At 37.8% G+C, this 72,089-nt stretch overlaps 1 protein-coding gene across 1 annotated transcript; it reads left to right on the top strand.

Moving 5' to 3' along the window:
- Positions 1 to 15,202: 15,202 nt before the first annotated feature.
- On the top strand, positions 15,203 to 72,001 carry LOC112946492 (dedicator of cytokinesis protein 9-like; the record flags this gene model as incomplete). The annotated part of the gene is made up of 32 exons (XM_026038328.1): positions 15,203 to 15,407; positions 22,159 to 22,275; positions 33,082 to 33,171; positions 34,853 to 34,935; positions 37,440 to 37,509; positions 41,066 to 41,161; positions 41,781 to 41,915; positions 44,177 to 44,351; positions 45,753 to 45,820; positions 49,909 to 49,983; positions 50,100 to 50,240; positions 50,597 to 50,797; positions 50,931 to 51,053; positions 53,574 to 53,656; positions 54,042 to 54,164; positions 55,667 to 55,746; positions 55,827 to 56,014; positions 56,139 to 56,204; positions 57,258 to 57,350; positions 57,618 to 57,741; positions 58,020 to 58,141; positions 59,304 to 59,390; positions 60,997 to 61,086; positions 61,820 to 61,935; positions 62,059 to 62,128; positions 62,243 to 62,368; positions 62,494 to 62,565; positions 67,042 to 67,188; positions 67,835 to 67,918; positions 68,457 to 68,568; positions 70,944 to 71,122; positions 71,885 to 72,001. Coding segments are annotated over exons 1-32 (3,567 nt in total), but the record flags the coding sequence as incomplete, so codon positions are not given.
- Between the last annotated feature and the right edge of the window lie 88 nt (positions 72,002 to 72,089).

The raw sequence follows: 72,089 nt of genomic DNA, 5'->3' as shown, positions 1-72,089 counted from the left end.
TATGTGGGCGGGTCATAAGATTCCTTAGAGAAGTTCAAGGGTCAATACTTTCAGTGTAATATTGGCAGCTAATGGTCTAGGCAATTGGGACATGTTCCTGTCTGAACTAGTAAAAGGAAGGAGAAAGACTTGAATCTTGTGAATATAGAAGAATTAAAAGTGTAAAAAGATGTATGAACCCCCAAATTTGGAGCTGTTCCCTGAACACAGTAGTGTTGCTCAAAACTGGATTTTAAACGTGGAGTTTGTTTTTCTACTGTGCTCTTATTTATTCTGGTATGGCTTCGTAAGTATTAGTGCAAATAATTAGTGACTTGTTCTGTAKCTCTCTAATAAGCTTATGTTTTGTTTATTGTGTTTTGGAGTCTAGAATAATCACTTAAACTCCAGAAAACTGAAAGGTATGTGACCACTAGATGGAGTACCATGAGCATATTTCAATAGCAGAAGTCTTATGTCTTGAGATATGAAACAGTTAAAAGAGGTAGGTGTGCTCTTCCTGACAGTCAGTGTTTTAGGTTTATTAGCTCAATTTAGACAGACTTGGACAAGTTCCTAAAGTTCTATTATGTACAGATTAATTATATATTTAAGTTTGAATTTATGGTGCATGCTTTATTGGCAACTCCCACTGTTTATCTTTGGATGAAAACGTATTGTTAGTTATGGGGAATAAATTTGTGAGAAAATTGACTCTTTTTTCAGTTCCCAACTTTTTTTTCAGTTTCCAACTGTGAGCTATATGATATTTAATTGCTTGTAATTGAGATTTTGAGTTTATGTGTATCTTTCCATCAACACATATGTAACACGGTGTAAGATTAAAATCTTTGGAAAGTATTTCTTGGGCTGCGTCAGTTATGCTTCCTTCCCCCTTATCTAAGTTAATAAAGAGCATATTGATTATTAGCACTCATTCTCTTGTTTGTGATTGTAAGACAGTTGTGACGTTAGCTAGCTATGACTGCTTCCTTGGCAAAAGTAAATCTTGCTACAGTTTTCGTAAGAGAACTTCTGACTTTTGATTTCATTTTTGTTGTTAGGGACATCTCATACAATTGATATATTGCATCTGGTCTTCAATCTGTGACCATGCTGCTGCAGTGTAGTCAGCATTGCTGGCATTAAAGTAGTTATTCCTTCTGCTTGAGAGTTTCTTCTTAAGGACTGCATCTGCATGTGCAGATTCTCTTAAAAATTGCATCGGAATCCAAGAAWGCTGTTGTCAAGACAGCTATTAAACATGTCTTTGTGGCTCTTAAGCTAGGACCTACATGCTTAAATACTGCCTAAATTACGTTCTCTTGCAGAAGCAGGCCTGTGCCATTATGAAATGCTTTGCTATGGTGATGGAGCTATCCATATTGTTTTGTAGTAACATCTTCCATTGGAAAGGCTCCACAGGTCTGCTCCGTTTTCTTTCAACTATTATATCCTGTCTGGTTACCTCTGATAAATTCCCCTTTGTTACTGTGGGTCTTGTAGGKCCTTCTGCACATTTAAAATCAACCCAAGTAATTTTCCCCACAGACTCACAGAACGGCTGAGGTTGGAAGGGACCTCTAGAGATCATCCAGTCYAAGTCCCTGCTCCAGCAGGGACACCCAGAGCACGGGGCACAGGGCGGCATCCGGGTGGGTTGGGAAGATCTCCAGAGAAGGAGACTCCACAGCCTCCCTGGGCAGCCTGTGCCAGGGCTCTGTCACCCTCACAGCAAAGAAGTTCCTCCTCATGTGGAGATGGAACTGCCTGTGTTTCAACTTGTACCCGTTGCCCTTTGTCCTGTCACTGGCCACCACTAAGGAGAGTTTGGCCCTTCCTCCTTACATTCTCCCCTCAGATATTTATACATATCGATCACATCTCCTCTCAGTCTTCTCTTCTGTAGGCTAAAGAGGCCCAGCTCAATCAGTCTTTYCTCATCTGATATATGGCCMAGTCCCTTAATCATCTTATACTGGGGAGCCCAGAACTGTCTCCGTGGAGCTGCTCTCCAGCAGGTCGACCCCTACTCTGTCCTGGTGCCTGGGGTTATTGCTCCCCAGGTGCAGGACCCTGCACTTGTCCTTGTTGAACCTCATGAGGTTCCTCTCTGCCCAACTCTCCAGCCTGTCCAGGTCGGCCCAACTTCTGTCAGGTTGACACAACTTCTACCTTTGTGACAACTGATATGAAATTGAACCATATGAACAGGGTTTAAGACTGTCTGTGCTCTAGCATGTTTCCTTTGTGCCTCTCTGACTCTGCTTGCCAGAATTCAGTTGTTTTTGTCACAGAGTTGCCTAACATATTGGTCTGAAGTCCTGCAGCTTCCACGTGGAAAGTGATTCTTAAACAGTTAGTGCAGTCAGAGGAGGACTGGTGGTTAGGCCGTGAGCAATTATTGAACAATATTGTTCAGCAGGTCCAGACAGTTTCTCTTTGGTACAGTGCAGGTCCTGTAGAGCAAAGAAACAAGGAGAAACTTGTTTCTCTCACATATAAGCTATGCAATCTGGTTTAGGGATGTAATATTTGCCATCCCATGTTTCCAAAGATGTCTTTGTCCTAGCTTAGTGAATGGAGCAGTGTAGAGTGGTCCTGTTCTCTCTCTTTTCTCTCTATTCTTTTAAGGGGGTAAGATAGGGAGAGAGACAGGAGAACAGGAAGAGGTGCAGAGACATAACCATGCAAGATTCATGATTGCAAATATGCAATTCAGAACAGCCTTCATGCCAAATTCTAACCTTTCCCCCCACCCTGTCTTTTTCTTAATATTTGCATCTAAAACTACCKTAACACAATTTTTAGTCCTTACAGAATGTGGAATGTACTAACTTAGCTGTACTAACTGCTCCCTTAGAGAATATGGGAATAGAAGGAACTACTTGGATCACTGTCAAATATCGATTTTTATTTTTATTTATTTATTTTAACTGATGTATCTGCCTACTGCTATGGTATAYTTAGGTTAGAAATGGGAATGTGCTGAGATGCATTAACAAGCTGGATGCTAGGGAAAAGCGCTAATAAATCTTGAATATTTATCTTAATCTCTTGGTATATCATCTAAGCATTTCCTTGAGATAACTTAATTTACAYGGAGGGAAAATCTGTTATTCATATCATAAATCTGTTTATTCCCTCTCTTCATTCTTCACTCCTTTTCATTTGGCTTGTTCTAACTACATTGCAACATCTATGTGCTTGTAAATTCCCTCCATGCAGTTTTACGATTGAGTAAGAACGTGGCTAGTGAGAACCGTGTTGATAACTTCCATTGCTGTGCCTCTGTGTGCTCAGCATACACCTAGAAGTGCTGCCACCTCTATGTTTTTGATCTCATCTAATGTGAATTTTGATAGATGTTGAATATTATGAATTGAGAAGAAACCCTCATTTTGTRTATTAAAAAGATTTATGTTAAAATGAATGAATAAATAAGAGTTGTTAGGGCCTTTCTTTTAGAAGATAAAATAAGCATGCAAGAAGCTAAATACCCCAAATCATKCTGGCCATTTTGTAACTTGGAATTAAGGAGACTGACAGCATAAAAGCTATCACCTCATGCAAGTGCAGTTCCATAATGTATCTGTATAATCCAGTAGAAACACTGAAATCATCCTGTCAAAATATTGGCTGTGGAGGAAGGCTATAGCCAACCGTCTTTTCAGGTCTGTCCAAATTTGATAGCCTTGGACAATCACTTTTAACTACCCTGTTTAATGGTCCTTTTCTGTCTCTAGAAAGTGCATTTTCAATACATGAAATGTAATAATCACTCTCAGAAAGATTTTTTTTTTTAAATTTTACTCAAGCCCTTTTGAAAAATTTACCTTAGGTTTTGAAAAGTTTGGGTGAGTAGGCAGCGCAAAATAAATAAATGCAGCTCTCTTTTGTGGTGGGTTAGGTCTGCAGAAATATGGAACTTGCTGATCTCTGTCAAGATCAATGCTACCATATTGTGGGTTGGGATAGTTACTTTTACAAGTTTCTGGCCTTAATATTGCCTTGTTGCTTTTACAAAAGATTTTAAAAATTTATATAGTCTTTCTTTCTTGAGTCACAGATGCTAGTATAGTCTGCAGAATGGAATCCTGTAGTGATGAATTGTGTCAATTTGGAAGGGAGCCATTACAAAACCAAGAAATTCATGTATTTAAAACTCAAAACTATATTTTTGTTACGGAGGTGGATGTTGATCTGAACTAGATATCCACTCAGCCGTGTTCTTTTCAGTGTGACTATTGACTGTTTGCCATCAAGGACTAGCAAAAGTCAATGTCTGTCAGATGGGAACTTTTGCATAGCAGGAAGAAAGACAGAAGTGCAGACAGTTGTCAGCCTTCAGCTCCTGTGTGGGTTGCCTGAACTGAAAAAAAAAAAAAACCCTGCTGCCAGCATGTAAATGTGCTAAAGTAGGTTTACACAGTAACATGTTGTTTGTCTCCATAGCAGCAGTAACCTAATAGTTTTTCCCCTCATTTCTTGCTTTTTTGCTTTGGAAATTGCTGTTTGTGAGCCCTGAGAAGCACATTTAGGTCACGCAGAGCRCCGCTCGCTCGCTCGCCGAGCTCTGTGCGGAGCATTGTGGGAGGGCTCCTTGCAGCCGAGGAGGATTCTTTGTGACTGGCAGCAGAAGCTGCAGCAGCATCTTTGCAGTTGCCTTTCATCTTTCGTTATGTTCCAAGGCTCTTGGAAGCAGAGGAGCTATTTCTCTGGCCCTCCGGAGTATCTTTTCATCTCTCCTAGGAAGTGTAGCACATGGTGAAGCCTCCTACCTCCTGCAGCTGAGGTAGCSTTTGCTTTTCAGGACTCTGATTTTTGTCTTCCACGCCTGGATTTTTGGCAGTGTTCGGCTGAAGCAGACAGGATTGCAGCAGCCGGAGCTGATGGTTTCTAATTGAGCGAGGTACTGAGTGTTGGAGCTAATGAAGATGATAGCAAGAAATATTTCTGTGAAGCACAGGAAAATAATTCCTGTCGAGCGAAGGAAGAATCCATTCTACATATGCAATCAGGGTTGCTAGAAATGCAAAATTCACCACGTTTGGAATGGGTTGCACGACTAGTGTGGTTCTGTTTAAAGGCATTCGTACAGTTTTTGAGAGAAACTGTGGGTATATTTGCAAACAGCAAGGAGAAAACAATGCCCTTGAGTATACAGCATTTTGCTTGCCAAATGAAGATTCAGGAATATTGTTTCATTCATCTCCGGTAAATATAAACTTATTTTATTAATAATTTTATCTGCTAATTGAAGGCTAAACCATAAGCAGGATACCATGTTTATTTAATATTTATCTAATATCTACAAAGATGAATTCAACTTTAGTGTTGTTACTGCATGTATGTGGCATGTAATACACGTGTGCATACGAGTGTGGACCTCCAATCTTAGGCGTTGTATGGGTTTCATGTATATTTATTCAGCTTTCTGTTAACAACTTTAAAGAATTTACGCTCTCTAAACAGGTTTGATACAGATTGTCTGCTGTTAGATCTTCATATACATTCCTGTGGAATATATTTGTCTTTGGCACTTCAAGTGAAGTACAGAGGCTTCCGTTTTTCTGGAGGAACTAAGGAATGCATCGATGGAAAAACAGTCAAACTATGTCTTATTTCTGTGTAACTACTGACAGGGATAAAGGAGCATTCTAGAAGAAAAAATGGTTCAAGGGAGTAGTTTTCAGAATCTGCTTTGCTCCCCAGGGCCTTTTTTTTTTTTTTTTTTTTTTTTTTTAAGTGTTTCACAGATTCACAGAAAGCAGCCTTTAAAGTAGGATGTTGGGCTTTGTAACCCCCAGGTTAATGACGCACGTGTGCGTCAGCTGGGTCGCATTTGGGCCCGAGGGGGTGGAATTGCAATAGCTGCTGTGCACCACTTGCTTCGRAAGTGGGCAAGTTAAGGGCTGGCATATTTATTTTAAAAAAAATTGGGGCTACTTGTTAACTGCTTTGTCACTCACAGGGTAGTTGGAATAAGAGGGGTGTGGTACACTGAAATAACTGCAGGGTTCGACAAGCTTGTGGGGCCTGTTTGGAGACCTGTGCTGTGTGAYTGCAGTTATGGAAAGCCTTTAGAAATTTCTTATAGCTTTGTTGTCTGTATGTTAAACCTGCCTTGCTGAATTCAGGCATAAGAAAATCTATTTTATGTCTATACAAAGGTATAAATAAAAAGTAACTTTCCAGGAAGGAATACTGAATCGCCTGAGTACTCCACAGATGCTTAAAATAATGTACAGTGCATATAGGTGTGTATATATATGTATATTGCTTTTCACAGTAGTGCAGCATTTTATAAATTCTGAATACTGTTTTATATTAAAAATAAAATGGCTTCCTCTCTGTATTAGAAGCCTTTTTATACTGTTAGCCATTTTTAAGTGAGCCTTCTTCACATGGTTACTAGACACTGTCAAACTCAAACCAACAAATACCTTTAGTGCGCTTTGCAGTGTGTTCAACTCAAGACCTAGAACCTTTACTGGACATAAATGCAGTTAAATAGGTGACTGAGAGAATATTTTTTAAAATGTAATATGAATTATTGTAAGGTGGACTGCAGTGATATTTTTGTATTACATAACATTTTTTTTCATTGTTTAATGTGGTATTATTGTAAGGATAATTTTTATTTAATTTGGCTGTACAAAATATACTTGGCTTACTATTTACAGCTTAAGTTCGATGTCTGTCACTTAGGCTTTTTTCTACTCCCAAATTTCCATCTGTTTTTAAATCACAATAGTGATTATTCAGATCTTCCTGCATGACTGTCAGCTCGGTTTAACTGGAAGCAGTGGGCCAAGATAAGTTTCTTCCTGGGGTAAATATTGAAARTTTAGTATGGAAGAGTATGCGGAACTGAGGGGTCAAAATGACTTCCTGCTCATTTTACTGTTCAAAGATAGTCCRTAAGAGCAGAAGTTGGGATTTTTAAGGAAAGAAGCGGGGGGAAAAAAACCCCTAGATTTAAGAAGTTGCTCYTGTCAGTAGTGCCAGCTGGCACTGACAGTTGCGCTCTGAGCCTTGGCCGAGGGCAGGAAGCAGTTGCCACTGACTTGCACCTAGCAGTGGAAACCAACTTTCTCTGCAGACTGGAGACAGGGGGAAAGACACTGCAGTCTGTCAGCGTGACGTTATTTTTCAAAACTCATCTAAGTATAAGGCTTAAATTACAGAATCTCCCATTGTTTGCGAAACAGGTGAACTTAGCATGGCTTTTAGGGGAAGAAACTGCCTGTTGTTTCTCACTAGGAAGCCACGTAGGAAGGTGAAGACCCCAGGAATCCCCTTCCTCAGAAGGCAAGCTGTAGGGCGAAGGTCAGAAGACAGCATCACTGCTTTGTGTTCTCTCTTATTTTTGTACTTGTTGCAACAGATGTGTGTGTGGGTGTCTGACTTATCTGTTTGTCTCTGCTGTAATATCTGAGCTACGTCAGTTTTTGCTCTCCCGTTCACTCTCCCATTTGCTCTTCTTTTTATCAGGGGTAATAAATACAAGTTGAAACACAGGCAGTTCTATCTCCACATGAGGAGGAACTTCTTYCCTGTGAGGATGACAGAGCCCTGGCACAGGCTGCCCAGGGAGGCTGTGGAGTCTCYTTCTCTGGAGATCTTCCCAACCCGCCTGGATGCTGCCCCGTGCTCTGGGTGTCCCTGCTGGAGAAGGGGGGCTGGACTAGATGGTCTCTAGAGGTCCCTTCCAACCTCAACTATTTTGTGATTCTGTGATAAAGTGAAGACTGGGTGAGGATTTCTACTTAGGAGTAAACTTTTATCTCCATTTGTCTAATGTCTTTCAACCTTGCAATGAAAATGCTTTTCTTTAGTGCAGGAGTATTTCTAGGCTGCCACMTAGTCTTATTCTGTTGTTATGCCCAGGCTTTACAGGATCATTAGGATCCCTCAATCACCTGGTATAAACCAACAGTTTAATAAAAGGTTAGAAGTTTAGTTTGAGATGCTATTAAACATAAGCCTCTTACCTCAAAAACATTTTCACCAAATGTTATCCCAGGGCAAACTTATTTTCTAAAAACATTTTAAAAAATCCCATTTGCTTAGTTTGCGACAAGTTGAAAGATACTTTTTCAAAATCTTAGCTTGTGTGCTTGAACCATGTTGCTTGGTAACTGCGATGTGTTCCTGCTCTGTCATGACCTATGTACTGGGTTTGGCTGGTAGATGAAGATGGAAAATAAGCAAGAAGAATGATATGATGACAATAATACTAAGATGAGATTTATAAAGTTAGAATTTGGTTAACAAGGCTGTTGCCAGCCTTATGAAAATAGAAGCTAGCTAAGTATAGGAGCAAGATTGATGGAGGAGTTAGACTTTTTTTAAAGGGAGATGGATCACTTTTTTTTTTTTTTTCTTTCCTTGTTTGAGTTGTTTTTCTACTCAATTGGCTTTTTCTGGACTGTGCAACACTACCATTTCTCTTATTAAGCATTCTACAGTGCTGGTTTGGTTATGTAAAGTGGTTTAGTAGCTGCTGTCTGAAAACAAAACAAAACAGTCTATCCTAAAGGTTTTGAGAAGTTTTTCCATTCTTTAAATCTGTTGTGGTAAATATCCTTGATTAAAATAACTGTTATTAGTTTGCACTTGCACAGTTACCAGAAAGAAGTGCTGTAAAAGTCTATGTCTAGCTGTGAATATGATGGGTTATGTGCCTGCTGGAAACAGAACTGCTCAGCTTTTCATTTAGTAGATGCAGTTTCGTAGTCGGTGTAACTTGTTGACTTGACTGTAATGTAACCATGAGGTGTTACTGAATTCCTTTTCTGCAGCTTTCTGTGATGCCTATCAGTCTTTTCCTTTATTAACACGCTGGGGTATGTTAATAATTGCCTAATTTAATTATTTTCACAGTAGTGATGTCTACCTGAAGGACAGTAACAAGAAGTGCCAAGCTGGTGTTAACAGCTTTGGCTGGCCAGGTTCTAATGCCATGAAATAACTGACTTGTTAAAAACATGATATCCAAAACATGATATCCAGAGTGGGGTCAGTTCTTGTGCCAATATGACCTAGTTGTGGCAAGTGAATAAAATAAGAGTGTTTACTTAGTGTGTTGACCTCATGAGAAGGTACTTAAGGCCTAACCCCTCATATTTTTTGTCTTGCACTTGTAAAGTCAGAGTGATTTTCTTGCTAGAGAAAGTACTCCCTATTGGGGAGAGGGGAGCRTCTACTTTGGTGTTAGATTTGCAGGGTTTTTTGCTATAGGAGGAACCCAAATGAACTGACTTGAGCTTGACCTTTTCTGTTCCATCTGGGTGGGTTGTGTTGAGCAGCGACTCTCCCAGTGAACTGCCTGCGCTGTTCCATCTGCTCTGGGATGGCTCAGCCTTTCTGCTCCATGTATTCTTCCAGAAAAGTGCATATCCGTTGGCCCTTAAGAAASTTAGCACTTTTAAGATATGTATAGCTGCAGCACTGAATCATCCAGTGACACTTTAAATGCTCTGCCTTCAACATTGCTGCAAGGCAAGGTGTGCCAAGTGTGGGAGGGCAGTGCAAGAGTGTCTCTTGCTGAAACAGATGACAGCAAGAAGTGTTGGTTCTGAAGGGTGGTTGTCATTGTGCTAAAGTGGGTCCATACATTCACTTAAACCATTCTTCTCTCCTCTCCTGTCCTCTCCTGTCCTGTCCTGTCCTGTCCTTTTTAAAGGGGGTAGAGGGAGCAAAAAAGAACAGCAGCAGCAACTACAAAACCCTCAGGAATCTCCACTTCCTTCCATTTTTTTTTCCAAAGTCATTAGCTAATAAGATGCTGTGAGTTGCCATGGGATTTAAAGAGCTCCAAAAGCGTTAAGGACAAACAGAGGGTTSCAGTAAATGATGCCAAATTCTCCTGTTTTCACATATCCAGAACATGCAGGCATGTAACAGCATTGCTCTTCCCATACGTGGTTGCCACAGTTCAAACAACAGGGCTTTCCAGTTCRCAGCAAGACACTGATATGGTTAGCAGAGAAAGGTATGATGTCTGGGYTTGTGGCTGATAACTGGGGATCAGGGATCAGGGAATGATGATACCTGCTACTCAACGAGGAGTATTGACTTGAGTCTTCTTGATACAGCCTGTAGTTGGGACTGGCTCCAAATGAAATGTCCTTAAACTTAATGCCACATWTTTTAGCCACTTACCACAATGAGAGTAGCAGGCTGATCTTTCCTCCCTCCAGGTTCAGAGGAACTTCACCTACGTTGCCTGCTTTCTTGCCACCACTCACACTTCATTATGTGGTGGTGTACATTGGGAAAGACTTTCACGCTCCCGCTATTTGTAAAAAGACAAAATGTGTTGTGTYCATAATCTGAATTATTGTTCAGGTAGACTTGTGTTTTGCTAGTAACTTTGTGTGATTTYGGGATCCATGTTGACAGCGCAGTCATATAACTTCTGTTCTTGGCGTTCTGTTTGTGCTTTGYTTCGTTTTCTGTGTTGAGACTTATTCACAGGTACCTGGTACAGCAAATGCAGTAGGACCCTGTTTTTGTTGTTATTGCATTTCTGTGATTTAAAACTACAGGTCCTATAGCAAGTTAATAAGCTTTCAGCATGTCTTAAACTCCTGCTTTTCATAATTTTTTATGGATTAAGATTTTGAGGTATTTGCTAAGTCCTCTATATTGGAAATACATTATCGGCTTAATAGATAAAATCTATCTGGTGCAGTATATAGTTCTGGCAATACTGCATTGCACTTTTGCTTAAATAAAAGATTTTTTCTCAGTGGGATATGTTTGTATGCTAGTGAAATGCAAGCTAGACATGTTTACGTTAACCATTTGGTAAGAAAAAATAATTTCTGTATCTTAAAGTTGTAAAAATGTCGGATTATGCCYTGTCTTTTGTCCTGTTTTTGAGAAGAATCAGAAGATGGTTGATTTAAAAAAATATAAGTACATGAAAGAGAAGTACTTGAACAGACTAAAATGATGTTTCATTTAAAGCTATAAGCCTCTGTTAAATGAAACTAAAAATGCTATTAAAAAATGGATAAGTATTCTTAACTCCTTATTATCCTGAGTATTTGCAAGTACTCTGAGCACATTGAAGTCCGGCATTTCTGGATAGAGTTAAGTATATTTGCAGCCCCATCTACATGAAATAAGTTCCTGTTTGGCAGCTGCATCCTCAGATCTTAAATTATACCATTATAATTTAGTCTAAGCTGTTCTGCACTTCCGTTTTTTGCAAACAAAAGGAGCAAGTCCAAAATAAAAGCAAAGTAAAACTCAATGTTCTTGAACTATTGTCTGCTTTGATTTACACAGGAAGGTCTGTTTCTGTAAATTCAACTAAACTGCTGGTTTCCTTCTTCGCTCTCAAAGAAGCCTTCTTAATATTTGCTCTAGTTGACTGCTTTTTTTTTTCAGGAGTTCCATGTCTGTATGTTAGAAAGAACCTTGCTTAGAAAGTAAATGCATCAGACATTTGATACATTTTTAGACAGAAGCATAGTAAATCATGAGTTAACGTGCTGTTAGTCAAGGTAATTATTATTTCCTTCTGTCCTTGCTTTGCAGATGTGCCTGCAATGAGGGTGGGATGGACGAGGTGGAACTACGAGGTGGAATCTGACTTGATTCCATAGTTGCAGTGAGGAGAAAGTATCTAATGCAGGTGGAAAGCAARGAGACTGTCAGTGAGGAAAGGGCAGGGAGAGGAATAGAAACTGCTTGTGCTGGCCCTGAAGGGTAATCAAAAGGAGGTGTGAATCTCTTCATGTGTTTCCTGATTCTTCTGCATTATTCCTATTAAGGAGATTTTCTTTTCTACTGGAGAAAAACATAAAAACATGCCAGGTTAAATTAGGGTATCAATTATACTTAAGTGTAATAATTAACTGTCTTAAGAAGTGACAAGTTTTAAATGGTACAGAGTTGAGAATTGAATGAAGGTAGCGGCTTCAAAATATGTGCTTGTTAGGGCTCTGAGAATGGTGACTAAAAAGTGACTATTACCCTTGCTTCCTAACAGAAATTTATACAGTCTARTATGCCATATGCATATACAGTCTASTATACCCTCTCCCTATGCACAAATGATGTTTGGAAAACTGTTTTATATTTATATTTAGTGTTTTAACCTGTAGGGTAACCTCAACTCTTTGTCAGAAATAAAGTCCCCATTCTATTCCCACAGCGTTATTAAAGAGGCAGCTATGAGAAGAAGAGCAGCCTGTTAAGCACACGGGCCAAAACAACATCTGCAGAATAAGCTTACATTTGATTATGTATTGTGTAGCTTTTTGGTGAGAAACCAAGTGTAGTTGCAGGGAGGAAAAATGGTTTGAGATCACGCCAGTAGCTGCGAGATCGGCGTGAATAGTTACCGTGTTGTTCAGCGCAGTGCTGAGGGAACCGTGGAGCTGTTTATTTAGGGTTTCTTCATCTCCGTCCTCTTGTTAAAGCTTTTCTTAAGTTGCTGCAGTGACAAGACCCGGAGGGCTCTGTGGTAGTATTATTTCAACTGCTTTTGTTTATATAGCAGAACAGAGCTGCCATACCAGATCTTGTTGTTTCAGAGGAGGAACTTGGCCTGGAAGTGCACTTCCGCGTGTGAAACCGGTGCTTCCATGCCATAGATATGCCAAAAAGTGGTCCACTGTACCTCAGGAGTTTTGTATGAAGCACCATAGCTCTATTCATTATTAGAAGATCTGGAACCCAGGCTGACTCTTGTGTGCTACRTAACTTTGTGGCCGGCTACTTTTGCTCTTTTCCATATCAACATAGTCCTTCAACATAGTCCTTGCAGCCATGCTATGCCATTGACCCTTAGCTTTAGTGCGTTAAGAAACACAGGCTTCGCTCATCTGTGACATGTTGCTCTCCATTCCACTTTTTTTTTTTTTGATTTTATTTTTAGGTTATGAAGAAGTAGGAACACTTCAAATGAGATTTTGTAAAACTGTCAATGACTGAAGTGCTAACATCTGTACTAGAAATATGTCTTAGTGCAGGCTAGGCTTATATTTGCCTTTTGTTCATGACTGAGTCCCATAGATAGCTTATAATCAGCTGTAATCAGCTACTTCACCCATTACATTCACTTCCAAATGTCAAGCTTCTAGTTCAGAGCAGGCTTTTTAGTCTGTAAGAGTATGGTGCTGCTTTTTGTGCTACAGACTCCATCTAATTCCTGCTTTTCTGGAGGTCTTTTGGCTTTCTTATTAGATCACAAAACACTCCTGCACCTGCCTGCTTTGGTCTTCTGCTCAGTCTTTTTTCCTCAAGCATTAAGGAAAAAGTAAAATGAATCCAAAGATCTTGATGTCCAGACAGTGCTACTATGGTGTGAGCCTACTGCATATGCCTTTTCCAGTTCTGCTCTTTCCCAGCATAGTTCTTTCACCATTTTTCATCACCACCTGGATTATTTTTGTGTGTGGCATTCATAACCATGTATTTTTATGCACAATTCCTGGCAATTCTGAGCGTTCTTGGCCACCTGCTGCTTGTTGGATATTATTTAATTTGCACTGACTCATAACCAGGAGCTCAAACTGACCTTTGCGTGTTAGCAGGGATCTTCTGGCATTCCAAACTCGTTATAGTTTTAAAACCCAGAAGGGTCTGCCTACCTCTGCTTTGTTTATTTGGAAGCAATGAAACCCACTGAAATACATACTAATAATACTAATACAATGAATACATACTTTCATATGAAGCTGGCATTTATTATTAATACTAGAAAAGACTAAGTCTTATTTTAGCAGAATGGTGTTCTAATACAAAGTGGGAAATGGTTAAAATGGAGAARCAAAATGGGGAATCATTGGTTTATACCAGGTTCTCCTGATGGAAAGTTTCACTTTGCTAATAGCTGTTTTTCCATTTCTGTTTGTATTTTTTTTTTAATGTTAAGCTGCTTATTTGAAGTATTCAGCTCTGAGTGAGGGCAAAGAGAACTGGACCAAGGAGGGAGTAAGTGATGAAGATGGTAGCGCTTGGCTTTTATCTCACTCTCAGTCTAGTATTTAACAGAGTCACAGAAGGGTTGAGGTTGGAAGGGATCTSTGGMGATCCTCTAGTCCAAGCCCCTGCTGAAGCAGGTWGYCCAGAACCCTGTCCAAACAGTTTGGAATATCCCCAAGGATGGAAATAGTTCTGGGCAACCTGCTCCAGTGCTTGGTAACCCTCACAGTAAAGAATTTTTTCCTTATGTTCAAACTGAACTTCATGTATTTCGGTTTGTGCCCATTGCCTCTTGTCCTGTCACTGGCACCACTGAGAACAGTCTTTACATCTTCTCACCCACTCTGTTTCTATTACTGAAATTTATGTTCCGTTTCTTATCAGTAGCTTAAAAAATCCTGTCAGATGTTTCTGCGATCGCTTGTTGAACAGTGTTGCTTTCATCTGTGTAACAGGCTAAGAAATGGCCAGCTGGCTCAAGGAAAGGGACTGAAGGGGGCTCATGGCTTATTTGAAGAGCTCAGTGCTTGAAAGCTGAAAGTATTACGAGATAAACTTACCTTGGCCAGTGATATTTTCATGAATTTTTAGGCTTTTTAAGTTTGAACAGTAGGTAAAAGCAATAGCACAGAAATATCTGGGACTTTTGAAACTATTTTCCGTTTTATTTTTGAGTTAACTTACACACTCTACAAAGATATTATTTTTGTTGGTGGTGGTGGTCTTTTTTTCAGTGTGAAGACAATCTAATGGCAAGGAAACCCTTAACATAGGAGTAGCACTGAGACTGAGGAAGGGTTTGGAGATTTTTTTTTAAGGTTGCGAGGTGCTGTGAGGTGTGAAGAACCTCTGTTGGTCCTGGAGAGAAGGTATTTGATTAGTGGCTGGCTGTTGATAGGACCTGAGCAACTGAGATCAATATAAAAAACAAGAGCAAAAAGACCCTCGCCTTTTATTATTCTGGAAATAAGCTAATTTTATAATAAAAGTTTTGAAAATATCAAATCCTCAGTTTTCTTAGTGCTGTAAAAAGCCTGGAATTATTTTACAGGATGATTTTAGAAACGCAGCTTCTCCCACAGTGTGTTTGATTCATCTCCTTGAGGCGTGCACGTGGATCCACCTCTTCCCTTTTTCCCTTGCTGCTGCGGGAGGAATACAGCGCGCTCGGGGGCTGGCCCTTGCCTGTCATGCATTCCCRCCACGGCAGATTTAGCCAACTGCAGCTGAGAAGTTAGGCTAGCTGCACTTCGGGCTGCTTGTGCCTGGAAAAAGCTATTGTTTTCCCTGGATCACTGGCATGTTGATGACTCGGATGCTAAAAAAGCAGACAGTTTTGCTGTTCTTGCATTTTCGATCCAAGAATGCAGGCGAGAACTAACAGAAATCCTAAGAAGGAGCTTGTTATAGAGTCTCCGCAGCAGTGCAAGGATGCAGGTGCCTGCGAGGCAGAAGTGGACAGTCCTGTGGTGGTGCTGGTAAGAATTGTTGAAACAAGCTGTGGCTTCCCTTTAATAATTTCAGCTCTGTTCCCCCTTGAAAAATGGCTTAATCTCCTGCTAATGAGAAAATCCAGGATTATTGCTGGTGAAGATGTTTCAGATTTGTTCTTGATTCTTTGTGTGTCTGTCTTTTATTTTTTTTTGTGGTTCTGATTTACAAGGTCTTTGGCTCTTGGAATGTGACTTCAGGCTTTTATATTTGTTCTTTTGCAGTTTCTGGTCTGCCCATTGCAGAGCTCTTAAAGCCTTCCATGAAAACTACATTTAGAGTCCAGCCTAGCACCTGTGCTTTTGCCTAGTGCATCTTTCACTTAAAATATTTTTAATTTCTTTGAAGAGTGTGTATCACAGATTTTACTTAAATGTTCTAAAAACTACCTAAAATATTTTAGATGTACTTGAGTTAAAAGACTGACTTTTTTAAAGCTTAAAGCTTTAAAATAATTTTCGGTGAGGGGGAAGTGAAGAAACTCTGAATGTCGGGGGCATAATCAAAGGCATTTATATGTACATTTGTATATTGCTATATACTACTTCAGTTGTAATTTTTACAGTACAGCAACAGAMCATAACAAGCAAACTGTAAGTAATCCACCAACTCACTGCAACTGAGACAATAAACCTTTTCAAATAACAGAGGAGGTTTGTTAAACTAATCGGCTATCAGTATTCAGTGCATACTTCTGTATCAGTAGGAGGAAAGACTTGTATCATTCTAGCTAAAATCTCAGTTTGCCTTACTAATATCTCACACTTAACTGCTGATTAAAAGGATGAAGGTCTCCTCTTTATTTGTTCAGCTGTGATTGCAGTTGCTGGGAACCGTGACCCTCAGATTAGGATCGCAACTTATTTGAGCTCCACGCTATGCATTAAAGAAACCAAATAAAACATGTTGGACATCTCTGCTTAGTAAAGCGCTCCTGAAGCTTTAAGGCACTTCTTGACTGTATATAATTCAAGACTTACATGCATGTAGGTCAGACAAATTTTCTGTTCCCTTCCACTGCCTTTTAGCTTCTCGCTAGTCTGTTAGTAAAATGTGCAGATCTTCTTTGTTCTTTTTTTTTTTTTGTATGGGTGTGTTCCGATTTCTGGTCCAGATTTTCATCAGTACAGCATGACCTAATCTYGTGTGTGCTTTCCTGCCTTTGGAATGCTTAACTTTATTTAGAACTGCTTTTATTCCCTCCTGAATACTCTGTGAGGAGATTTAAATAGTGTTTCTGCAGATACGTAGGATGTTGTAGTTTGTCAAAAGGCATATGTTGTTAGCTTAAGGRAAAATTAGCTAACAGGTGTTTAATTATAAAATATACAAAGTGCATTGTTTTAATTTTCCAGATACAGCTTAATTTTAACATTCAGACGTGATTAGTGTTTCTCCTCTCTCATTTTCAAGTCTTGTAGAAGGTGGGTGTAKGAGGAACAAAGCTCAGCATTTCTAGGGAAGAGCAGTGAGGTCCAGCGTAGGTCACGTACAAAAATGTCTTTGCTGTCATTTCAGTTACTATCTTTGCCTCAATGTGTTACATATTTAGAAGAGTGTATATAGAAAAGGTAGCATATAATTACAGGGGGTTTTTGCTTCTGCCTTTTTTAAAATTTTATTTTATTGAGGGAAACTAGATGAAACGGTGATTAGGCCACTTGCTGCAAGGATACTTTGCTGGGGGTCTGCTGCTAGATGCAAGGCAAAAAGTAGGCTAATATGTTTCATTTAACAGTGTTTGCACCCGTTTTTATTTTATTGGGATGTGACATGGTAGGAGATTTTTACTGCCACAGTAAAAGTGCACATTTTCTTACTGAAAAGGGATGCAGTTAGGTAAAGAGTAAAACTAATATGTTGCTAGTTGGTGTAACAGCTATAAATAGTGAAACTTCTTGTTGTCTGGACTAGAAACCTTAGAATTTCATGAGATTACTTCTTAGAATAAAGTTTGGAACAATAAGCCCTGGTTCAAGCTGGAAACCCTTCTGGGTGGCTATTGCCTAAAACATGGCAATTTGTTCTTTCGGGTTTAGATGTGCCGCTCCTGGATGGACAGTTACTGCTGTATTTTTGAGTAGGAGAAATCAATTGTGCATCTAAAATCATTTACTTCAACTTTTTTGTTTGCTGGATCTTCGAAAGGATATGTTCACAAATGGTGAATAATATTTAAGAGATGACAACAAAGTAAAACTGACTAAAATACATTCTTTTATGATCATTTGTAATACAAGGACAGTAAGTCAGTCTTCTGTGAGAAGTGTTTTTAAAATAAATCACAAATGTTTACAGATTTTTTTGTAGGCATGTTCTGTCAGAACCTCTTCTTCTTTGGTTAGTTTGAATTTTCTAGTGAACTATTAAATATGTATCCTGGTAGTAGAAGACTTCTTTACCCAAGAACAGTAGTAAAGTGTGGATAGGCTCCTCAGAGGAGCTGCACCATGCATGTATTCAGTATTTGTATCTTTGTGTGTGTATGTGATCTCTTGTGATTCAAATGACACCACATAACACCTTGGCTTTTGAGTTTAGCAAGCAAGAAGACCCCATGGAAAAAGCACTTGGATTTTCCAGGTCTTGCCTCCAAAGCAGCCTCGGAATGAGCTGCTGTGCTGTTTGCAGCTGTACAGGTTGCAAGGTTAGGACACTTGCTGCCAAGTTGCATTTGGATGCTGCGCTGATGTGTTGTTGGCTCATGTGGCTCTGGGAAGTGGGAGCTCCTGGAGACCCTCATGCTGCTTATCACGGGGTCACAGAAGGGCTGAGGCTGGCAGGGCACCTCCAGAGATCATCTTATCCGACTGCCCTGCTCAAGCTTGCATTTGAAGCAGTAAAACATAAAGCGCTCCAAGAGCTCGGATAGAGCTTTGCCAAAATCTATTTTTTGAGGCTTTTGTGCTGTCAAGAAAAATTGACAGGAGATAAGGTGGCCACTTCTGTGTCTGAAGGAGAAGTAAAACATGGGAGAGGCTAGAAATCAAATAATTGGAACTGTATGCATGTTAGATACATGATGGAGAGGCGTGCATTATAGAGGGGCTTACCTGTAGTATTCTAAGTGGGCCACAGTCATCAACTAAGACCTTATAATAAGTAAAACCATGGTGCTTTGTAGTTCTGAATACAGTTGCTGGAATGCTGAAACACTCTTTCTTCCAGTACAGCTTCTTTAATATTTAAGTAAAAAAATAAAGCAAAGGTTTTCAGCCACTCAACCTGGGTAGAAAAATGTGACAGTGGTTATTGTTTTTTGAAAAAAATGACATGCTTTTATGCACATCTATTTTGGCCCTTTGTCTGTAACTATGGTAATCACTTTTGGCCTAGTTTATTTATATGTGTATGTGTGCATAWATATGCACATGCATAAGCACAGGCATGACTGATTTAAAGGATGCATTTTATTCTTTTAAGTCCTAGCACCTTAGGAGTTTTGAATTTGTCAATGAAATTATAGTGCTGCTTAAATATACACACAGTGGGAGGAAGCTCTTTACATAAATCTATAAAAAGGTCATTCCCTCCCACTTTTCTAAAACCGAAGTTACTAAACTGCCTTTACCCATAAAAAGTAATGTAATATTTAAGAAAAAACTCGATGGTACGTACAATTTTTTAAAATAGGTTTCAAAGTCAATTAAAAAATAACGCAGCCTGGACAATTGTGGTTGCGAGACATAAGGTACAAGGAGCCATTATCCAGGCTGGGTGTTAAATAGCTTGGCTGTCCGAGGGCGGGAAATCCCAGCCGCTCTCTTGTGTTCCGTGCATCCTACTGCRTCGTCTGCTCCTGCTCCCTTCCCCCTTTGAGGGGCTCGACTGAAGCTTTCAAGGGAATATGTACTATATATATATGTCTTATCAATATATATCTTATAAGTATATGATGTTTTGTAGTGCAAGGTTAACCATTGCTCTTAGGAAAAACCTGACCCTACCTTGTTTTGTGAGAGGATGAGTGGAAGATGACGTTTGTCTCGACTGCAGCCTACAAGAAGTACTATGGCTYGTTGTTTTTTCTGTAACGTATAATCAAGGCAACCATTGAACCCCTACCTTAAAATTCTTGCATTTTTCCTTGCAATTTTCCTTGCATATTCTGATGACTTTTGACAGTTTTTGTCCAAAAGTCCTGTTGTGATGGGTTAAAATGGCATGTTGGTGTCACGGCTGCCATTGCCAAGTACTTCTTGTTTCTGATAAAYTTTCATATCTGAAATACAGTGGCAAAAATGAAGTGCTACAACAATACTCTGCTCTGGTTTATCTTCCCACAAATATGTCTCAGGCTAATCCAAGTGATGGACTCCATGAAATATTGTGCTCTTGCTTAGRTCACGGAAATAAAGAAGTTATTTGTTGCAAATTAATAGGGAAATTGAAGCCTCGCTTGAGAGGCTAACACTGTTTTCTGTAAACTTGATGTTGAGTCCTGACCACGCTGGATCTTATCTGTGTCAGCTGGTCCATAAATCAAATTCGATAATACTATACCTACGTTTTCCTTTACATTGCATTAAATAATAGACCGGAAAAATATTTTTCTGAAAAAGAGCTTGAGAGGATCTGCTTCCTTGTAATGTTTTAGGTTTGGCCGCATGCCAAAGTCAATGTGCTGTGTATTGTTTTTTTCATATCTGGTTTAAACTGATAAAACATCCTCTTCCTTTTCATACGCTTTGACATATGACTAAGAAAGAAATGAATAATACTTTGGAGAAGCACAGAGAGGGAAATTCTTCAATCTTTTTTTGTAAAAATGATATTTCTGTAGAGCAGAAGAAAGTTTACTGAGTAAATGTGAAGCTGATGTGTTCTGTTACCCCACTGTATGAGCGTCCCTTTGGCTGAGCGCTGTACGCTCAGGACCTCAGCTTTAGGCTCTTTAAAAGCTCCTAGTAAGGTAGGATTCTTTATTAATCTTGGGCTTACCTCCTGTTGTGCAGGGCAAAGCTCATTTGCTTTTAAGTTTTCTTTTATCAGCTTTAGGGTTGTGCTGGACCTCTTTTGTGAGGCAGATTAGAGCTCTGCCTTTGCGATGAACTTAATGCTTTGGTGAGGCTCTGAAGCTACCTCACACACATGTATATCTCAGAGGAAAAGGTGACAGTGCAGAACCAGATGAAGGTTCGCTCCTGGTTTGAGGTGGCAGCTTTCTCTTGCCACGTGCTAAGGGACCTGATATTCTGCTCGTTCCACTTGCTATTGCAGGCAGCAAACATCCTGGTACCGTGAATTCAGGCTCCAGTTGTGTTAACCATATATATGTCTCTGCTTTCCTTTTAAGAAGTTTTCTGAGTTGCATTTTAAAATGTACTTCATGCTATGTATTTTAATACATTTAAGGGCTGTGTTTTTCTCAATTGAGTGTTTCTCTGAAAAGTAAGGACCAGAATTGACGAATTATTTTGCAACAGCTTTTAATTAAGACCAAGTTGCCTGTTCTGGGCAGTAATCTGAATCCGGTCTGCTTCCAAAGGGATTCCGTTAGCTCCCATCTGTTGGCACTGGTGGTCGTGCAGCCTGTGTGCAGCTTTGCAGTGAACTGATGGGAACCCCATAAACACACAGTGCTCTGCCTAGTTTGCCCCCCAAATGTGACTGTTCAGTTGCTGGTGCTAATGTGAGAGGGCTCCGGACCTGGCTGTAAAGGAGAGAGGAGCCTTTGGAGTCTTTGGGGTCTCCTTTGGTGGTTTACTTCATTGTAGCTGCACAGCAATTATGGAGTCTGACTTTATTGAAAATATTCTAAATAAATCTGGTTCTGCACTGGCAACACTTGTAGCCTCTTTGCTTCGAAACTGGGAACGCTAAACTCTCGAAATGTTTGGGGATATAATGTACAGCTAGCTCAGTGGTTGCTGTTCATTCATCTCCTCTGAGAAAGGTAATAAACTCATCATCATCCTCAAGCGTGGCTGCTAACTGCGTTGGGCTGCGCATAGTGTTCCATAATGGAGATGATAAACTTGTAGGAAATCCTTCCAGAGTGACCATAGATAGTAGCAATTTTTCTTGACAAAACTCCACCTCATTCATCACCTTTTCTTAGTAGTTTTATTTTCCGCTTTTTAGGTTTTGACCCTTTCACCTTTTGCTTTCTGCTCTGCTTTTACATTTTTATTAGCAGTAATACTAAGCCATGGTAGGCGTGAGAGAATCCTGGGTAAGTTGGGTGGCCTGAGAGCTTTCCTGAGTTCTTGTAACTAAAGTTTTCTGAAATCTGTGATGAATGAATTTAGATAATTCACTTTTGGAGAGGAAAAAAAAACACCTTTATGTTTTCTCAGGAATATTATTACCATGCTAATGATTAATTTTACTTTCAAATTTAGCAGTTACTATTTGCTAATCAAGATGTTTCTTCTGTGTAGTACTGCTGGATTTTGAAAGTTTATTAACATAATAAGGTATGGAAATGTATAAAAATTGCATTTTTGCCTGATTAGTTATAATGGCAGCATTAGCTGGTCCCTGATACTGCTCTTACGTTAAATGCATCTGACTGAGATTAGTCTCTTCTTCTTTTTGAAGCAAATAGCATGCTCATATGAATGAATATCAGTTGTATTTACCTATGTGACATGATGTGATTTAATCTACATCTTGACTACTCGGTTTCTGAAGTAGAAAAAAAAATGAATTTGGCACCTTTTGACAGAGTAACATGTTAAAACGAGTCAACAGTTGTAATTTTTCACAATATACCTTCCTTTTTACTTTTTGCAGGCAAAACCAAAGCTCATCGAACCAATCGACTATGAAAATGTCATTGTTCAAAGGAAAACACAAATTCTGAATGATGCTCTACGTGAGATGCTGCTTTTCCCTTATGATGACTTTCAGGTAATCTAACTTTTGAATTTTTATTTTTAATCAGATTTTTAGCAATAGTACTCACGGAATAATAACTTTGCACTATTTTGTTAATCAGCTCTCTTTTTAGCATATCAAACATAAAAATCGGTGCCATCAGAGCCTCTTTGCACTGTTCAATTTGCTCTGTTAAGTTACAGTAGAAGAAATGGCATGATTTCTTCATACTTTCAGACAGGTCTGTCTGCGTAACTTAGCAAGCTTACTGCCTTTAGAAGGAGCTGATCAGAGAGTTGTTTTAAAGTATATTTCTGTCYTTGTAGAGTAGGAAATTGTAACATTTATTCAAAGAAAAATTTGACATATTTAAGTTCTTAAAATTGCTTTTTCCTCCTTTTCCCTCCATATCAATGAAAGGTATCAAGTTGTTTAAATGAAACCTGTAAATAAACTGCTTCTCAGTTGTGTGTCACCAGCCAAAATTGACAAAATATCCTGGGCACAAAAGGACTCTAAAGTTACGCTTAGCTAAAAAGCTAGGATGGTTACATTTAACTGAAACTTGTACTACTCATAGAATATCTTTATAGAACAGTTGTGTTTTTCTTTGTACATGCACTGTTTTTGAAGCTTTGCTAGAGCAAGTTAACATAACCAGCAAAATATATTTGAGACTACAATTGGCATAAATCATAGAATCATAGAGTCCTTAAAGTTAGAAGAGACTTCTAGAGMTCATACAGTCCAACCCCCTGCACACACAGGGTCACCTAGAGCATGTGACATAGGGCAGCATCCAAGYGGGTTTTGAAGATCTCCAGAGAAGGAGACTCCACAGCCTCCCTGGGCAGCCTGTGCCAGGGCTCTGGCACCCTCACTGTCAAGAAATGTTTCCTTAAGTTCCTGTGGAACTTTTGGTGCCTCACCTTGTGGCCGTTTCCTCCAGTCCTATCGCTGGCCACCACTGAAAAGAGGCCGCCCCCTCCTCCTCACGGCCTCCCTTGAGGTATTTATAGACACTGATCAGGTCCCCCCTCAGCCTTCTCTTCTCCAGGCTGAACAGACCCAGCTCCCTCAGCCTTTGCTCACAGGGCAGATGTTCCAGGCCCCTGATCATCCTCGTAGCCCTGTGCTGGACTCTCTCCAGCAGCTCCACATCCCTCTTGTACTGGGGAGCCCAGAACTGGACACAATCTCCAGATGTGGCCTCACCAGGGCTGTGTATAGGGGGACGATCACCTCTCTTGACCTGCTGGAGACGCTCTTCTTAATGCACCCCAGGATCCCGTTGGCCTTCTTGGCCACMAGGGCACACAGCTGCCTCATGGTCAGTTTGTTGTCAACCAGAACTCCCAGGTCCCTCTCTTGGAGCTGCTCTCCAGCAGGTCCCCTCCTAATCTGTACTRGTGTCCAGGGTTATTCCTCCCCAAGTGCAGGACGATGCGCTTACCTTTGTTGAACTTCATGAGGTTTCCCACTGCCCAGTTGTCCAGTCTGTCCAGGTCCCTCTGACTGGCGACACAGCCCTCAGGGCTATTAGCTGGTCCTCCCGGTTTGGTATCACCAGGAAACTTGCTGCGGGAGCACTGCGTCCCTTCATCCAGGTTGTTGATGGATAAATTGAACAAGACTCGGCTGAGGACTGACCCTTGGGGGACACCACAGACAGCCCTCCAACCGGACTCTGTGCCGCTGATCACAGCCCTAAATAGTCAAGTCTCTCATATATCCCCCATACCTGCACTCAAAATATCTACTGATATTTGTGAAGTGTGCAGACACCTGTACCAGCTGTAAGTTAAGTGTTCCTGGGACTGTGTCAAACACACTGAATACCTCAGTTAGACTGGCTGTGAAAAGCTACATTGAGAAGTTGAGCACTTTCTTCAGCCAGGCATTTGAAGGTAAGGTTATGTTTATCCCAGTGAAAGTTTATACTGAACTATTTCTACAAAAGAGCAAATAAAAATCCTGTAACATGCTTCGTCTTCATATTATCTGTAGTATATTGAAATACTTGCCTGAGTCTGCCTGAGCACTCTTTCTGGGTAGTCTCTACTTCGTTATCACTGATTTTTACATGAATGTCTTTCTACTCAGAGCTTTCCTACTCTGAATTAGAAACAAATTGATCAAGAATATCCCCAGACATTTTGTTTGAGCAGTCCATGGGATGTCTCAGATATTTAATTGCCATTTCAAAAGTCTGTTTTTTTGCAGTTCTTGTCTTCATAATCTACATAACTGAATTTTGTTCACAGGCTTAGGTCTGTGAACAGTTTGGCTTTGGTCATCCTTTTTTCGCTTCCGTAATCAGATTTTCATCAAAGCAGCCAAGTGTGTGTTATATCAAAGGATTCCCTTCAGGTGGTCATAATGATAGTCAGATTTCCTGCCTGTTTATCCATCATCACTATAATATCTGAACGTGCTTTCCGGATTTGTCCTCTCATCTTTGGTAGAATCTCATTTTAGCCTTAACTAGATTAATGTAAGGACTTATTTACAGTGTGAAGCAGTTTTTTTTTTTTTTTTTTTTTTAAAGTTTCTCCGTTTAAATCTTACTAGCTTAAACATCACAGAATCACAGAATCACAGAATATTTAAGGTTGGAAGGGACCTCTAGAGATCATCTAGTCCAACCTTCCTGCTCAAGCAGGCACACCTACAGCATGTGGCACAGGGTGGCATCCAGGCGGGTTTTGAAGACCTCCAGAGAAGGAGACTCCACAACCTCCCTGGGCAGCCTGTTCCACTGCTCTGTCACCCTAAAAGGAAAGAAGTTGCTCCTCACCTGGAGACGGAACTTCTTGTGCTTCAGCTTGTGGCCATTACCCCTCGTCCTRTCGCTGGCCACCAGTGAGAACAGCCTGTCCCCTTCCTCCCTGCATTCTCCCTTCCTGAACTTATACATATTAATCATATCCCCTCTGAGCCKTCTCTTCTCCAGAGAAAACAGGCCCAGCTCACTCAGCCTCTCTTCGTACGAGAGATRTTCCATTCCCTTAATCATCCGGGTTGCTCTTCTCTGGACCCTCTCCAGAAGCTCCACGTCCCTCCTATACTGGGGAGCCCAGAACTGCACACAGTACATATAAACATATAACTGTCTAATAGCACTCTGAGCTATCTACCTTTTTTTTCAGATGTTGTTGAAAAAAGAGTTTAAGTCTGTGCTCAATATTTTAAAGCGTTACTGAGTTATAGCACAGAAACTTTAAATCTTTTAAATAATTTTGTTTTATTTTTTCATTCTGCTTCACGTGTAGTKTTTGATACCTGTAATTCAATGGTACTGCACCATGGATGGGTAACTCTTGGTAGACCTCAGTTGAAATGCTTGGTGTTGCCTTCATCCCCCAGAAGACTGATTTAATATAATGAGTGTTTAGACATATCTGTACATGGTCTTTGAACAGTTTAGAGGTGGAAACTCCTACCATTGTATAAAAGTCTGCTCAAGCCATTTCCTCTTACAGCATTCAGTTTCTTTCAAAGTTTTTCCTCTTGCTTAGGTTATACTGATTACAATCTAAAAAACACTTGCCTGAAAAGGAAGCCAAGCCCTGATAATTTATAAAGACATTAAAAGTAAGGTTATTTTGTTAATGGCATGGCTTTTCAGGCACTTTAAACAGTATTGAAAATCTCTTCTGATGTTTATTCCTCAGCACCTTGATATCACCAAAACATCAATCTCCTTCTGAATTTTAATAATTACAGAATAAATTGTGTAGTTTTATAGAGACAGATTGGTAACAAGATTGAATTTGTGCAGATGTTGAATTTATTTTGGCAGAAAGTGGAGACCAGTGTTCATGCTTAATTTGGATAACTGATTTCGTTGTAAGTGCATGGTAGTGCACTTATGTAACTGGCTTGCTGTTATTTGCACTTGAGCAGATTACAGAATACAGTTTTTTAACCACCTAACTGTTGGAATTGTAACAAAGTAGAACTGTCTTAATTCTTGCAATTTTTAATAACTTTACCATGTTGATATTGGGTTCAGACTTACTCGATGTCTCGTTCCATAGTCATTGTCCTTGGCGCTTTCAGTTTGCGACTTGTGCAACCTCAGAGCTCTGCGCAGTGAGGAGAACTGATGAGAACTCTATGTTGGCAACTGGAAATCCTGCACACTAACCAGCTTCTTGGCACCATGCACAGCTTGCTTTGCTTTCTTTCTCCCTTCAGAAGTTGTTTGCTTGGAGAGAGGAGGGGTAGAAGGAGCTTTCTGCACTGAATTCACTAGTCAAGTTATTCCCTAACTTAATTTTCATCAAATCTTAGAAAGTGATCTCTTTATATTTAGAGATCTTTTTGATCTCTAGCAAAGAAAGTTTGCTTTCATTCTGAATAACTAGACTCTCTAAGCCTTAGATATCCTTGTTTTTCACGGTCCTTTTACTTTCTAGCAATTTGTTTAAATTTTTCAGTATGGTCCATATATTTTAGTTACTAAACAGTTTAGTTAATGATAAAAACGTTTTTCTCTTTTCTCCACTCCCATTAATCCTATGCTATGCCTAATGGCTCAGTTATTCCAAGTCACCAGAATTTCAATAATTTACCAAATAATGATATATCTTATTATTCAACTAACACTAGTATTTGAATGTACTACCTTCATAGATCATATTGAAATCATAACTCGATGAATATGAAATGAGTAGCTGGTGATTACCTTATCTGTGTAGCAGGTCAGCTCTTCAGAGAAACCATAAACCAATTGCCCTGCTGTAAGATGCTTTAAGCCCGAACACTTGTGTTTCTAAACTAAAACTCCTGACTTGAGCATGTTATCTGCATTCCTACGGTCAAGTTTTTCCTCAGTACAGACTGAGTTTACAAGCAGTGCAGATATCTTCCTGCACAAATCAAGTATGGCATTGCAGAGTTACCCCACTGCTCTTCCGAGGGTGTTCAGGAGTTTCAGTCAGATGTTTTTTCTTTTACTTTTGAGTAATCTGCATTTGGTTGCCACCTTGGAGTTTAAAAACCTTTTGTGCCTCATTATTTTCCCTTGAATTTCATGGGAATTGAGGAGAGGAGGCAGGTGTGCGTCAAGTCAGTATGGTCTTGTGCTGAGATGTCTGATCTTAYGACCCTCTAAGGTGATGAGGGTATGAGGGCACATGTGATTTGTAACTACAGCATAAGTATGCTAACTCACATTCCAACAAACGATTCCATCTAGCTCCACTGGCATGAGATAGTGCTCTCATTGCGTTCCTGAGGTGTGAAAATGAGCAGTGTGTCTTCACTCTCCATTGCTGCTCTCCGCAGAGGCAGCCGAGATGGTGCAATGAACGGATGCTGAAATTGGAAGTAATAGAGYTGTGTGTATGGTATGAACTAATTAGCCCTGTTGCTGATTGTTAATCAGGCCTGGCAAGCAAATAAACCTGTGTGAATGTGGAGCTGTACAGAGCAGTGCACCTCTCCACAGCACTCAGCTCTATTACCTGGTCGTGTTGGCTTGTTTAGAGGGAGGTATCTGCATACCTTAATTTGTGTGGGCATCTACCCCAGCACACCCAGGCCTGGGTTGCAATTACTTTGAGAACTAAATTATATGCTAGGAGGATGCCCTGAACCACTGTGCTGTAAACACACACATGCTGCTGAGGGTAGCAGAGACACCCAAGCGTAGAGAAAGACACCTTTGGTCTCCTTGCTCTCTAAAACTCAGGGGGAACAGGCTGGAAATCCAAACCGGATCAAATAGCAGTCAGATGCTGTGACATCAAAAGGCAATATGCAAAATCTGTGAAGGAGACAGCACCAAATAAGTATTTTATCATGTTTTACTGGCTGGTGAGACATCTGTATTATTTGTACTGAAAACTACTGCTGTGTATATATACACCTGCTCTGCCTCCTGAGCTGTCTGTGTGTCCTTATTTTAAACAAGGTATCTCACAGATTCACAGAATATTTAAGGTTGGAAGGGACCTCTAGAGATCATCTAGTCCAACCTTCCTGCTCAAGCAGGCACACCTACAGCATGTGGCACAGGGTGGCATCCAGGCAGGTTKTGAAGACCTCCAGAGAAGGAGACTCCACAACCTCCCTGGGCAGCCTGTTCCACTGCTCTGTCACCCTAACAGTAAAGAAGTTGCTCCTCACCTGGAGACGGAACTTCTTATGCTTCAGCTTGTGGCCATTACCCCTCGTCCTATCGCTGGCCACCAGTGAGAACAGCTTGTCCCCTTCCTCCCTGCATTCTCCCTTCCTGAACTTATACATATTAATCAGATCCCCTCTGAGCCGTCTCTTCTCCAGAGAAAACAGGCCCAGCTCACTCAGCCTCTCTTCATACGAGAGATGTTCCATTCCCTTAATCATCCGGGTTGCCCTTCTCTGGACCCTCTCCAGAAGCTCCATGGGTTATATGCAAACTCTCTGCCTGGATTTCAATACTGCCCAGGACTGGCACTGTTTCCGACTGTTTGCTGTTTTTTTTTTTCTCCCTCTATCTTGGTTCTTTGCTGCTTCCAAAAGGTGTGAAGGTCTTGGGTATTAACAGGAAAAGATTTTAAAAAACAGACGTTCCTATTTACACTAGTCAACATGGTCTATAAGAAGAGGAACAGAACTGAAAGTCTTTTATAGAACACTTGCTTAAAGCTCTCACCTTTTAGTTAGTGCAGTGTAGCTCTGAAAATAGATGGTGCTGGTGCTGCGGAAATAATAGTAAACGTAAGTAGTCCTACAAGAAAACACACCTTGAGTAGAGAGAAAAAAAAGTAAGAAAATCTTAACATGCAGTTAATATCCTCCTTTTAGAGACAACAGAAATTTCAATCAAAAAGTTCAAAGGAGTCTTGCCAGACTTTCTTTCTTTTGAAGTCCTTTTCGTGCATGGGAAAGTAGTAGCTGAGTGTTCTAAAACAAGGCTGCATTTCAGCTTTCGGAATTACCTTGTGATTCAGCTTCTGTCACGGCCATTACAGCTGATAAGTCTCATCTAGAAACTCTAAGGGCAAGATCCTAGCATACCACATGCCTTTTATTCTATTGCCTGTCTTTTAAAACAATTTCTGTCATTGCTTCTTGAGGATTTACTTCAATGTAACAGCATCCAAAGTACGAATGGCTTGGGTAAGTGACTGCTGAATTATTTGCCTATATTTCTTTCTCCAGTTTTCCTGGAGAGGAGGAGAGGGGAAAATTTAGCAGTTCATACTCGGCAACAATCTCTAGAAAGAGCCTGGAAAGAAGAAAAAGTAATTTTTTAAATGGGTCTTGGCAGAGACTTTGTTCCGTCGGCAGTGAGACTGCGCTTTTTCTATTCACTGTAGCTGCTGAGACTTAATAGAAACCAAGAATAAAAGTATCACTGTTAAGTGATTGTCAAATTTATTGAGCAGGAAGAGAGGAACCKCGTCAGGGGACACCAAATCCTTAAGTACTACCAAAGGGAAGCAAAAAATACATACCAATATAACAAAGGTAGGTGTACCAATATAAAAAGGAGGTGAACGAGTGAAAACAGAACTAGGGCTCTTGGACATTTGGCTTTAAGCAAATATTAAGAGACTTAAATATTGGTTGGTTGGCTTCTGTCTCTCGCCTGCATGTACTTCTAGACTTTGCTTYTGAAATAGGTGTATATGGGACCTGGTTTTGGGGGTAGAATTGCTCAGAAACAAACCCTGGGCTGCCTTGACCTGTTAGAGAAAACACTGGAAGCTTAAGAAGATCTGACTTTTTTTTTTTGCTAAAGAAATGTAGGCATCAGCACCTTATTCCCCAAAAAAGTATATCATTTTGAGAACTAAATTAAACRTTTAAATATTTTGTATTTTTGTTTTGAAAAATGTATACATGCTGCTTGTCCATTTGCTGAAACTTAAAGATTGTCATTTTGTTGCTTCATACTTTGCAGTAATTGGTATAAACCTGGAAAAAGGCCTATCATACCCCGTTTTTATGATTGTTTCAATACTTAGGTCTGCAGAGCAGTAGTACAAAATGCTTGAATGTCTTCTGGCAGTCCTTGGTATCCCCACACAAAAGCACATTCATCATGAAAGGAACCCTGGGCATTTTTCTGTTACTTTCCCCTCAAGCGTGGGGATGATCAGCTAACATAAGTCAGAGAATTGCATGCCGGATTTCAACAGCAGTAAAATATTTTACGTATACATCAGTAAATACACCAGTAAAACATAACTGGAAGCTGCCTAGAATAGGAGAACACCTGCTAGCTTGAGATACTTAACACAAAAAATCTGTATTTGGCTATTTCCAAGTCCTAAGTAGTGCTAAATCTCCCTAGCAAACAGAAGGAGCCTGAACCAGAAAGAGGCCAGCTGAAGCTGTAGCCCTTACGGCCTGCCCAGCCTGTAGCTTCTCCATGGGAATTCCAGTGGGTTTGGAGCCGCCAGGAGTCCTTGGCTGTGGAATTCGGGGAAATGCCTTTCCTGCCAGGCCCTCCAGGGACACCTGAGCCTGGAGTGCTGCACGTTGCAGTGAGTCGGAAAGCAGGGTCAGCACAAGCGCCTGGGAATCCCAGTCTGCCTTCGTTTGACAGCACGGTGACGGGAAGGGTTTCATCCCTGAGAACACAGGGCACACGTTCTGTAGCTCCTGATGCCGAAATAAATCAGAGGGCAAGWGAAGCCCCGAAAGCTGGAACATGTTCCTGCTACAAAAGAGTTCAAATGACATAATCTCCACATACTTTCTGCAGAACCTTAATGTCATGTTTCAAAATCTCCTTATTTGTTGCTTTAGTAATTATTTTTTTGGGGTAGCTCCAAATGAAAAGATATTATCACTCGTTACATTTCCTGACTCTCTGAATTACTGCAGCCGATGGCTTGATGTACTTGAGAAAGCAGCAGCATGCATTGCCACAGTTGCTAATGTGAACAAATTAAAACTCTTCTGCTTCATAATTGATCATACTGCACTACCAAGATAATCTTTTACTTGAGGAAGAGCAGAGAAGGCTTTGCACCCGTATGACCCAACTATGTCACAGGAGAACAGCAGTGGAAGCTGCACAATTATGTACCTCTGCTTCCGTTTTTTCAAGCCTGCCATAGCTTTATGCAGGCATGCAGTGGATGTATGACAGTCACAGGTGATTTTGCTTTTGCTGGCAAATCACCAGTATTTTCTAAGGCAAACCATAGGCTGTTTCTCTGACGGCCAGAAAATGAGCTTCGTTCACTGTGAAAGATGGTGGATGTTGTTCCCGTATAGTATTTGCTGACTCATTTTTTGACCTGAGATTGAAAAGCGAAAGAACCGTGTCTTGGTTTGACTGCAGAGATCGTGAATATTCAAGGTGCTGAGCAGCCATTCATGTAGAATGAGGCGTGAGCTTTGTATTAAATCTGTAAGTCATAATATCATGCTATGTAGCCATATATTGTGCATCTAYTGTAAAAAATATATATTTTAATAAACAAGTATACTTCAGTGTGTTTATAAAATCAAATAYTTAAAATGCAGTGTGTAATTTGAAATAACTTTTTAATTTTGTAGTTAAAATAAGGAATATGTTCCTGGAATTCAGAATACATCATTCTTAAACGCTGTTTCAGTGTGAATGAATATCTTGCTGCAGGGGACAGCTAATCTTTAGCAAATGGAAAGAGTTTATACGTGTATTACAAGATCCTGTGAGATTTTTGTTTCTTTTTATAGATTTTGCTTTTGATCCCTCCCCACCTCCTATCCAAGCAGTTAACATTGACACTTTTCATTGGAGTACTGGACTAGACAGACCACCTCACCCTGATAATATATTTTTCTTTTCTTAAACCTGTGCTGTACTTGGGTATTGCAACTTCAAATGTGCTCCCTAGATAACAGGATGAGGCTTTGATAGCAACAGAAATACTGAAACCACTCCGTGGAGTAAACTTTCAGTGGAGACAATTGACCATAATGTCCTCGCCTGTCATTCCTGCTTGCCCAGCAGCGTGAGGAGATTTCTCTCTTCGCAGTCTTCCCTGATCCTTCCTGGCCCTGTAATGTTACTTGTGCTCTGGTGCTGCCGTACAAAACCTCCCATTCAGGTCCTGGCTGTGGAAGTTTTTGTGTCYACAGCGTGACCCAGCCAGAAGACTCATTTTTAGATGTGCAGCTATTGGCTTTGCAGTTATTTTCACTTGCTCTTCAGTAGGTTTTGACGGTGTCATTTTTCCATCTTTTATACTTAAATGCTTATCGCTTACTTCAGTCTGTGTATTTATAGAAATTTCATGATCATGAGAGATTTCTTGCACTCTGGCAGCCTTTCTGCTGCTTCTCCAAACTCTGGCATAAAATAAGACTAGGCTCTGGTTTATTAAGTGTCCTTTGATACGCTTGAGTGTATGCAGGAATCATGGCTACCTTTCTTGCCTTTGGTTTTACAGTGCAATTCTCATCTTTGCAAGCTGAGATCTGCCCTTGAAATCCTCATCTTTGGGTTTCTTACTTTGTTGARTAATAGTTTTTATAGGTAACAATAACACTGCCTAAATGTCTGCCTTCAGACATTAGAACCATGCCATCAAGGTGAAATTATTTTTGTTTGTATTTTCTTACCCATGTTAATAGAATAAAAGAAAGCCTGTTTTGTTATGTTAATTTGTTAATTTGTGGAATTTTTACAGGTTCCAATCTCATCCTCCTGGCAAGGAGAAAGGAACAAGTTGGTACTTTCTGAATGAAAATAAATTTTGAATTGGCAGTTTTAAATTGTATTCACAGGGTGTTTTCAGCTGGGCTTCCAACSTACTTGCGGTGATGTAGCTGAATGTTGCCATATTGTATCATCACTGCTCTAATTGCAAGTKTCATTAATTTTCTATTGTTATTGTTTATCAGACAGCATTATTGAAACGGCAGAGTCGATACATACATTCCACCGTCCCTGAAAACGCAGAGAAAGAAGCTCAAAGTTTGTTTGTAACTGAGGTAAGGCTGAAACTGCACGCTGCTGTGTTTGGCAGCAATATTACACATGCATTGCTTTGATTCTTCTTCATTTACCCTTTTAAAAAAAAAATCAAATCCAAATCTCAAAAAGATTAACTGTTCACTGCTGTTTGTTTGACTGTTCATTGCCCTTTATTTGACAATGGCAACTGGCACTTTTTCCATTGTTTGCTGGAAAGGATCTCATCTGTGTATTTGCCTTTTGCAGATGCTTCTCTGCACCCTAACACTTTATGCTTTGGGCTTTCTCAGATCATTATGGCTGATTTATATACCTTTGGCTAATATTAGGAGCAATAGTGAATCTAAACGCATCAACATTATTTCCCTTTTATATTAAAAATTCACTCCATGCCATTTTCTTCCATGACCTAATTGCTTATGTTTGTTCATAATTAAGTTTTTACATTGTGCTGGAACAGAAGTTTTCCTAACTATACCTTCCTAACAGCGATAGCATTTCTAGAGGGCAAAATTCATCCTGATTGCTGAATTACTATCATTACCTGTTACATTTAGAAAATTTGGAACAATTTCTTTCATTTTCAATACAATTTACTGCAGTGCAACTTCTTGCAGCAGGTAACATATTTCAATACAATATTATCATCTGCTAGAAGTATGTGTTTTTATAAAACAAGAAAACGGTGAACTCAGTAAGCGTCTGAATTGATCRCCTTTGATTGGCCTCATAGTCAAAGTCATACTGCTCTGGAACTGAAAAAACGTAACTCTGAAAACTCAGTATTACAGTATAAACRCATTGCACATACTACAACAGAGGAGCGGAGGTTAATTTTTCATTTAAACGCATGCTTTTAGTGGCTTTAAATGAATATTTAAATTGAAAGCGCACGCTTGCAGCTGTTAAAAATCTGTTACATCATTGAGCCTGGACAAGATTGTGGAAAATAACATTGTACTCCACCCAAACTGCTAAAACATGAAAGTTCTGGTTTGGCTTGGCTTCTACAAAAGGAACATAAAACTAACAAAATATTGCCAGAAACTATATGGTACAAAATTTTATGCTATACTAATAGACTTAGCCACACACAAATACAGCACCTAATATTTCAAAAAGATTTTAATATCTTTCAAAATACAAATGCACTATTTTCCAAACAATTGCTTCTGCTGTAGCTCATTAATCTTCATGATTCACCCATTGTGTTCCTCCCTTAGTCTAATTTCCTCTTTTTTTCTTAGAATTACTTCAAACAGGTATTAAGGGYAACTATTATTATGAACAAATCATATTAAAATTTGAGATAGATCATGGTGTTTGGAACTCCCTCAGATTTCCTAGAATTACAACTGATACTTACAACATCGTGTTTCAGATGTTAAAAGATGAACTGAACGTGTATCAGTTGAAAAAGCAGACAATACAAAAAAGAGCTGCCAGAATTGTAACTGGCAAGATATTTTGCCCCAAAGGTTCAGCTAAATAACAAAGGTAAAGCAGTTAAGATCCTGGTCAGAACCAAGGGAATTGACAACTCACGCAAGCAGCTAAGAGAAACTAGGTCTGAAGGTGCGTTTCTTTTACGCATAGTGTGTATTCAGCAGGTTACAATAGTAATTCATAAATGGCTATAACATAGGAGGTTTTTGTGTGCCTGGGGAATGCTCACTTTTTTTTTTTTTTTTTTAATAGTGCATCAAAACCTACAATTCAGACTGGCATGTTGTTAACTATAGATATGAAGATTACTCAGGAGACTTTCGACAGCTTCCAAAGTGAGTATGTTATCTGCTGCTATAATGCGACTTTTGAATTATAGAATTAACTTTAAATCTATTCCAGAAATATGTTAATTTGTGTAATGTAGAAATTGAAATATGTTTTATCAGTGTTTAATACTCACAGAATCCCCAAATGGTTGAGGATCTMTGGATGATTTAGAGATCATCTAATGCAACCGGCCCCTGCTTAGGCAGGGTCACTCAGAGCACATTGCACAGGATCACATCCAGGCAGGTTTCTACTCGCTAGATACTCTTGGGATTTCTTAATGCCAATGAACTTGAAGGTATCAAATGGACTTCAGTCATTTCCTGGAAAGATCTTAGTTAWTCACAGAGATGTCAGAGTGAGAATTGATGTTATTGATAACTTGAGAGTAATAGGATAACTGAAACAGGGCAAAGTTTAGTTGAAACTGATACTGGTTTGTCTTGATTTTTATAATTTCAGAGGAAACTTTGAGCTCTTTCTCCAGGCATCAAGAGAATAAAGGCTAATGGAAAAATATTTATAGGATATTAGCTGAGAAAAGTGGACACAATTAATTTTGAGCGTTGTAAGGATATACAGTGTGCTCTTAAAAAGCAGACTGGTAGTTTAGAAGTGTAAACAAGGGGTTGAGATTCATTTTAAAATGAAACATCTCTCTAGAGTTGCATGTGCTTATCCTTGTTACAGAGATTAAGTCTAGTACTACTTCACAATTGCTTAAAAGCAATCGACTGATTGACTGGTTGTATGTACTTCTGTCAGGGTTCTTGAAGAAATATATACCTGCAAATAAAACATTTTCAGCACAAATATGAAAAAAAWTGAATACAGATATTAACTCTTGTTATATATTTAATAAAATATAGTTTTATTATACTCTAAGTGCTTTTCATTAACGTGTAAATTAGTATTAGCAAGTGGTGAAAGCTGTACACGTTTTTTGGAAGAGAGATCTTAGTCAAAACATGGTTAAGCGATTAGATTTCAATAGGAGGTGCTTTTTTCTTTATTGAAAAGCTCTGCTGCATTTCCTGTGTATTCATAAGGAGAGGCCTCCTGAAGACTTCTTCACATTCTGGAAGTCTTCATCATTTTTGATAGGGCGAGGAATGGGGAAGATGAATTAGAAGGATTTTTTTTTCTCTTCATTCATTTCTGCACTGCCCCTTTAAATTAACAATTTCAAAACAAAAATATTGCTTATGCTGCCATATCCAATGGGTCCCAGTGTTTTGCGTTGCTGTTTGTCATTTTCATAGCATGTGTCTGTCATCTTACTGCTAACCAGTTAACCTATTTCTTTTTTAATATTCATTCATAGTAGAATTTTCTTCTTGCCTATTTTCTGTGCTGTAGTAACAAATATCATCTTGGCCTAGTTATTTCTCTTCCAAACATTTTGTCTTTTTCATGACCTTCCTCATTCTGAGAATTCAGTCTCTAATTAGCTTTCTGTTTCAGCTCCTTTTCATTTTTAAACCTTTTTACCTGCATTTTCCCCTTACAAAGTAAACATCAAATACCATAAAATTCATTCATCTTTTCTGAATGATTTGCTCTCTTGCATGATTTCCTGGGGGGATTCTTTGAAGGACATTTCAAAGATAACTCATGGCCCATGAGCTACTTTTTACTGTGTTGTGTAAATAAAGAAAGGAGGAATGAGAATTGGCCCCATTCTTCTAGCAAAGCGGAGGTGTGRTGGCTTCCTTTATGGTCAATCCTAGTTCATGGGATTGAGCAGTTCTCAGTTACAAAGGCCAGCTGCGCTAATGGGACTTGGATTTGTATYTTATGCCAATGTATTCTGCTGGGAGGGTTCAAGCAGATGTGTAGTGCAGTTGTTTTCATGGGATGATTCAAAACAGAAATCTAATCTACGCAGTCTATTACATATTTTCTGGGCTGTCTGCTAGAGCAATCTTCCAAATATTTCCAAATATTACAGGGAAGCAATCCTTAACAGTACCTGAAGTACCTGAGAGAGTCTAAGTACACTGACTGCTGCAACTGTGCAAGATCTATGTTGTCCTTTCCTACCGTTCTGTATCTATTAAGAAATAGCTTTCTGTCCCTGCGAGAATTTCTCAAATACTGCTGTTTTTTTTTAAAGCCACTTCATTTTTTCTTGACAGAAACCATGCAAGTCATTAGTAAGGTGAATAATATGTAAGTTGTCCTGAAAGGAATCAACGGCTACAGGTGTTAATTCTTGCATCTAAGATGTTACAAATATAGTGTTTGTGGGAGGAAAAAAACGTTTTGTTCTCCCTGGCTACGTGTAGGGGCAGCTCTGAGCTCAACAATGAAAGGATTGTGGCCAGGGTGTGCAGATTAGGAGAACGGCAGGATCAGAAATGTATTTCATGAAAAACACATGGTTTTAGTTGGCTATGATTGTGATTTGTCCTCTTCAGTTAAGGAAATAAGCTCCTTATTTTTACAGTTATGAAATCTATAACTACTCACAACATTTCTAGTATTTTAGAATATTTTTCTTTCTTAGTAAAGGGACTAAATCAGAGAAGCTTCCGGTTCATTTGTATGAAGTGGATGAAGATGCAGATAAAGATGAGGTAAGATGATAACAATTCCTTACTTTCTCTTGCTTTCATTAAAGAATGTTGTGTCACAACAGGTTAGGAGTTAGGTTTAAGTGTTTATGGCAGGAGGTAAAAAGAGAGACCATCCTGGGTGGAAAATCCTGTAGCTCCTTTCAAATAGTCTTGCGTACCCGAGATCTGTCAGGTGAGTAGATGAAATTGGGGCAGAAAGTGAAGCTGAAGAAGTTTAAATACTGGTAAACTACAATCCTTAAGGTAATCTCTCTTAATTTATACTATTTTCTTGTAGACTTATAGAGAGGAATATTTCAGGTGGTTTGAATCGGTAATCTGAGTAAAATCATGGTGAAATAATTTTTTTCCAAAAGATACTCAAGCAGGCTTAACAGCATAACATACAGTGTGAATTCACGTCAGTTTGTTACTGTTCACATCAGTTTTGAATGTAGATAAATCCTGAAGATGGTGGTGATGTTGATTTAGGAATACTAGAGATGTCTGTAGCCCCAAGTGATTTTTACTATGCTTCAAATACCAAATACTGTTTTTTAATAACTGCTTCTGCTATGTGTGTGTTTTATTTTATTTTTACCATGCCCTATTTAAAAACATAGAGTTGTCAAATGCCAAGTCTTTTTCATTAGGTTTTTTTTTAAGACTACTTGAACTCTTGCATCACAGACAACAACTAAAATGAAATGATTTTTATATTTTCTTAGTATTTAACAATTACTTTAATTTCCTTGCTCTCTGAACTGAAAACTATGAAATAAAAATAGATCTTTACAATATTTGTTGGATTAAATTCGAAAAAGTAGTCCAGGGAGCATGTCTGAATAGGTGGATTACAGAACAGACTGTCTTGGGATGCTGTTTCTGCAACATTGCTATTAATATGTACTATGATATTTAGGCAAATAATTTCATATATCTGTATCAAAATCATTCTAGTATTTATAAAACAGTGAAGTGAAGCATGAAAACAATTAAATGAAGAAATAATTGCAATAGTCTGATTTCTTGCTGCAACAGGAACAGTTGCAGTGTCATTATTCCTTTTGAAGTCACAGAGGTCTGTTGTTAAAATGCAAACAGAATAAAGAAGTGTGCTAGGAAAGAAAAAGTGAATTTAATAGGTGTGGAGGGGCAAAAGTCTTTCCTCGGGARAACAATTACCTTTGGGTAGAAACTGCTGAATGAAGGCCAGAGGCTTTTCTTCAACCACAGCCACCTTTGTAGGCTAAGAAAGCATAGAGGCAAATCTTTGGTTTCGTTTCTGAAGAGAATGATACAAACAAATATAGTGACAAATGATAAAATTGGAGAAAGAGCAGATAAAAAGTAATTTAGTTTTTATACCTTGTAAAGTGGAGAGAATTCTCTTTTTAAAAGTAGATTGCTTCTATTGAGCCATTAAGTTGATGTCTGTAAATGGAGCTTTTCAATCAGCGTGTGGGATACAGCATCAAGATAAGGAATTGTTTTTGTTGAAACAATCACTGTTGGAGTGAATTTTAGAACTGAGTTTGTGGAAAAGACCATTAAAAAGAAAGAAAGAAAAAAGTGAAGCCTAATGTGCAGTGGTAATAATAAAAATAGGGAAATGAACTTATCAGTAGGAAACGGGAAGTATGATTTCAGCGCAAAAGCTGTGTGTTAATGACTGTGGGTTCCAAGTCCCTTTGTATTACCAGGTGATAGGCTGCAAAACTCTTTTTTTTATCTCCGTAGGTAAGAATTCTTCCTGACAGTAATGGTGCAGTGAGGCCCAAGCGGTGCTCGGGGTTGCCCTGTGTGGTTCAACAGAATGGGGAAACACTTGCACGTCAGAGGCTTGGACAGGAAAATGGAGTGTTAATAGAGCTGAATCCTAATTTTTGTCCTAATTTTTGTAAACACAAGTAATGAAGGATTTTTTTCCATGTCAGGTGGTGTGGGTATAGCTGACTTGGGGAAATGACAGCTAGGCCTGGGCTGTTCTGCTCCAAATTCTGACAGTAACTCAGCGTCTTGGATTTGTAATGGTGGGGTCACATTTGGAAGAACAGCGTTTTCATTCCTCTTGTTTGTAAGCTGGTTGCTGTACRAGAAAAAGTATTATCTGGGTAATGATGAAACAGTGATGGGGATAGCGACTCTCAAATAGGAACAAGTAGGTAGTGTCCTTTCACCAAGGAGACTCTCCAGGGTGTCTGTAAATTTACTGGCTATTTCTCAGCCTTGATTATCTGGCCTGGGAGCTCACCCCAAATGGAAGGATGGAGATTCAAACAGTTGGGTTGCTGGGTYGTCCTCGCTGGGCCTAATTTCCATAGCGGCCTGACTGACATTGTGAGGAACAGGAATATTGGAGGAATATGTAATTGCTTTCTAGCTCTTTATAGTGGGGAAAGAGCATCAGAAAGTATTTGAGGGAAGCTGAAGTTTTATCTTTTTGTTCACAGTTGGATGCTCAGCTACTTTTGAATGCTCACATAATAATTTATCAGGAGGATTTCTCCTCTAGATGGTTAAAGCTCTTCCTACAAGTCCTGATTTATTACTGTTTTTGTCGTGCCAGAAGAGGTTACCTCATCTGGAAACTGGAGTAAAATTGTCTTCTTGGCAATATTGGTTCGTTCTTCAGTATTACTTGAGCTGATGACTTGAAGTACTTTCAGGTCTGTCGTTTTGCTTGGTTTGGGTAGCAGAGTGCTGCTTTGTAGTAGCTGTTAACCCCTTATGGGGTTGTGTGTAGATTTACTAAGCTCCAGCAATGGGCAGCTGGGAGAGGGAGTCAGCACAGCACGTGTGGTAGGTGATTCCTGTGTCAGATCTACCACGGAAATACGGAATTTGCTGCTACTGTGGAGTTTGGTCTTGTTCTTTTTCAAAGGCTTTGACTTCTTCTAGGTAAAAAGAACAGATGAAATTCAAGATTGCAAGATTTGGTTCTCCTTAAGTTCTTCAGACACGTTTTTGAAGCAAAAAGGCAAAGCTTTTAGTTGGAGAGTTCTTGATTGAAGSCTTTTAAAATTATTTAGAAATAACTTTCAGGAAGGATAAGCATGAGCTTGTTTTATTTTTGTTATAGCAGTTGTTGAAAACACACAGGAAGCATTCAATCTATGCAGAAACTTAAAAGGAAATGCTTCAAGTTTTCTCTTTCTTTTTTTTAAGTGGGGTTCAAGCTTTCTCTTTTTTCAGTGGGGTTTGTCCTGCTTAATATTTAGCTTCCTAAAAGTGGGATTATCCTGCTGACCATAGAGGAATATATATATATAGTTACATATATATATATATATATATATACGTATACATATATACGTATATATATATATATATGTAACTGGCAAAGTTTACCGATCAAAATTAGATGCTCATCCCTGTTCTTTGGTTTAAAATAAAATAAAATAAAATAACTATAGCATTTCAGACAGGGTTTACAGAATATTAATATCACTACATGATAAGTGTAGCTATATCATCTTTAAGAAATAACCTCTGAAATGTGCAATAAATGTCGTAGTTTCAGCCTGTGATACAAAACTTCACTTTTTTTTTCCCCTCCACCTCCTTGCATTTCCAGGATGCAGCATCTCTTGGATCTCAGAAGGGTGGGATAACAAAGCAAGGATGGCTCTACAAAGGCAACATGAACAGTGCAATCAGTGTGACAATGCGGGTAAGGCTGGTAATGCCCCATGGAAAATAAGAAATGACCTCTACTAGTAAATTATCACTSTGCCTTGGAGAAGGCAATGTGCACGTGCTTTGCTTTTAACAAAAACAGCATGGCCTGAAAGAAGGATGCCTGTTTGGAATTTGTGCTAGTGAAGTCTTTCTTTCCTTTTACTCTACTTAAATTAGAAAAAATGTGTTWAATATCCAGTATGTGTAAGAAGTCAATGTTCTAAATCGTTGTCCCAAATGGGCTCTGGTGTGTCACAAGATGATCTCTTTTCTACTAATATGRGTTTTATTTGTGTTACCTTCTTATTTAGAAAGCTATTTGTAATTGTGTTTTTCACAATAAACACCTGTTTTATCTATCATGTTATAGAGGTCACTTTAAAGATATTTAATGAGTGAAAAATATTTTCAACTAATCTTGCAGTGTAATAAGGTATTTCCATTTAAAAAATTGTAATAATAGTGACTGYATTTGCATTTTCAATTTATTGGATTATGTTCAAGTAGAAGTTTTCTTTCTCTGTAAGCTTTGTGTGTTAATAATACTTACAAGTTTTGTAAGATGAAGCTGATCAATGCTGGTGTCTTAACTTTATTTATTTTTATTCTAGTCATTTAAGAGAAGGTTTTTCCACTTAATCCAGCTTGGTGATGGATCCTATAATCTCAATTTCTACAAAGATGAAAAAATATCRAAAGAACCTAAAGGATCTATATTTTTAGATTCATGCATGGGAGTGGTTCAGGTAATTATAATTCAGTTCTGTATTTGATAGCAAGTACTTTTTTTTTCCCCAAAATTCAGATAACTTTTGTGGGACACAGACAAGCATCTGTTATGCACATGAGGCACATGAACTACAGATGTCACGTGTTACAAAGGCGATGAAACAGGTTTTACTGGAAAAGAAATTGAATGTGAAAAATTTTCTAAAAATGGGCAAAAAAATCACTTGTTGATGCTTAATATTTATCAAATGAATCAAACAAAATTTGAAAGCAAACACCCCAAAACCACAACTTAAATCATTACAAAATGACAGCATAAAATTGAAGTTCTGTTACATTTTGTACTTACATGGGCTGTAAAATATTTTGCATAGCTTCCTGTGTGGGATTTTTGTTGTGGGAATTGTATTAAATTCAGTTACTTCCAGATGCGTTCATTTGACCTTTCTAATATTACTTCTATGTTCTTTCCTTTATTTTAGAAAGTTAAAATCTTTTGGCAAAATATTTGTCAGCAGAAAGTGCCAAAGAAAAGAATTGCTTTCATGTGATTCTGTTAGATATTTACAGTACATCATGTAACTGTTTTGTTAGGCACAGCCTACCTGGGAGAAAAAATCCTGATTTTAAGGCTTTGTTAACTTTGATAGTAATAGGCAAAGTTGAATAGAAGTACATTTTAAAAAATTTATTTTGAGTATAAATTTTGTTGGTGAAGGTTTATGCAAAGGGATACAACAGCTTTATAAAGGATTCTATTTTCAAAAAAAAGTAAGAACATTTTTGGATACATATTATTAGATTTTTTTAATGAAAAGTGTTATAATTTTAGTATACTTTTTCACCCTACAAATTGTCTGTGCAGATTTACACAAATTGTTTTCCCTTTTTTAAGAAAGTTATTCCCTAGATGCCGTGGTATGTTTTGTCTTGTGCTTCTTACAACGTATCTTTTCTGTGCTCTTCTTGTACAACTTCCTCTGCTGTGGCATCCTTCTCTAATAGCAAAAATTCTTCCCCTTCTGGGTCTTGTTTTTCTCAGCCTGCAGCTGTTTTACAGGCTACTGAGGGCAATGCAATATTTTATAGGTTGCATTGTCAGAAAACACCAATGTTTTTACAAGTCACAGATGAAAGAAATGCACATTTGATCTACTGGGCACACACAGCTTTGAATTCAGTGCAGTGAATGTGTGAATCCAGTATATATGCGGATAATGAGATTTAATAACCACACGCAGTTTTCTTTAACATTTGACTTTTCTCACTGTGGAGAATTTTAGAGAAATTCTTCAGATTTCTGCCTACACTAAAATATTTCGTTTCTTGGGACTCGGTGATGTTAGCACACACTTAGGCACTTTTTGGATTGGTTTTTTTTTTCTCTGAGTTTGTGAAAATATAATGTAGTAAAGTTCATTCTTGGAAAAAGAAACCAAAAAGCAAAAATGTGTCCTGTAGTAATTTTCTTTTCTTATTCTTTGAAGCCTTTAACATCATGAGGTTTTTTGTTTGTTGGTTTTAAACTATATTGTAATGCTAGAAAGCCTTTGTTTCTACATAAGTACTTCCTGTGAGTGCTCTGGAATACGTTTTGTTGGAATACTTGGAATATAATACTCTGAAACTTTGTCACTTTCTGCCCAGATCCCTAAGTTACTGTTTTTTTCTATTGTAGGTGAAATGTTAGGTCCATACAGTAGTTTCTAGGCAAAAAAGTACTTTAGACCCTTACAAGTTTATTGTTTAAGACTTATATCTTTAAAAACTATAATGTGTTCTGCATTATCAGCAGCCAGTTAATCTCGGCACTCTGGCTTTTCAGAAATGTGTCTAGAAATTTGAGATCAGTTCTGAATCACAGTTTGGAGCAAAACCAAAAATCACTGAATGTGCACTTCTATTAAGCTAAGTCATTCAGGTATAAAATGCAGTCATGTAATATACGCAATGTATGTATTTAGCAAGGTAATTTAAATACATAGATATGTTTAATTCAGTGATTTTTGAAAATAAATAGGAGTGTGATCTGCCTCACTTATGTCAAGATTTAACCTGTGGAAATTTAAATTAAAATTGTTCTTAAGACTGAAATTGTGAAACTTAAGGGTTATTTTTCTTAAGATTTACTATTTTAATACTTTAATTCAGTCTTAATATTTTAATTCAATGTATTGAACTGTATATTTTTGTTAAGAGATATGAGATTATTTCAGTTTATGGGAAGACAGGATATAAAGAGAAGATGTCATAAAAAGGTCTTTTATTTTATTTGTAGAACAATAAAGTCAGACGTTTTGCATTTGAGCTGAAGATGCAAGACAAAAGTAGTTACCTTTTAGCTGCAGACAGTGAACTGGAAATGGAAGAGTGGATAAACACACTGAACAAAATCCTCCAGCTTAACTTTGAGGCTGCAATGCAAGAAAAACGAAATGGAGAATCTCATGAGGGTAAGCAGAATTTGCAGTAATGAGCGATAAATGGTGATGCATTTATGTGATGATGGCTGTGTACATGCAGCTACAAGGAAAGGCTTTCTCTGGGCTATGTTTATCACTTTTTATTTTTGGTAGCAAAAATTAGACATCTTTTCACTGTCTGTTGGATTGATGGGAACTGTCTCATGTGGGCATTAGCAGGGCATCTGCACTCGTGTAATATGTATCAGTTTCATTAAGAATAAAGAAGTTAAACTAGCTACTGAGGTCTTTACTGGCATCCATTCAGTGCTGTAAGCTGCTTTGCTTTCAGAACAGATGTCCACAGGGCACTGATCTGTGTTCTTTCCAGCTGAGTGGAGAGTGGAAGAGAGGAATGATAGTCTAGAAAATGGAACCTACCCAGAAAAATCGGGAGGAGTCAGGTAGTTTAAGGAAAACAGAAGACTGGGAAGGGTTTTGTTTTATAATAAATAAAATGCTTCCAGAATGGAAGTAAAGTATCCTGTGTCCACTCTAGACAGCAGAAGAGGTTGTGCTTGTTGTGAGGGAGTTTACTTTAGATATAAATCCCTTGAGCACACATACTGTTTCTGCACTTCAGGATATTAAGTGTCTCTGTTAGGGCTGGTTAAGAATAGGTGAGGCAGACATCTCTAACGAATGACATGCAGGTTTATTTGATAGTGTGGTACCCMCTTCCTTCATTAGTGCACCCTCAAAAAGAAAAATGCACAACTTTGTCCCCAGACTAAGTGCATGCATATCCGAAAGAAGATGGAAGAGGCTCCTTATAAATAGCATGATACAGCAAAAGGAATAATGAGAATTTCAGAGAAGGTATCACCATCTTATGTGAAGGTGGTACTGAACAGGATGTATTTTCAACAAAAGCAAATCAGAAATAGAGAAACCTGCAGCTTTATAAAAGACATTTTAGTCAATGGTCATAAATTGACTTTGGAAAACCATGCTGCTTAGAGGCAGCTGAACTGTTGCTTTGACAACAACTCCGAATCATTGAACAGTAGACTTGGGTACCTGAATGAGCAGAGGGAAGGCACTTTTTTTTAAAATCAAATTACAACACCTACTGAAATAAATAAATTTGTGTACTGAGTGTCTCTTTTCCTCACGTGCATATCAAAATTAGTATTAAAGCTGGTAGCTAGTTATTTAGGGAAGATTGCAAATAACTTCTACCTTAGCAATTTCTGTTACTACAGTAGTTGGTGATATCCTGCAGGAAGTCACTACATCGGAACAAAATGCTGCAGTAATCCACAATCTGCTTATGTTAACATTTGTTGCATTTGAAGAGGGGAAGAATTGTGAACATAGGAGTCAGAAATAACTTTGCTACGGAACTCTCAGAGTTGTTGTTTTACTTTTAACATGGTTTTCTAATTGCAGATGATGAGCAAAGCAGAATGGAAAGCTCCTCATGTAGTTTTGATAACTACTATCCTGAAAGTGCAAAGGTAAGTTATTGCAGATGTGGACCCAGGATATGGATATTTTACTTAGCCACCAAAGGCTAAGTAAAAAAGGCTAAGTAGTCTCCTAYTAGAGTACTCTCCAAAGGCTAAGCAGTCTCCTCAGGCAATAGAGGTTACTATTGAGCTTCCACTTATTCTTCTGCTTTTAGAAGCAAACTAGCTTCTCACTTGAAGGTTTATATAAAAAGCYTTACATGCTTTTTTTGTTATATTGCGGACATAAGCGTTAAAGTATTCCTGTATAAATCTGGTTATACTAAAACCAAGTTTTAGTTTTACAATTAGAAGTACATAGAAACCTAATAGCAGTAATATAAATGTGAGATCCTCTTCCTAATGTGTTTTATTTCTAACTAGATGGGAAATTCAAGGGTGTTTCCTGTATTAGATAATTCTTAGTTTTTAATTTTGTTCTTGGAGAACTGTGGTAGAATCCTGSGTTGGCTGGGCCTGTGGGATGGAACTCAGTACTTCCCTTTCCCTTTCCCTTGGTGTGAGGCCCCAAAGAACATCAAAAAGACTTCACTACTTGGATTCTATTAGAGTGTGAACTATATTATTTAAACTGTTACGCAGTGAAAACTCCTACTCGGTACATAAGACAGAATAGAAGTGAAAAGGTTTTATAACAGAAGCTTCCCCTGCCCTCCTGCATGCTTGGTTTCATTTGGATGGTGACTGCTGTGTTGCAGCAACGTCTGTAAGGCTCTGTGTGAAGCCAGGAAATTTAGGTTTAATGGCATAAGGGCTGGGGATGGTTGCCTATCTCTGTTSAAGTTGCAGGATGCCCACTGCTCACTGTGACTTCCTTGCTATTTCTTCTGTGGGCCACAGGTTGCAGGCTTGTAATTTCTCTCAGTGAACAGGTTCAGAAAWACTCTCCTCTTCCTCTCAGATGGTCTGTCTGACCTAGTCACTATTTCTGAAGGAATGCAATTTATAAGCTGAGARTAAACAATGAAACAGATACCATCTGCCACTGTAGCTAAAACATCAAACGATTCCATCAGAATAGATTGACAGGCTGGGACAGTCAGGTTTTTGTTGAAGAGCTGTGGGAATCGAACGAAACAGCTATATTACACTGTGAAAAACTATTTTAAACACAAACATAAATTTAGATGCTTCTGTTGTATGAAATACTTTTTCTGTCTTTAGAGTCAGAGCTATTAGAATGGAATGTGTAGGTCCCATATGGCTTCTGGAGGCCACTTTGTTCAGAGCTGTAGCACCTGGGTGTGATGTTAGCACTACAAATGCTGTTTCCTGTTTCCATGACCTTTTGATGAGAGTCATCTCAGCTCTTCAGGCTGGATGTTTTTCTAGCATGATTGCTAGGATGTTTTTCTCATCTCTTTAAGCACTAACTTTTTTTATTCCATGGATCTCATTTAAATTATTTTTGTTTCCCTCAAACTAAGCTTTTCACTTTTTTCATTTTACTAAATACAAACTTTGAAAACAATTTGCTGTAATGTAGTTTTCCAGCCTTTTTGCCTTGAGAAGAAATGCAGGGGAAAAATTTATCCTTTTGTGTTACTGCACTGTTTGTGCTTTAACTTGTTTATTTTACTAATTCCTTTTTTTTTTTTTTTCTCCCCAGTGCGTAGGAAGACCTATGCACTACTGAACCTTCCTTTAGATTAATTTATAGTCGTTCAGTTGTTTTGCTGGTTCTAAGAGGAGTATTTTCACAATAGCTGACCTCATATCCCTATGAGGAATGAGAAATTCCTTCAGGGGTGATTTTAGAACACCTGGCAGGAGGAAAAAAAATAGCCCCAGTCTTCCTAGGAAAGGCTGACCCTTGTGAGTGCATTTCCAAGCTCTGTTTCCTGTCACCAACTGTTAATTTATAATATTGCTGAATAAGATAGTATTGTGCATTTCACTTAGCTTTTCTTTTTTTTTTTTTTTTTTAGCAAATATATTCAAATATGGTAATATTTGAAAATGAGATGTCTGCTTTAAATAACCATATATGCCTTTTTTAAATAACTATATGATTATCATGACCTGTGTATCCACCACCTACTTAACCATAACTGCCCCGGTGTTTCTTGAGGCAGGAAAGTGTTTTCTCCATTTATAGATGAGAAAATTGTATTGCAGAGACCTTCCCGTGCCTTAAGTAATGTCAATGGCTGCATAGATATTTCACTTCTTGACTTTTGACTGGGCCTGCCAGTCAAAATCATCTTAAGTGCATAAAATGAAAGACCAAAAAACCTGTCAATATGGATTTGCTGAAGCAAACTCTGGCTGTTGCTATGGCTTGGGCCATCTTCCTCTTTATTCTTTTCCCTTCCCAAAACTTACATGCCAGATGCTTCCCAGTCATACCAGATGCTGAATAAGCAATATCTACCATTGCCCTGCTGATACTGGAAGTCTTGCTCATTTCTTTCACAATAACTTGCTATTTTTCATGTGTGTGTTGAAGAGAATGGGAAACGAAATCCATTAAAGCATCTGTCCTCCCCGGCATGCCCCAGCAGTTCACCTTCTCTCGCACACCTGGAACACTCTCATTAGCATCTTCTAGACACATCATATGTTGTGACCGTGGCTCTTCAAATGTGCAGCAACAATAAAGATGTTATAATTTTCACTGGCCTCATCACCACTGAAGACTGATTAACCCACTGAGCTACTATGATGCCTTTCTTTAAAAACATCACAAGCTCATACTGAGAAGGACTACAAATTTTCTGTTCATATAGCACCTACGGTGTTTTTTTTAGGATCTACTGTATTGTAAATTAAGCATATATAGATTATTCATGTTTTTCTTGCAATAGAAATGAAATCCAACAGCCAGGGGAAATTGTGAGATAAAATACAGATCTGATGGATCTGTAGAAGTTTTAATGGAAACAATTGTAAGAAAAATCAGACTTAATGGAGTGCTTTTACAAAATGCTCATCAGCAGAAGTGGTGGATGATAACAATAACATTTGTCAGCTGAAAACAAGTTAATTCATCTGCCAGTAATTTAAGATTTTTCTTATGATTGTTCAACCCTTCTTTTAGGTTGGTGAATAGAGCTGGTATGATTTCTGTTTTGTTTGAGGCATAGTAGGAGTTTCTCCAAACTGCAGCAAAGCAAATGTGGGCAGGAGATCACTTCCAGCTGATGGTCAGTAAGGAACATTCTGGGTTGGCAATTTATTTTAACCAATATAGATTAAAAGTAGGTTCAGGATCTAGAAAAAATGCTTGTCTGTAATGTAATACTTTGTATCCCTGTTTAGCCAGCTACGCTTTAGGAAATTTAGCTCTACTACACTGCTAATTTTGGCTCATACATACATCTGCTTTTGGCTCATCCCATACATCTTGGGACTTCAAAAACATAGAATATTCTTTAAATAATCTCTTTTTATGGAAGAGTAACCTATGTATACCATCACTTTACATATTCTATTTTGTTCCACTTTTATTTTACCAGTAAGCAGGTATCCAGAAATCCCAGGCAGGATTGGTAGCTACCACCTAGCTCTATACAGTGGCTTTGGAGTTGTGAGGTTTTGCTGTTTTGGGCGGTGTTTTTCTTTTATTTTCTTCTTCTTTTTTTCTCTCCCATCCTACCCACAGGAAAACCACTTCTTTCCCAGCAGAACTCAAGAAAATTTGCTCGGATGGTGTTTCTTAATTTAGATAACCTCCTGCTTCCTGAACAATCTTCTGCTCACAGTATCACTTTGAGCTTTAACCTACATTCATACTTCTTGTTTGTTAATGTGAAATGATTCTGTGAAAGTTATTTGTCATTTAAAGAGACAAAGTGCTGCAAGAGGCTGCACTGCAGTGTGCCTTGCACGTGCCCTGAAAGTTCCCTCTTGCTGATGTTTTTGTGTTTTGGGTCTTGAAAGAGCTGTTAGAGGAGAGGAGCCTTCTCATGGGCAACTTAAACTGTAGTTTAAGAGTTGCAAAACTCAGCAGAAAAGAGGACATGAATTAAAAGTGTTTACAGCTTTGAACACCACAGAAAAGGAAACTAAATTGAAACCCACTCCCAATTAATAGTCACCTATTATGATTTTTTTTTTTCCCTTCCATTGAACAGAGCGCCAGAGAAGCAGAAATCAAGTTCAAAAGTGAAAGCAGAGTTAAACTATTTGCCTTGGATCCGGATGCACAGGTTAGATGTTTTATGAGAAAGTGTATTGTTTTTATTTTGATGTTTTGATCCCTGTGAGATGAACAACTTAATCAACTTAAGTTTTTTTTTTTTTTCTTCCTTTTCCCCAATTGAAGAAACTTGACTTTTCTGGTATTGAACCAGAAGTGAAGCCATTTGAAGAGAAATTTGGAAAAAAAATTCTTGTGAAGTGTAATGATTTATCCTTCAATTTGCAAAGCTGCGTTGCTGAAAATGAAGAGGGACCAACTACAAATGTAAATAACTTGTCTAATTACTGTTACTGTAGTAATAAATTTCTGTATATCAACATTGTCATTATATTTAATTGCAGAAACTCCTTGCTGTGTTTGAGGATTTTATTCTGTGATTATTTTTTTCTTTAAATCAAAATGAAAGACTCAATTCTAAGAGAAGTATTTTTGCAAGCAACCTTTCTGTCAAATTGTAGAAGTTAAAATTCTTCTTTAAGGCTTTCATACCTTGTCTATAATGACCACAATGATGGCCTTCTGTAATTATTTATTAAATATGATGCTCATTTTCTTTTCATACCTATAACTTTATGGTAATATAGATGGCAATAACATTTCACTTTTCTTAAAATGTCTAGGTAGAACCATTCTTTGTCACATTATCATTATTTGATATTAAAAATAACCGGAAGATTTCAGCAGATTTCCATGTTGATTTGAACCACATCTCAGTGAGACACATGATATCCAATGCTTCCCAACAAATGATGAATGGTAGTGGTGACAGCTTGCACAGAATTCAAGGGATTTATGAAACAGTACTGCAGTATCCAAGACAGGTAAGAAGTGGTACTGTTTGACTTGGATTTTGAATAGAAGCAGTTTTCTTACATGTTTCAAATGACTTTACATTATGTGAAGTAAAAAAGTGTGTTTTTCTCCCTTTATATTTTTCTCTTGTTTTATATTTAGGGAATATTTTCAGTCACCTGTCCCCATCCTGACATTTTCCTTGTGGCTAGAATAGAAAAAGTATTACAAGGAAGTATTACCCATTGTGCTGAACCATATATGAAAAGTTCAGATTCTTCCAAGGTACGTCACTTTTTTTGTGGTGTTGGAAAAAATACTGAGACAAGATAAGTTGATTTTAAAAGAATGAATATCAATCAAAAGTTTTTTATACGCTCTCTTCAGGGGGAACAGTGTTCTTTTCTGCTGATAGAAAAGTGGTAAATGTGAATGCAGAAAAAGTACTTTTCCATCAGTCTTAATGTATATCAAGCCAGTTTTTCCAGATATGCTTGAGATTTTTGCAACTATCATTAGAAATCGTCAGATTTGTGTTTTAAGAGTCTGTTTGGGAAGAATTTGCTGATAGTTACTGAATGAGGGGAAAAAAAGAGAGTACCTTATTTTTGATCATCTTGGGCCTGACCCGTATGGGAAGGTTAGTTGTATCCTAGTCTTCCATAATTTGATGCTGAGTACTAGAATATGTTGCCTTGTATTACTGAAATTGCCGCTAGGAACATTTGTTGTCATATCTGCTTGTGCTGTCCACTTCTGGTTTTAATTTGCTTATAGCCTGGTACAATTAATAACACAATAAGCATTGAATTATTTTTTCTATTCCTGTTCTTTGGGGTTACACTGAATTTATTTGAAATAAAGGCAGAACAAATCTGGCTCTGGAGTCCTCCCAGAGTGTCAACCCAATGAGCACATTGCACTTCACAGCAGGATTGCTACAACTGCAGCAAATTCTGCGGCCAAAAAATCACTTGTTCTTCCCTTGAACGTTGCTCACTCTGGTGAATTAGCCGTGATCATTCATCAAGGTTTCATGTCTCAGTGTTTCCTGCTTTGCAGGGAGGGTAACTGAGAAGTGGTTCAAGTGTCAGCTCTTCATAATGTCAGCAGTATAGATCGGGCATAATGTTCAGGCAGCCTTGCTCCATTTATGGGGCTGCTATTTATGGAGTAAATAATAATAATACTATAAGCATCRGGAGTAAGCGTTCAGGCAGCTGTTGTTTATGGAATGGGGCACCACCTGCTCTGTCAGGAGCTTCTGCTGGAGCTCTAGTGGTTCAGGTCAACCTGCCCGCAGGTGGAGGGAGGGGATCCTGCCCCTCTCCTCAGCTCTGGTGAGGCCGCACCTGGAGTATTGGGGCAGTTCTGGACTCCCCAGTATCAGAGGGATGTGGAGCTTTTGGAGAGGGTCCAGCGGAGGGCAACGAAGATGATTAAGGGACCGGGACATCTCTTGTATGAGGAAAGACTAAGCGAGCTGGGCCTGTTTAGCCTGGAGAAGACCAAGAGGAAATGTGATCTTTATCTACAAATACCTCAGGAGAGAATGTATGGAGGAAGAGGTCAAATTCTTCTTAGTGGTGGCCAGTGATAGGACAAGGGATAATGGGTACAAATTGAAGCACAGGGCGTTCCATCTCCACATGAGGAAAACTTCTTTCCTGTGAGGGTGCCAGAGTCCTGGCACAGGCTGCCCAGGGAGGCTGTGGAGTCTCCTTCTCCAGAGGTCCTCCCAGCCCTCCTGGATGCCCCCCTGTGCCCCGTGCTCTGGGTGTCCCTGCTTGAGCAGGGGAGCTGGACTAGATCATCTCTAGAGGTTCCCTCCAACCTCAATCATTCTGTGACCAGCTTAGACTGGTAGATTTCTTCTTTCATTGTTATGTATGTTGCTTCTATGTAAAAGGCGTATTTGCTCACTCAGGAGTTAATAAAAGCAAAAATTAAAGACTTTAATACAAATGAGTATTGGAGAGTTGTAAAGTATTATAATTAAGACAGTCTATGAGATCTTAATACAGTAGCCACATTCTGTAGCTCCTCATAATACAAATATTTATATAATATTTTAGTATTTACTGCATGGAACGTATTGCAGTACCTAGAATGGCAGTGAGTAGGGAAGTGAGTGGGGGAAAAAAATATTTTTGTCTTCAATCTTAAATTCTGTCTCAAAAAAGCAATTGAATCCTGTCTCCTACCTATTGTGTGTTTTTTACATATCTTTAAAAAGGCTTCTCTTTTTAGTTCCTTTGAATAAAAGAATTAAATCTGCCACTAAGAAGTAAAATATTAGTTTTCTTAAGTCAAATATTTAATATAGTTTTTATATATTATAAAATCAGCTTTGTCGTGAATATTTATCTAGTGTAAATGGATACATTTAGTGATTTCATATCAGAGCCAATTACTTTTGTAATTTGTTCTCTTTATTCCATCTCCTTTTTTATATTCTTACAGTTGTCAGTTGTTGAATAATTACAAATGAAAAAAGGCAGAAATCAAGGGACTTGTTCATCATCATTTTTCCTTACATAGTTAGGCACATATTATCAGAAGGTGTAGATGAGTTCATACTTTCACCCATGAAAAGTTGTGAAATCAGTAGACGCAGATTAACCAGAAATGTATAGTTGAGAGAGGTTTTCATTCATCTTTCAGTCATAGTGTTAGTATCTTTGTCTTGTAAAGATCATTTTATAATTCTTGTGAGTGTATATGTGTGGAAGGATTTTTTACACCATAAAAAAAAAAAAGTACCAAGTACCTTTTAAAAATTGGCTACTATTGTGTCCCATGCAGGTTGCACAGAAGGTTTTGAAGAACGCTAAGCAGGCATGCCAGAGATTAGGACAATACAGAATGCCTTTTGCCTGGGCAGCTAGGTAAGGAAGGACCTTGTCAAGGTCTGTTTTTTCATAACTGTTCTTTTTAACACAATCTTCTATAGCTAGCCTCTTTTAAAACTTAATATGCTATTTTGAGTATTTATTGTTTTGTTTTAAATTAACCGTAGATTTCAGGGAAGCGAGATTTAAGCCTCAGTTCTGTAGTGGGAGAAATAATTATAAGCAATCATATACATTATGTTATTATTCAAATAACTTGAATATTGCCTATTTTTTATTAATTTTTATTAAGAATTTTCATTTTTATTTGACATTTTATTTGTTAGACTGAACTTGCCAGAACTTGTCTACAGTGAAAGCAATATTGCATACATTCTAAATCTTACATGAACTCAGTCGAAATCAAGATTTTTTCTTTCAGGACACTGTTTAAAGATGCCTCAGGAACACTAGACAAAAATGCAAGATTTTCTCCTCTCTTCAGACAAGACAGTAATAAACTTTCAAATGAAGACATGCTGAAGTTGTTAGCAGATTTCAGAAAGTAAGTTTAATTTCCTCATTTGTTAGTTATGTTGGCAGTTTAATGTGTATGGTGTTTGTGTTCTTAAAGGAAAAATACTATGATCATGAGTAATATATTTATGCCAGCTCTCACAGAAAGATATTCAAGTATTTTTGGCAGTATCCAGCTTCATTGGTGGTGAATGTGGCTAAGGAAAGCTAAACAACAGGACTTCAGTCATCCTTTTGTATAAAGGATTCCTAAAGACTACATCATTTTGGCTGCAAGTCTTAATAATCTCTGGCTGACAGATGACCATATCAAATAAACTACAATATTTCAGAGTTTAATCCCCTTTCTTATAAATAGAGTATGCTATATTAGAGCTATATTTGCTCCTTAAGCATTTGCAGTTCTGATATATCACAGTTACTTGGATTTCTGTTAATTTTAACAATTGCTGATTGAAAATTTCATAAGACTTTGTGTAAGAACTTTATTTTTTTTCTTGCTCACCAAATTTGATGAGGGGATGAGACTTACATCATTTAATTCTGTTTCAGCGCACAGCTTAAAGATTCATTGATCTTCATACATAGCAATGAAAATGCTATGTACTCATATTTCTTGTCATAGACTATATTTTTGAAACTAAAACAGTAAATGAGCCTGCCTTATTGCTTTACTTTATGAATTAAGGGAATCCTTTTGTGTAGTTGAATACAGTATTTTACAGAAATTTTTAATAAGAAATGTATTGTAATGTCTAAGGCTAAGATTTATAATCCAGAATTGAACCAGAAGCCAGTTGTTTGGTTTGGAGCACAAGGATGGTGGTTTTGGAAAACTTTGCAGCTGCTGCTTGTGCAATAATTAAAGAAAAAAGCAAAAGCAGCTGTTGACTGTATTTACTAGTAAAGTTTTCTCCACTGGTGTTTTAATATGAAAGATACTTCTTTAAAATGTATTTCTCAATCAGCTACATAAAATTTCATAGCTGTCTGGTTAGTAGTAGATAATTGCTGGGTAGGTCGTTGTTTTGGAAAAAGGAAGAGGTAGGAAAAAGGCTACTTTGTGTGGAAGGCGTGTTTTATTAACTTAATGATTTCTATTTCCCTACTAGCCTCTCGCTCAAGTTTACACCAATACAGGCATGTGAGATGTAAAAATCTTAATTATCTCCATGCTGCAAAAGGTCTTGAGTTACTATAAGATAAACATAACTTACCTTTAGTGAAGTTTTTCATTTTGAGTTAAAGAAATAAAAAACATGCATTTCCTTATCTTTATTCACATTTGTGAATAAAGCCTTACCTTGTTCTATTTTTGTTGGATTTTAAAAGAGAGCTCTGAATTTTATTTAAAAAAAAAAAGGTCCAGATCAGTTTTCCATTCTCAAACCACCTTTCTTCACACAATCATTTTTCAGGATATTACTTTTGGTTCTGTTTCCTATTATCTCTTTTCTCTAGCATTTCTGATAGGTAGATCTGCATTGACATTTGTGGGTTTTTTTCTTTTTTTTTCTTTCCTTCCTATAGACCTGAAAAGATGGCCAAGCTTCCTGTTATTTTAGGAAATCTGGATGTTACGATTGATAACGTGTCACCAGATTTTCCAAGTAAGTATGAATAAACAGTGTTAAATAGACATACAAGCTTTTTCTCTTCAGTTTTTTATTGATTTTTAATATATTTTCAGATTATGTTAACTCATCATACATTCCCATGAAACAATTTGAAAACAGTACCAAGACACTAATAACGTTTGAAATAGAGGAATTTGTTCCCTGTATACCAAAACATACTCAGCCTTTCACCATCTACAACAATCATCTTTATGTTTATCCAAAGTACTTGAAATATGACAGTCAGAAGTCCTTTGCAAAGGTGAGTATAGGAAAAGAGTACGTTCTTCTCTCGCCAATTTACTTGAGATTGGTTACATATTCTATTTCTTTGATAGTCATTCTAATTGAGTATTTGGGTTTTTGTTTTTTAAAAACCACTTTAGGCTAGAAATATTGCAGTATGCATTGAGTTCAAGGATTCTGATGAAGAGGATTCTCTACCTTTAAAGGTTAGTGGCTGGTTAAAGGAAATAGTGAACAATTCGCTAAATTGCATGCTGATCCTTAATTTGTCTGGTTTATGATAGCAGATGTCTATTATTCCTTTGTATTTGATGTAGGAGTGTTTTTTAAATGAATTGCTTGTTCTCAGAAGAAAAGATTAATAAAGAGCCCTCAGAGTAATTCCTTCCTTTTCATGAACAAAAATTTCAAGAATAAGCTTCTTGCAAACAAAAGGTGGCTTATGCCTACTCCATAGGAGGAATTCTTAAGAAATTAAAACAATAAAGCTTTAGATCAGCTGCAGAGCCTAGCTCTATATTTGTTCCTAATCTATCATAAAGAAAAAGAAGTGAAATTGCCTGAAATTGGAAAAAAAATAGGAATCCTGAAGGAAAATCAGTGTTGACTTTGCATAAGAACAAGCAGTCTAGTGGTCATGTAATCTTCAGCCTATACAAAAGAACCAGATTTTGATTCTAGTGTCATTCTTAATTCAAGTTTTGATTTGTTTTAATGGTTTGTTTTGGGTGGGTTTTTTTTTGTTGTTTTTTTTTTTTTTTTTGGTGGGGCGGATTGCTTTTAGCATATTGGAAATTAAAAGCAAGACTGCCTTATTCTAGTAATATCTAGAGTCTAAGGGCAACACAGATGGCTTCTAGTCAGTTTTCTGGACTAGGCATTCAGGTAGAGAAGAGGTTATATTTCTCAAAGGAGCTGTCAGTTTTTCAATCAAACTGTGGATGTGCTAATTCTTCATCTTGGCAGCATCTCTGTAGTTAATTTGCTTTTTAATACAATGTGCTTATATAAATATCACATTTGAAAGGAGATGAGCAATTTACTCAGCATTTTTAGTTTTTAGTCACTGTTTATATCCATGATAAATCTGTGATATTTTTGAAAGTCTTTGATCTACAAAAATTGCATTGTTATGTTTATGAATATTCATATTTAAACATGTTACACAAGTTAAAAGGTAAAAAATTTGGGTGAAGCAGGTTCTAAGGTGGAAATGAATAAAGGTCATAGTCTTTGTTTTTCTGTTTTCCTGTTATTAGTGCATCTATGGTAGACCAGGTGGACCAATATTTACTAGAAGTGCATTTGCTGCTGTTTTGCATCACCACCAAAATCCAGAATTTTATGATGAGGTAAGCTACCTTTATAAGTTCAATTTCACTGTATTCTGTATTTTCTAAGTGTCAAAAATGCCAGAAAAGTTTTGAAGATTCAAGTTGTTGATGATTATTTGAGTGACTTGACCTTTTTTGACTGTCAATATACCCTTGTTAACTTTTTATGAATTATTCTTGAATTTTGCTTCTGCTAAAAAGTGATATAGACCAATTTAAGAAATATCTAGTATGCGATGTCATCATTCTAACTGAAGACAAAGACCAGGATTTTTTGCCTTTCAGATTAAAATAGAATTGCCAACTCAGTTACATGAAAAACATCATTTGTTGTTCACCTTCTACCATGTCAGCTGTGATAATTCAAGCAAAGGGAGTACAAAGAAGAAAGATGTTGTTGAAACACAAGGTTTGTCTCCTCCCGCTTTGCTTGCAGGAACTGGTGGGGAGGTTTGTCTGGTAACTTGGGATCCTGTTGAACTGATCCAAAAATGCTTCTGAACTTTCCTAGACAATTTATTTGCCTTTTTAGACATTTGTGATTGTGCGTATTCAAATTTGTGTTTGGCCCTCATAGTAGCTCTTCCTGTTCTGTGAATTATCCAAATTGTCCAAGAAGATTTTCATATGAGTTTATATAAAGAGTCATTAATATACATAAAATGACTTTTTTCTCATGTTTCATAGTTGGCTTTTCTTGGCTTCCACTAATAAAGGATGGAAGAGTGGTGACAAATGAGCAACACATTCCAGTGTCAGCTAATCTTCCATCAGGCTACCTTAGTTATCAAGAAGTGGGGACTGGAAAGGTATGTTACATAAAATTGATCTAATTAAAAAAAAAAAAAAAAAAAAAAAGGGAGGGACAGTTGTAAACCCCCAGTTCTGACAAAAATTCATTCTAATTCACTGCTTTTCTAGTGGAAAAAATGTCTTACATAATTGAAATTGAATGCTTTACAGAAGTTAGGCAACTCATTTAGAGAAGACAAACAGAAATTAGAGACCAGACTTCTAACTGAACTCCAACATATACAACAATTTGAATCGACTGCCCTAATACCACTTTTCATTTAAACTGTTAAGCAGTTGTTTCTGTTATTATGTACCTGAGATGCTAAAGAAGTGTTCTTGTTGCATATTTTTGTGAAAATCACTAACTAGTTGTTACAACCAAATTTTAAAATATATTTTAAAATATATTTTAAAATATATTCAGCACTTCCAGTTTAAGAAGGTATGCAAATGATCTGATCCTATACTGGACATTTTTTAGCACTTTATGATTGTTTTCTTTCTGTGCATCCTGTGTTCCTTAAAAATTGTCATCATTTTATTATTTCTGTACTCTTTATGCTTCACTTATAGATAGTAAAATTAATCACTTTATTTTTCAAAGCACAACGTTTGGAAAAAATATATTAATAAAAATGGTGTCAAGGAGGATAGAAAACGTAAAATGTGATAGGAGATTTCAGTAATAGGAAGAAATATGGAGGGGAAAAAAAAAAAAAAAAAAAGGACTAATTTTGGAGAAAGAAGCCTAAATCAACAACTGGAATTTTGCTGCTCTTCTGGTTTGGATCCATTAAAAAAAAAAAAATCCAACCTCTGCTAAAAGCTTTTCATCCATCATTTCTATCACATCTTTAATCTTTTCATTTTGTAACTATAATTGTTGTTTAAGGCTCTTATCATGGTTATTAATCTCTGCTCATTCATGTGGTTGGGAGGGTAAGGCTAAGATGATTAGCTGTAGAATTACTAGTTGTTTTACTGGCCATTTTTAAGCTTCATGAACATTTTTAGTAGTACTGAACTCTTTATTTACTACACATGTTTCCTCAGTCTTTTAACAAATGAAATCCAAAAACCAAAATGTATTGTTTCTGGTACTCTAAGCAAAGCACTATTTTATTCATATATTCAGCCACATTATTTTGCTTTTCCTGTATGTTTGTGCGCATGCAGCATTCTGGTCCTGAAATCAAATGGGTAGATGGAGGCAAACAACTGTTAAAAATATCCACTCATCTGGTGTCAACAGTGTATACTCAGGTAAGTTACAAAACAAACAAATTTAGAATAAACTTTAGGAATTATTTGTATTTATAACGTGCATATACAATATTGGGGGAAAATTCTCAAACTCTCACTCATTAATATGCTGCTGTCTTATTATCTCTTGGGCACTGTGCATGGTGTACATCTTTCATATCAAAAATAAAAGGAGCAGATCTAACATTAAAGCTCCTCCAAATGGGAACCTTCTGTCTACTGCTGTAATGCGTTCCAATCTAAACCTTCCTTCTTGTTAGATGAGAGATCATAGTTGTCTGAAACAATTTAATGGCAAGTCTACAAAACAGAGTCCTGCTGTAGTTGATCATTAATGGGGATAGCTAATGTTTGTAGCTTATTTCCTATGTGTAAATTGTTGTGAAAGAATATACCTAATTTCTGTATAATGAATTTTCGTAATTACTGAGAGATTTTCACATGGGCAAAAAAACCCAATCAGCATTACTTTTAGACTAAATTCTTCAGAACAGCACAGTTATTTTAAAAAATTGACCATATACACACATACACATTTTTCATAGAATCATAGAATGCCGAAGGTTGGAAGGGACCTCAGAGGTCATCGAGTCCAACCCCCCTGCTCACGCAGGGTCACCTAGAGCACGGGGCACAGGGCTGCATCCAAGCGGGTTTTAAAGATCTCCAAAGAAGGAGACTCCACAACCTCTCTGGGCAGCCTGTTCCAGTGCTTTGTCACCCTCACAGTGAAGAAATGCTTCCTTAAGTTCCTGTGGAACTTCCGATGCTTCAGTTTGAAGCCATTTCCTCTAGTCCTATCGCTGTCCACCACTGAAAAGAGGCCGCCCCCCTCCTCCTCACTGCCTCCCTTGAGGTATTTATAGACACTGATCAGGTCCCCCCTCAGCCTTCTCTTCTCCAGGCTGAACAGGCCCAGCTCCCTCAGCCTTTGCTCATAGGGCAGATGTTCCAGGCCYCTGATCATCCTGGTAGCCCTGCGCTGGACTCTCTCCAGCAGCTCCACATCCCTCTTGTACTGGGGAGCCCAGAACTGGACGCAGTACTCCAGATGTGGCCTCACCAGGGCTGAGTAGAGGGGGATGATCACTTCCCTCGACCTGCTGGAGACGCTCTTCTTAATGCACCCCAGGATCCCGTTGGCCTTCTTGGCCACCAGGGCACACTGCTGCCTCATGGTCAACTTGTCATCCACCATGACACCCAGGTCCCTCTCTGCGGGGCTGCTCTCCAGCAGGTCCACGCCTAATCYGTACTGGTGTCCAGGGTTATTCCTCCCCAAGTGCAGGACCCTGCACTTGCCCCTGTTGAACCTCATGAGGTTTCTCGCCGCCCAGTCCTCCAGTCTGTCCAGGTCCCTCTGGATGGCAGCACAGCCCTCAGGGCTATCAGCTACTCCTCCCAGTTTGGTATCGTCGGCAAACTTGCTGAGGGAGCACTCCAGCCCTTCATCCAGGTCGTTAATGAATAAGTTGAACAGGACCGGACCGAGAACTGACCCCTGGGGGACACCACTAAGTACAGGCCTATATTATATGTCTTGTTTTAGATTATGGGTAAAAATGTTACATATTGTTTAATTTTTGATTCTTTTTGTCTTTGCTAGGATCAGCACTTGCATAATTTTTTTCAGTACTGTCAGAAAACAGAGTCTGGAGCTCGTGCACTGGGAACTGATCTTGTAAAATATCTTAAGGTATAAAATGGCAGTTAAAAACAAATTATTTATTTATATCTTTGTAAGACACAGGAGCTTCAGCTGTTGTCTAGGTCTCCTTTATGGAATATAAGCTATAGCAAGAACAAGGTTCTCCCTGCCCTGAATAATTTACAGTGGAAATAGAAAAGTAGAACAGCATGAGGAAATAATGAGACAGTATCAGTCAGCCTATGGGCAATGACTTCAGTATACTAATGGCCAAGTGTATCAAATGAACAAATCAAACTGCCCACAGTAGTGTGATGAATATTGTCTGTTGACTGGTAATGTATTGCTTGCTGACATGCTATAGTATCAGTCATACAAATTTTGCTTAGATCATCACTGTCATGTCTGCAGTTTTCCCTCCCAACTGGAGTGCTTGGCTATGGAAGCCAATATTTAGTCACCTTAAAATCCCTATAAGGTAGTACAAGTAACTCCAGATATCCACAACAGAATATATTGATTCCATAGGATCAGTTCATAAAAACAGACTGTCTACTCAGGACATTCAAGTAAGAACTTAAGTTTTGAATATAGTGTATGTCTGAACTGGACTTGATTTCCAGTCCCCGTTTGGTCAGAAGAAAGGTTCTAAATCATCTCCCATGTCCCACAGCTTCTCTCATCCTCTTTAGTACAGAAAAGAGCTTCGTTTCAGAACTGGCTATTTAAATGCCATTGTTTCAAAGGACTGACAGTACTACTCCTTCTTTCTTTCTTTCAGAGCCTTCATGCTATGGAGGGCCACGTAATGATAGCTTTCCTGCCAACTGTTCTCAACCAGTTGTTCAGAGTTCTCACTAGAGCTACTCAAGAGGAGGTTGCAGTCAATGTGACAAGGTAAAGAATTTTAAGTGCTTTGTGGAATTGAAATGATGATTGCAACTGAATAACATTTTTGCTATAGCAATCATACCCTTCTTCTGCACTCTCACCCGGGTTTGATTTCTGATTCTTATTTAGAGTTATTATCCATATTGTGGCCCAGTGTCATGAGGAAGGTTTGGACAGTTACCTGAGGTCTTATGTCAAGGTAGGCAGAAGTAAACAGAAAATATCTGAAACCAGTACATTTAAACTGAGTTTAATTTCAGTCATTTCATATTATGTCATAATCTCAAATTCTGTTCTATTTTTCCTCCCCAAGTATGCTTATAAAGCTGAACCTTATATTGCTTCTGAATATAAGACTGTACATGAAGAATTGACCAAGTCCATGACCACAATTCTAAAGCCATCTGCTGACTTTCTTACAAGCAACAAACTGCTTAAGGTATATATTGAAATATGCTTTTTCATATATGTTTGTAAACAGTCAGAACTGAAAACTATGCACTAGCAATACTGAAATAGCTGTTGAATGCACATGAGAATTTTACATATTTTTTTTCTCCACAGTATTCATGGTTTTTCTTTGAAGTTCTGATAAAATCCATGTCTCAGCATCTGATAGAAAACTCTAAAGTGAAGGTATGTTCACTTTCGCAAAATAATAAAGTGCACAATGTCTTCTTTCCCTAGTTATATGTTTTCATGGTGTATAAGAAAATTAGAAGAAAGAGTTGTGTACTGTATTGCTGTAATTTATGTTTAATAACTCTTTATTAGAAGATGAAGGAAAGCAAAGTAGCAGGAGAAAGATGGTGAAATAGTAGGAAAAATCACAGATCCTTATAGAAGATTATTATATAAGGTTAGCAACCCATTAAAAACTGTGCAGGGGAGCATTCTATGCAAATCACTGGACTTTTTTAGAAAGATTTCTTCATATTTATGGTACAGTGAATTAGAAGCAGTAATTAGCAATGTGGCCTTGGAGGTAGCTATCCAAAAATATGTCGTCTTTTTTCTCAGTAGCTCTTGGCTGTGATACTAAGTAACTCTGAGAAAAATGACTAACATGTTTTGCAGTCTTTCTGCAAGTAGTAAGCAGGCCTCCGTTTCCTACACTTAATACTAATACTAGTATTTTAGAAACAGGCATTTTAGAAACAGATGAGCTTGGCATATAGATGGCCATGTTTCTTACATGAAAGATAGTTACTTAGAGTACTTCTCCGAAGCAATACTTAGAAGTAAAGCTTCAAGTATACAAAACGCTCCTAGCTCAGTAACATATGGAGGAGTAAGTCTGGTGATCTGGACCCTTTATTGGTATTTTCACTGTCTGTTTAGAACATAGCTGCAACTCTGGAGCACATGAGGAAGAACAGCTAAGGGGATAATGATCAGGAATAGATGTTATAGAGCACTCTTTAATATTAATCTACTGTGGGATAATCAGTAGAGTTCAAATCCCAGTTCAACTTAGCTTTAAATGTTTGGACTCTTCTATATTGGTATCAATAATTATTTTTTTAAATAATTCATTTTTTTTCTTTTTAAGAAGCAAAGAAGCAGGTGAGCTCCTTGGTCAAATGAATTTTTCATCAGTAGTCATTCTCAAAAGTAACCTGCTGGAAGTCCAAATCCTGCATCACTAAGAACATCACTTGTTCTTAGTATGTATGTAAAAGACAAAAATAGAGGAGAAAAAAAGAAGTTTTTCTATTACTCATTTACTTTCAGTTAAAAGAATCATATTATTCCACTATGCCTTATCACAGTATTCAGTTAGACTCTTCTTAACACTAATTACTGATACATAATTTGAGAGATGCCATAACAATGCAGAGGAAGGACATAAAAGTTACTTCTTTAGGGATTTCAAGTTGAACTATCCATTACTGTTTTGTCCCAAGGCACCTCTGTAGAAATGCATCATACAGTGAAGGTGTCAGGCTCTTTTAGCAGAAATCGCAGAAATTCACATTTTAGCCTCTGGATGAAATAAGGAGGAGGATATTTAAAGTGCCAGATGATGTAATGGTTTCCCACTGCTGTGGAATGTTAGAGCAGCTGTCCAGATAACCAGTCGGTGTGTCTGGGCTCCTTCTCATTTCAGAGTAAAATCAGTTATGTATTTTAAGTATAACCATCCACCCACCCTGCTGTGATGTCGTCTAAGTTTCTATGAGCAGCTAAAGCTTGCAAAGAATATCTGACTTCATCCTGTGATTTTTGTATTTGAAGAAAACTTCAAACTTTTGCTTATAATAGCATGAGATGCCAGCTGCTGTGTTGCGTTTATACACAAGGCTACAAGGAGTTCTCTTTGCTTAAAATGTCATGAAGAGACAGTCATGTCTTTTTCTATCCCAACAAAATAGATATATTGTTAATAAAAAAAAAACTTTTTAATTTGACACCAGTCCTGGAACACTCTTTCTGAGGCAATTCTGGTGCCTTTACTGGGAGATGTTTTTTAAAAACAGGTTAGATGATTGTTTTCAGAGAAAGGATGTTTTTGTACAAAACTGACTTGATATATCCTCTCACAGTGCCATAAACTTTCACCAACTATTTATAGTCTGTTTCATCTAGAAATAGGTATGTATTCTGCTGAGAAATCAGGCATTGACATGCCACTAGTACTACCGATTTAAGTACCTTCTGAAATGTGGAAGAGGGAAAGCCTTTATCACAGACGTCTTAAAATAAACTGTCTAGGGAACTATGAAGTCTAATACTTGCTTGTCTTTTTTATTATTATTTGTTTTTAAAATTACAAACATGTGCACAAGGGCTTTTCTGTACGCTTAGTGCACTGTATCTTTGTGCACTGAAGATGTCAAACCTCTCTTGGGTGTTAATTGATAGCTAAGTGTTTGGGGTTACATCAAAATTTCTAGCAAGAGATAAGACTCATCCACCACTTTATCCACCACTGATCAATAAAAATGCTGTTAAATCAAGAATCTATAAGCTTAATTTTCCATTAAGGATTTGATGCTGCTTAGAACAGATTTCGTCTCTTTTCAGTCTGTAAAAGGAATGTTTCTTATTTTACCACAGTCTATTTTGAGTTTACTTGTTACAGCCACTAACTAAACTGAAATAAAAGTGTAGTCTGCTAAAAGAGAGAAACTTCTTATTTTAAAGCTGAAATGTTCTACAGACTCCTGCAGTTGAATTAAAATTGTGTCACTCAAAAGTGAGTTGACAACTCACGATATTGACAGCTTTGGTAAATACAGAGTAACTAAACTTTAGTATTAATACCGAAAGACTTTTTTTTTCCCCCCTTCTGCTGGTTTAGGKTTTTTTTTTTTTTTTGTGGTTGACTTTCTTGTCGGTATTGCCAGTACTTCTTATTTAACATTTCTCAACACTGAAAAGATGTATATTCTAATTACAGAATATGGCACCTCTGGGCAGGATTTTCAAAACATGCTGTTTGTAATACTGAGAATGTTTACTTTTGTATTTGGTATTCTGGTGGGGGTGGAGGGGAATGTTTTTGTTTGACTAACCAAAGTTCCTCATTTTACAAAACATACAAGTGAATCCTCACAAGTTCGGAAAGAGCAGACTGGATTAAAAAAACTTCARAGAAACCACTAACTTGCTATCATGTAAACCCATTTCCTTAATTTAATTATAACTTCCTTACAGTAGCAATTACTGTTTTAAATTAAGATCAGATGGTGCGTAGAATAAGTACAGTAGAATGGAATCTCTTTTTTTTTTTTAAAAAAAAGAGCAAGAGCCTGTGTAAACAAACAGAAAACAAACACAGCTTCTTAGAATGATTCTGCCAGCGTCCATGACTAAGCATCCTCTCCCCTAATTGGCATCTCCTGCATTTGGAGAGCACCAGGATATGAGGAGTAAATTCAATATAGCAAGATGTGCCTTTCAAGGGAAAAAAGGACACTGGAAGATCGTGTCAATTACAAGTGTTTGATAGAGGTTTGATTAGCTGGTGTAATAAGTGTTATCATGATAGAAGGGCGCGTGAGGTGGGATGATGTGACCATTATTACTATTCCAAAAGAACCTAATCACTTGATGTCTAGCAGACCTAAGAAAAGTCATAAGAGAAGTCCTTGGCTTTATTTTTCATTAGTAACAAACAGTAGGATAGACGTAATGGCCTCAAACTTTATGTACTTGAAAGATGGAGTATTTTTTATTTTAAAACATGCAATACATTACTTCTCTAAAACATTTCAATTATTTTTTTTTTTGGGATTGCTATAAATAATTTTAAGTGTTTCATTAAAAAGAACCAAAAGATTCGGGAAGGGGAAAATTCAGTTTACGTTTACATATCTTGATTTTTTATTAAGATAGAACTAGAGGGTTTGGAGCACGGTTCAGACGCATCAAATTTTGTAATCATTGATTTATGCAAGACCTTGACAATGATTTGCTGTCCCTGGGTATGTTGCATTCAATTTAATTTAGAAAAGCATTTTACTAATAAAATATTCCAGAACAGTCTGATATCTGACATTTTACAGAAAGGAAAAATATGACTGTGTAGTTAAAACAGCTTTTGTCATTGCCAGTTTCTCTCAGCACTACCCCTTCTGTCAATATGTTCCTTCAGACAAAAGATAGAATATTTACTAAAGACTATAAAATGTTAAGAAATTGGCTATACAACAGCAAAAGCCTGAAGAGAACTTATCAGCATTGGTCAGAATGTATGAAATCATTGATAAAGGTAATACAGATGATAAAAAGTAAACCCTGAAACCCTGCATATTTGGAGAACAAGATTCTTGTAATTCTGAAGACTGGAACAGCTGAGGTTTGATGTAACTGATGAGCAAGAGCTGCAGTTCTTGAAAGATAAATGCATGGGTGAGAATTTCCATGATGGCAAAAGTCAAAGGAACTTTTAAAAATGCATTTCAAAGCAACAAGAAAACCTTGTTTTTCATGACAGAAAAGTGTGTGACAGTATCATTGATACATATAGTGTCATATAGTAGATACATATAGTTTGAAAAGTGTCCTCCTTCCCTCACGTTATCTGGATCTTATCTAAAATAAGTTTTCTTTTGTATTTTGCTGTCACAAATCATACTAAATGTGTATTTGCATTTGTGCTTCTAGCTGTTGCGAAACCAGAGGTTTTCCGCTTCCTTTCATCATGCAGTTGAAACAGTTGTTAATATGCTCATGCCTCACATCACCCAGAAGTAYAGAGACAATCCAGAGGCTTCCAAAAATGCAAACCACAGCCTCGCTGCTTTCATAAAAGTAGGTACACAAGGGCTGGGGTCCTGTGGTCACTTTTCATTAAAGCTGTTTCTTTATGTATTTTAAGGATTTTTAAGGCCAAGTCGCATAAAACAGAACATGCACTATGCTATTTAAGTACACTTTTATGCTGAAGTAAAGATGTAGAATTTACATTTTTGTATCAAAAGACTCATCTGTTCATAGTTGGGGCTTTTTTTATGAATTAATATCTTTTCCAAACTTTTTGTTTATTTTTTCATATATATTCCAGTTCGCTTCCAGCACTACAAAAACTTAATGCATTGAGTAGGTTTTTATTCACTTTTTTTTTCACGTAGGCTGCTTTCAGCATCTTTTCTTTTTGAATGAATAAGACACAGTGGAGAGAAAAAAAAGAGGGGAAAAAAACAGTAGATAAAGCTGCTCAGGGCATTTCACGTGTATTTCAAGATGAGTGATTTATCTTCAAATTGCTTTTTCGTCTGTGATTTGCTTGTGTTTTTCTCTCTAAGGGAAAAATGTGGTATTCATCTGTGTAGCATGCCTGTTTTTATCGGTTATCTTCAGACTGAATGAAATATCAATAATGTTTTTGAAAGATAAACACATATGTACTGAGACAGTATTAAATCAATACTGTTTCTTGTTTGTTTGTTTTCCTCAGAGGTGTTTTACCTTTATGGATAGAGGTTTTGTTTTCAAACAAATCAATAACTACATCAGCTGCTTTGCCCCAGGAGATCCAAAGGTACTCTTTTTGTAACAAACCATTTTTAAGAGTTGCTTCTTTCTGATGCCTGTGCATGATAGTTCTATATTTAGACTTCAGACTTCAGGAGTGTCCACTCCCTAGCATGTATATTTAGAAAATGAAGGGGGTAAAACAAAATAGAAATATCAAGCAAGAATGACAGTCCATAATTGTCTCCATTAGTTGGGATCTTTGATAGCTCATGTGTTTCCATACATTTACAGTAATGGGGATAGAATGTGTTAGGATATATATTTAGGATATATAAAGGATATATTGTGTGATTCCAGAATTTTGTTTTGTCATTGTATAACATGCGAAATGACTATACTTCCTACCTATGGGAGACAGAAAATAGGAAATAGAATTATATGCAGCTGTTGGTTATGAACTGTACTAAAAGTATTTGTTGGTGGCATATGGAACTTTCACAGACTGAGAGAAACCACCCATTTGTGTAAGAAAGTGATTTGGGGCATGTTATTCAGATCATTGCATCCGCTGTTGTATTTACACTTTCAAATGATTTTTGCAGACACTCTTTGAATTCAAATTTGAATTTCTCCGTGTAGTCTGTAATCATGAGCACTACATCCCTTTGAATCTACCAATGCCATTTGGAAAGGGCAGAATTCAGAGATACCAAGGTAATCCAACTACAAAAGTGTATGCTATATTTCGTATATCACAGCTTTTTTATTGTTAAACAAGTAGACTGTAACTGAAGGTCTGTGATATCTTTGAACTTTTGAAAGTATTGGCACCCCAAAGTTGTAATCTCTTAATATCAAAAGAATAGTTTAGGTAGCAGGGTGATCTGTGCAAAGTATCTAGTTACTAGTTACTGAAAGATAGATTCAATCTATGGTTCTTGCCTCATTTCCCTCCTCTGCTTGTAGTTTGATTCTGTTCATGAGTTAGCTTGTAATTCACAAGCTGTAGAGCTCTGCAGCATTTCTGTGTGTAGGTGCGGAGTGTGATGCTTGGTGCATTTTTTACCTTTTTTTTTTAACTTTTTAAACTTTTTTTTTTTTCTTAATAGAATTACTCAGCAGGTCTGTAAGTCCCACTCAGACCAGAGGCATTACAGAATAGAGATGCGGTTGCTCAGGGCTTTGTCCAGTCAGGTCTTGAGAACCTCCAAGGATGGAAATTCTGCAGTGTCCCTAGGAAACTGCTCATTTGGGACAGCAGTCAGTCCCACCATCCTTGTGGTGAAGAATTTCTTTCCCTTGTATCCAACACATCTCCTCTGCTTTAAATTATGATGGCTGCCTCTCTGCTGTGCACATCTGTAAAGCCTTTCCTGGCCTAACTCTTATCTCCTTGACAACCTCCCTTATGTGTTAAAAGGCTGTTTTAGGTTATTCTCCAAACTGAATCCCTTAATTTATCCCTCTAGGGGTCATGTGCTCCAAGCTTTCCATTATCTTGGTCCTCCACTGAATGCACTTAAACATTTCTTGTACTAGAGGGCCCATAGCAGGACATAGTATTACAGATGTGATCTAACAAACGCCAAGTAAAGCAGATAAATCCCTTCCTGACCTACTAGCTGTGCTTCTGTTGATAGAGCCCAGTGTGCCTGGGCAACCTCCCGTGCTGCCAGAAAATACTGCTGATTCCTGTTTAACCTGTTGTCTACCCGGACTCCTGGGTCATTTGCAGCAGAGCTCTTCCCTCACCAGTCACTCCATTCCCCAGTAGCAGAAGCTGCTCGTGTTGCTGTTGGTGGCCATTTCCAGCTTCAGCTGTAGCTATGTGTTGGCCTTCCTGGCGCACACCCTACATCCCTGGTCAGTGTTTCTATATTCCTCTGGTGGAGCTCATTTCTGTCTGCATCTCTTGTATATAAAACTGGGCTCTTGATACACCTAACCAAATGTGCCAAAAATAAATAGTATGTTAGCATCTGCAGCTTTAAAACCATTACATTCTTCCCAGTGTTGGTGCAAAGCAAACATGCATAGCAGAGACAAGGAAGGCGTTTTTACAACCAAGGAAAATAAGCTACTGATAGTTCCTGTTAGTTCCATTGGGCTGGTGGATTTCATACTTCTGGTATACCAGATCTACCCTAATTCCGGTAGATTTATCTCTCTTGAAATATTTTTTCAGTATCCTCTGCTGTCTTGGTAAAGTTGAATGAAACTCATCAGACCTTTTGCTAAGATAGAACAGCATAATATGACTAGGATAACTGTGTAGAGCTTGTGTGTTTGGGGTTTTTTTTAGCCTTCAGGAATGCATTAGATACTAACATTGTGTAAATCTTCCCAATGAAAAGCACCTGTGGATTGTTTTAGTGTGTATAAGGGAATAACCGAACTAGAAGAAATAGTATTTCTAACTGCACAATAAAGAATAGTATAAAATGCTGCTCCTTGGTGATCTAGGAGCTTAGCCAGGGAAAAAGATGGTTTGCACAAGTGTTTCTGGATTTGTTTTGCTATCCCACACGAGACATCTCTGCTGGAATGTGACTGGCTGTTATGTTATTTGCACAAGGAGAACTGTAGAAAGTCTATGCATTACTATTTGTGTTTCTTTCCATTTAATGGACTCCCTTACTGGGGAGTTCTTCCAAAAAGTGAATGTACTTTGAGATGAGCCCCTGGTCTTGAACTGTTGTGTTGAACAAAGTTAATCAGAGAAAGTCTTGAGATTAGCTCCTCTGTGTTATAGTAAATAGATGATGCCACATGTGCTATATTCACTGTGCAAATCAGTTCAGTAATTATTTTGGTATTTTGGTACATTTTGGTATTTTGGTACATTTGGTATTCAAATAATTATTTTGAATAGCTCGATTTTGGTGTCTGATATATATTTGTGTGTGTATCTTTTAACATCTGTATAGAAGTATCTGTATACATATACAGCTTGGTGTAGATTTACAGTTACATCATCTGGAATCTTCATTGTGAATAAGCTGGAGAACATTTTTACTCAACTTCTTGTCAATTAATACATTAATTTAAATGGGTCTATTCCTTACAGAGGGCTTGTGCTTTATTTCCAGACCTTCACCTTGACTATTCATTAACAGATGAGTTCTGTAAGAATCACTTCTTAGTGGGATTGCTTCTGAGGGAGGTGGGAAATGCGTTACAGGAGTTCAGAGACATCCGGCAGATTGCAATTAGTGTGCTCAAGAACTTGATGATAAAGCATTCTTTTGATGACAGATATGCTTCCAGGGTAAGTGCATTTTCTCTATTAGGAGTACAAAATATAAAGATTCAGTGCATTCAAGGCCATATATTCTCCCCTCCCCTCCCCTCCCCTTCCCTTCCCTTCCCTTCCCTTCCCTTCCCTTCCCTTCCCCTGAAATTTATTACTTTATAGCCATGCTGTTCCAGTTCGCACTGTATTAGTGTGAACAAATTTAGTCGATAATTGTATCAAAATCTATAAAGCCAAATGTTTTTTGCCAGATAAAAATACAAAGCTCCTTTTCTAGCATAATTATGCTATTAATTAAGCTTATTGCTTTTTGGTATGGTGAAATAGCTGAGATGCACTAACTTCGAAGAGGTACAGTAAGCGAATTTTACTGTCTGTTTTAAAAGCTCTTATTTCCAGTAAACATTAGCTCTTAAGATTCAGCAGTTGTACATTTATCATATCTTATTGAGGATAAAAGAGTTTAAGTTGCAAATTATAGTGGTAAAATTTGAGTGATTTTTAATTTTCCAGGTCTTTTTTTTTAAAAAAAAAAAAAAAAAAAGGAAACAGCTGTGCTATGGGAAAGCCATGAAATTTTAACAGGTACCACGAATTTATCAAGTTAATATGAAATTAACTCTATTTACTTTTAGATAAAAAAAAAAGAATCCACTTGAAGCATTTTTTCTGCAGCTTAACAGAAATACTAAAAAAAAAAAGTAGCTTTAAAAAATAGTCTTGGATAATCAACATGAAATCTGCTATTTGCTAATGAATTGTGGAACTCTATTTTAGAGCCATCAGGCACGAATAGCCACTATGTATTTGCCACTCTTTGGACTGCTCATAGAAAATGTTCAGCGAATCAATGTCAAAGATGTGTCTCCGTTTCCTGTTAACCCTTCCAGCAATGTGAGTGGCCAGTTTTATATGAGATTCTGTTTTTTTTTTTTTTTTTTTTTTTTATGGTAACACTATTTTCATATATGAAAAACTTCAC

Source organism: Nothoprocta perdicaria, unplaced genomic scaffold (assembly GCF_003342845.1).
Source record: "Nothoprocta perdicaria isolate Ctin4 unplaced genomic scaffold, notPer1 scaffold_208, whole genome shotgun sequence".
Lineage (NCBI taxonomy): Eukaryota > Metazoa > Chordata > Aves > Tinamiformes > Tinamidae > Nothoprocta > Nothoprocta perdicaria.
The sequence above is the reverse complement of the archived record's forward strand: the minus strand, read 5'-3'. Positions and strand labels throughout refer to the sequence as shown.